This window comes from Spea bombifrons, chromosome 11 (assembly GCF_027358695.1).
Source record: "Spea bombifrons isolate aSpeBom1 chromosome 11, aSpeBom1.2.pri, whole genome shotgun sequence".
NCBI lineage: Eukaryota > Metazoa > Chordata > Amphibia > Anura > Pelobatidae > Spea > Spea bombifrons.
Genome location: NC_071097.1, coordinates 30,270,916 through 30,343,004, shown reverse-complemented (window position 1 = coordinate 30,343,004; position 72,089 = coordinate 30,270,916). Strand labels below are relative to the sequence as shown.

General features: G+C 36.1%; 1 protein-coding gene across 2 annotated transcripts; it reads left to right on the top strand.

Annotated features, from left to right (window-relative positions):
• Positions 1 to 44,775: 44,775 nt before the first annotated feature.
• Positions 44,776 to 54,698, top strand: TLX1 (T cell leukemia homeobox 1). 2 transcript variants are annotated; one of them, XM_053450452.1, is made up of 4 exons: positions 44,776 to 45,397; positions 47,312 to 47,549; positions 54,253 to 54,417; positions 54,556 to 54,698. In XM_053450452.1, coding segments are annotated over exons 1-4 (885 nt in total). In that variant the 5' UTR covers positions 44,776 to 44,916; the 3' UTR covers positions 54,557 to 54,698. The 2 variants fall into 2 exon arrangements, with proteins under 2 accessions (XP_053306427.1, XP_053306426.1); XM_053450451.1 differs by having other exon boundaries at positions 54,253 to 54,698.
• Positions 54,699 to 72,089: the final 17,391 nt, after the last annotated feature.

Sequence of the window (72,089 nt, the reverse complement as noted above, 5' to 3'; positions counted from 1 at the left end):
AGGTGGAGCATGAGCTGTGCTGAGCCAGGTCGCTCTTCTCAAACAAAGATCCAAGGAAGGCGCTGCAGGTAACATCTTGCTTCCTGCTGGTTCCAGTTTTGGCACTGGCCCTTCCACTTCAAATGTTTTTCATTTAAGCACATTTACCAAATTAATCCTTTAATTAATTCATATAATCACAATTCTTCACACACAACCAAACACAGGTAAAAAAAAATAATTCTTGGCAGCTAGAACTCAAAATACAAGTGAGATAGAAAAATAATTGTTAGTATTCATTATCACAATGACTTCCGAATATGAGGTAATTTCTACGTAACATGGGCACTCTTAATGGAACTGAAAGATTACCAGCAGATAACTTGACATTGACTTGACATTCAAGATCCAGACCAAACAAGCCTAAATCATTTTAAAAATCTGTTTTCCTGGTGTTATCTGAAAGACGGGGGGGGGGGGAAAGCATAGACTCTCTTCAGTTTATGAATGATGTGTAGCAGAGACTTGGTCCAGCCGGAAATTGGTCTCTTGTCCATGCACATTGATGGGGACCAGGCAGGTTGGTGATGGGAGATAAGCTTAAAAATAATGTCTACATAGAAAACTCCTACTTGGTCTAGAGGGAGTGAGAATTTGCTCTTGTAGAGGCTCCGGGCTCCTCTTATTTGAATGGTTTTAGGGTTTTTTTTGTGTGCACCAGGTGTTTTTTTTTACCAACACAGGCAGATTCTGTGTGCAAATATTTTGTACGCTTTGGGTGCAGCCCCCAATGTTAACCACAATATGTATGAGAGGCACAGTCAGGGTACATTATTTTATATGTGCTTTATGTTTTTACCCCATGTCCCTGTGCTCTGCCTCTTAAATGACCACATACTGTTGCTGTGATGGCTGTACCAACCAGGTACCCACTTCAGTGGTTTAACCGGACCTATTACAAGGGAGATCTCTGATCTCCCCAACTGGCCCATGGAGCAGTGGCACAATGGCTGATCGCCCCATTGAGCTGCAGCCATAAGCCTAGAACAGGGTATACCACTATCTTATATGTTTTGTGACCAAAATACTCTTTTGCTTGGTACTTTTGCCCAGGGATGTCTATGAACACCATCCAGGATGCAGAGACAGCTCAGAAGCAGAAACAGGTTTAAAAGGGATCTGATTTTATTTGTTCAAAGCAGACAAATAACAAAAATCCAACACAAATGAAAACCCTCGCTCCACTGAGTTCTAACTATACAGGAATTACAATCCTACAGTTGACAGTTCACCAAGCCGGCATAAACCCTGCCAAGAATACTCCCAACCAATTCAAACAACAACTTTAATTTTCCAGTTGACCCTAGTAGTATACTGTCCATGTTTTTGAGGAACACTCCATCTTTGGACCCGAATACCTGTGTCCTTCTTTCCTCCCCTGAAGTCCATGTTTTCTAGGAGCTTGGAATGTATATGTGTATCACAGAGTTCTACAGCCCTAACTACACAATAGTGTGTACAGCAGTAAATATGTTTAAAAATGAATTGCATAAATAAAATGCATATTCTAAATACCATACCCAATCTAAATACCACACTATCACTATGCTTAGTAAAGCCCTGTCCCTTAGCTATGCCAACAGCCAGCCTCTCACCATTTGAAAAGTTCCGATGGACAACTTTTTCGGATCCTTGAAGCGTTTAGTAATAGAAAGTTCCCACAGAGTTCAGCTAAACCCAGCAAATCATCAAATATAAAGCTTAGGCTTAGCATGATCCAGCCTGCCAAAGCACCCAGGGGGAGTTGTTGCTAAGTTCGCTTTAATGGAACCTATAGTTTAAGTTGTTGGAGCCTCTGGTTACCTAGCCATGCCATTGATCATGTCCTCTTGATAATAGGTTTTTGTTCCCACATGGTATTGATCCAGGGTTCTTGTATTAAATCAGTACATGTTGCAACCTGATGGGAAGTTATTTCCATAGAAAGGTCTTCTATGTTTCCTTGTGATACTTTTGCTTCTTCAGCTAATACTGTACAGCCAGGGAGTGGTTCATACGAGGTGTACCTGTGCTTTGTCTTCATCTGTCGTCTCCCACTGACAATCCGATCCATCTTATAATGGGAGGGAAATGCAGTAAAGGAGTAATTAACCTCTCTATTGCCTGTACCCAATAAAAAAAAACAATGGAAGACAGCTGACATTTTTATTGCTAGTCCTTGAGAGTGCAGCATAACCAGCACAGCATTGTAGCCATTGGAATGAAAAAGCAATTCCCTACATAAAAAGCCTAGACTTAATTATTGATTTAATTTCTTACTAAGGGAAACCTTATGTCAATCAGAAATATTTTTAATTCCCCTACTACACAAGCCTTTACAGATTCTACTGGAAGACTAAAGCAAGCATTTACCCTTCTTCCTCTGCTTGCTGATGTTTCCATTCGTATTGCCTAAAACCACAAATACCTTGTTTAAATGTCCAGTCTCTGGTAGCATTGTCACTTAATCAAGGCCATGATCAGAAATGAAACCTATGTCCCATGCCCCATGTCCCCTTCCTGTGACTATTTTATGTCATTTAAAATTATGCCTTTTTGAACTCATACTTAGTTGAATTATATACTTTATTTATTTCATTTTTTCCACCCACTATCATATGCCGGAAACATTGATTGATGTTACTAACAGCTGGTGGACCACAGCTGCCCCGGCTGATACTTTTTAGATGAAGTTTCAGTTATTGAACGCCTAATGGCAACATGCGTGGGTGTATCAAATATAAGTCCCTCATTTTATGACATGTTATAGGTTTATTCTATAATATGTACAATACGGTATGTTTATTGTCTAATGTATTAAAAAATTTCAGTTTTGAAAGATTCCAAGATTCTCAAAATCTCTCAGCACGGAGGGAAGGAGGTAAAGTCCAAGTGTTTTAGGCTTGTCTGTTTATAGAGTCTAAAACATTTAGATTTTTTTTTTTTTTACTGTGGGAGTTAAGAAAATCCACATGAGTTTTAATGGGTGATGGGAAAAAATAATTATTTCCATTGACCCACAAATGTGAAAGACATATTCAGATACCGGTGCAATTTTATACCTGAAATAAAAAAAATAAAATAAATAAACATGTCTTGTTTGAGGAAGTTTTTATTTTTATTTCTGGAACTCACTATGGGAGCATACATGCCATAAGACTGGACATCAGGGTCAGATTGCTCACCATTTCAGTCCGCTACTGGCCTTTGCATTTCATGAAGCTATTGACTCTTACAAAGAACTTCTCTTCTCTGCTGGGGATGTTTCTTAAAAGAACATTAGAAAAAACATTACAATGAAAATATAGAAATAGCATATTTTACATTCATTATCTCTGATTCCTAACCTTCGGATGGAGAATTTGGCCGAGATCAAATACCTGTGAAAGGAGAAACCTTCAGGTAAAGACAGCTTGAATCCCATGGTGTTTCCGAGCCTCCAGACAGGTCCAACCTGGGCGCACTCCTCTGTTATGACATGGTGGTGGGCTTCACCGTTCAGTGTACTTGTAGCCTACTAATACATTACATTACATTTATTTATAAAGCGCCGTCCGATTTCACAGCGCTCTTACATTCATTAGAACAATTTATAAACGCGTACAATAACAAACTGGTGCAAAGGAGAAGAGGGCCCTGCTCTTGCGAGCTTACAATCTAGTCAGTGGTTGAGGGATATAGTCGGTGGTTGAGGGGTGCACAGAAGCACCCTTCAACTGCACCTTTTTGGTTTATTAGCCTTTTGGCTGGTGGGTAGAAGACAATTTTTATAATGTCTGGGGCCTATATGCCGCTTTATCTCCTATGCACCTTTGCCTATGATTTTTACATCTCTAGATCCATTTATTAAAACAATTACCATATCACTGATTCACTGAAAAGGCCATAGTGGGGCCAGATCCCTGAACATTTAAACTTTCTGGTGAGGGGTGTAGGGTTTTCATTTGGGATTCCACCTCTGCTTGAAGACTTCCATGGTTCCCCTTATAATATGGGGACCTAGAAGATCCAGCCCTCCTGTAACCCTTTTGTCCAGTGAGAGAATGGGGCCCCAAAACTGCGATTCGGGATCTGTAACTGTAGCTTCTCTTTTTTTGGACTTCAAAAAACAAGTACGGGCCTAGAGTCTATATGTCTCTCGGGCTATATAGATTTACAGACATGTAGGTAGACTGATTTTATTTTGATATAGCTGCCTAAAGTAACTATGTCCAAAAGAACTGGCTGTGGTACATACGTTAGTTTATATCTATGTGTTATGTGTGATATATATTCATTTTTCAATAAGAAAATTCTTGAAAAATTATTCCTATAGCTTGTAAAACTACACAAAATAATCTGAGGATATAACGTATATATCATTAGCAACTATTCCTTTAATATTGACACGGAAATCACTACAATCAAAAATAATATTACAGCTCGTAGAAGATTATCCTAAAGTCTTCTTTACATGAAATACAGGAGTGTTATTAGTGTTACATAGCATTATCTTATACTATTATTAAAAAAATAAGAAACAAACATGTTATAATGGCAGAGATTAAAGAGCGTGAAAGTAAAATCTTTTTATAGACGATGACAGTTTAAAACATTCTTATTAACTCCTCTGGACCAGACTGTGTAGGAACAGATGGGGGTTTAATATTCTCAGGTTAAGCACATGTTTATACAAAGATAATCCAATTGTGCTTTGCTCGTGAAGTAAAATCCATCACACTAACTGAGGAGGATGACAAAACTGTTACACTTTAAGCAAATTTGTAGCAGTTGGTGAGCATTAAACAGAGACAAGCGGCAGAAGCGAAGTCGGACCTTGGAATTCAAAAACATTGCCAATAACAGAGGTGTTTGACTGTATATATATATATATATTTTTATCTTTCAAATTATTATTTGTGTTTATTATATAAAAAGATTGTGCTTATTTCAACAATCTATTGGATAGCAAGAAAAGCATTAATGTTCTGATTTTTTAATGTTTCTTCTTAAAACAGAAACCTAGAATTTGATGTTAGATAAGAACCCTTCAGCCCATATAGTCTGCCGTTTGTTTCCTGATCGAAAGACTTCTCTACCACCTCTGCTGAGAGGCTGTTTCATTTTTCTACTTCAATCTTAAATGCTTATATGAGATCCTACGCCATTGTACAGGCATCTCCTTTGGAAATTTCACAGGTTGTTATTGAAATCGACACCAAATTAAAATTGCGACCCGCGTTCTTGACCTTACAAACCCTTTCTGCAACCCTCAATGTAAAGGTCTATAATGAAACCGATCAGCACTTAACACCGGTTCTCCCAGTATATTAAAACAGAGAAGAGCAGCTTGAAGGGGGTAATCTATCTCCATCACTGCAATGAGCGTCCTCATTAATCCGCAATAAACTAATAACGTAAGGTTTTTCTCCCCTCCCCCTGAACTTCATTAAGTCTTTAGTACATTAATATGTCTTACTTAGTGTCTGTTAGGACCTTTTGGTGCGTGTGGCACAGAATATTCCGATGAATAATTCCCCACAGGATAGTTGAAGGCATGTGTCCCTTTCTAGATCCCACCATATCCATACGTGAAGGCTTCATCAACCACTAAGCACTCTCATACATCGAGGAACCGTCTAGGTCTCCAAATTAAATTTGTAATGCCAAGCATCAGATGGGCCCACAGTCAGGGATTAATTTGACTGATCAAGTTATAAAGCCGTATCCTCTTGTAATCAATCTTACACCTGTCACGCGGATCGGCTGTGATGTTAACCTGGCATGAATGAACAAACAGAGGTCTCTTTAATTTATCTCCAATTGACTCGTCTCAAGTACTTTTTCATGATTTTCGCGTGAGTTTTTATATTTGAAACATTCCGCTGGGAATTTTTTCTTTCCATGGACTGCTAAGCTTTTATATTTTTAAACCAACTCTATTAAAAGGTTCTATTCTTTATAATAAGGCAGCATCGCGATTGGCTGTTAACTCGAGGGAAGCAAAATGTTATTTTGTTCAATTTAATAAAACACGTGTGTCTGTGTATGTTAAACCGATGAGCCGGACAGCTATTATCTGCAATTAAATCTTATGTTTCTATGTAAGTGAATGAATTTTGCACCATACACGGAATTACAAGATGATCTAAAGGTAACGTATTTGTGTGAGTCAGATACTCTATCGTTTATTTCTTGCCTGCCCTGTATACCGGGGGCACGGAACTAATAATTACCCAGCTGGGATCGTTACAGACAAACTCCATTTCTGGAGTACGATCAGTAATAGAAGAGTGAGAAGGGATCAGCTAGTGAGACTTTTCTATGGCTTTGAGTGAAGATTTCTGTGTATACTGTTTTGTATGACGGATCCGTGGCGTGTTCAGTGTTGGCTCTGTCCTCCAATTAAGGATGCCCAGCACCTGGGAACAGCAAACCATGGAGGAACGTGGCTAAATGGGCTGGTTGGGGGGATCAGAGGTCCTAATCCTAACCGGCCCACTTACTTTGGCTAATAATCTGCCCCCCAGATTTGCGGCAGAGGGGCTACCGCTCCGACTTGCCACACTCATCCCCAGACCTGCCGGAATATGCTGCGGTGACAGATACCTGGTTATGCCTGAATATTCAGTTATTATACTAACTATTATAACTAACTCATATCGCTTTCGGGGAACAAACATGTCAGTCGCTTTGCAGGGGGGGGCATGACACGAAAAATAGGAGCAGGGGCCCTGGTTGGACATAACTCGGCATAATGTGACACCTTAAGAGTAAATGAAAAATGAAAAAAAATGAAAAAAAATAAGAAAGGCAATAAAGGCGGATTATTTCCTTCTGTCCTCCTGTCTACTTCCTGTTGCTCTATAAATAAGGACACTTTAAATGTTCTATTTGCTCGACTGCTGACGTTACACACAAACAGGGTCACAAATACTAAATTGTTTGATTTTATCTATAAGCACACTTACATAGGGTTTTACCGTGTAATAAAACTGAAAAATGTAAAATTTGCTTCAACCATTATGACCGATGTCTACCTAAATGCTGCCATTTTTGTTCAAGACCTTTCAATTGTAGCCCTACTGGTCTACTGGAGATTCTTTAATTGTCTTTGCGTCATTGGCTCTTTAGGTGTATAAATATTGCCTTACACAGCTATTCTGAGATAAATATTGCCAAAAATCAAATTAAACATACATGTGAGGAATAGGAGCCATGGGTAACATGCATGTAATATACAGAACAGGTCAGATTGTAAGCCCTCCTCACCTGTTGTCTCTGTAAGTCAAATTGTTATGTTACATACTACTTGTTATGTCCTGTCTACCCATTGTACAGCGCTATGGAATTTGATGGCGCTATATGAAACAATAAATAATAAGGAATACAGATTAATACCACCATGACTGGGGTATTTCGCAGTGGGATATGGTAGCTGCAGTTTAGGGATATGCTCTTTACATGTTATCAGAACGTAATATGTTGTTTGTGGGAAAGCATCTTTAATATGTCTTGTCTTCAAAGAGGGATTTACGATTTCCGCTAGTGGGAGCTGAGTATAAACCAACGAATTTGGAGATGTCAGAAACTGAAAAGACGATAAAGTACAACTTTTACAAAACACTTCTCTTTATTTCTGTCACTCACTAGATTCTGTGTTTTTTTTTAAATACTAAAAATAAGGAACTCGGATGCTGTGAACAAGAGGTTTGGGGCAAAGGGTGTTATGATCGGGGAAGAAGATCAAAGGGATGTTGGAAGTGGTGGAAATAATGCAAAAATGAAGAAATGTAATAGAAATGAATGTAGATAAACATGGAACCAGCCCAGGCGATTAAAGAGGAAGTGCCACTTCTAAAGATTTTAGTATAGCTAAGTTTTATTGACCTACCTACCCATAGTTGCCTTTATATACCAAGGTTAAAGGGAAATTAAATAAACTACCAATCAGAAAACTAAATTAAAGAGCACACTGGGAAATATTTTCCAATTAATCATTATTTATAATTATTACAATTTATAAATAAATCCAATAGATTAAATGATATTGGTTAATAGAGCGCCAGCAGATTCTGCACCGCTATTATCATAGGAGGACAGTAAGAATAGTTAACACAAAATAAAGGTGGACCAATTAAAAAATATTAACACAACAGAGATTTCTTTTATGGGGGGGGGGGTGAAATTTTATAGATTAATTATATTTTTTGTTGGTAATGGAGAAATTATAGGTAATATATTAAGTGTTAAATTACTTTAATTATGCCAATTCAGGAAAAAAAGGATTGAGTCAGTATCACTAATTGGCGCTAATGAATGTCTATTGTGACATATATTGTACATGGTCACTTTCCCTTGAAAAAAACAACGATTTAAATTAAATTAGAAGGAGGAAAATAGAATCATTACGCTCTCACTACAGTGTTGTGACTGAGCCTATTGTGAACATTTGCTTACAACGTTGCAGAATGCAGGCACAATTGCATGTTTGTGTACGTCTAGAAGAATAAAGAGTCCTGGCTGAGGTTAAAGGTTAATACTGATAGAACCACAAGAACACAGCAAGGAAAACAAACATGCTTTCAGCAACAGATTAACTAATCACTGCAAAGTCAGATAAAAAGGTGATCGCTGCTTGTCTGGGTGAAGTAAGGATGACTCTGTCTTAACCAAGCAGTGCTTGCACTGGTATCAGGTAGCATTCATGTTGACACATATACATAAACAGAGAAGAATGAGTTCCTGACAATGATCTCCTTAAAAAAAAAGGGATGGGGTTGTCTGTACTTCACTTGACTCTGAAAGTAGAAACTAGAAAAAAAAGAATTCCCTTGCAAACCAAAATTCTTCAGAATATTTTTAATTAAAAGCAGCAGATACGGTATATGGCACTATGGTACCAAAGTTAGATTTCCTGATTGACAGACTTGAAATGTGCATCAGGAGTCATGTTTTAGGGGATCAAACTGTCTACTGCCACTCAAGCTATGCCAATTTTTACCTATCTCAGGTAACCTTAAATATTCTGTCTCACTGCCCACCACTGGGCTTATGACATTCTACAAACTCATTTAATGGTCCTTTCTATTTGTTCAGCATGTAAGGGCCCAAACTTGAGCATAAATGTCACCCTGCAAGAAGGAACATATTCTGGATCTTACACTCGAAGCTGCAGAACTACACATGCTCAATTAGGTCTCCACCTGGTCATAAAAACTTTGCCAGGAAGAATGAAAACCAGGTACCTGTAGAACCAAGCATATGAGAAGCAAACCCGGAACATTGATCTTTAAGGTTTCCAAATTGTTTCTATAAACATTGGGAAGTGTTAGGAGAGATTTATTGTCAGAATAAAACAAACATGGTATGATGCTTAGTAAACAAGGACAATTGTTTCTATACTACATAAACTAAGGCATCTCATGACCATTGGGGTATGAGAAGCCTTGGGCTTTGGGCTCTTTTCCAATACATCTGGTGTTGGATTATTGAATTAATAAGATATCCAGTAAAACATTCCATTTTACTAGTATAGAGCTATAGTGTTGACCAGTTTAGTCCCAGAGCGTTGCAGATCCAGACAGGAATTTGTCTGGAGACCCAGGACAAGCCAGATTCAGAACACTGAGAAAGTTCACTGGGTTGGTTTGAAAGGAAAGTTGGGTTCCTCTACACAGGAGATGATGAACGGGTCAATAAAGGAGGATTTGGTACAGAGTAGACTCTGTATACTTAAAGAACAGTAAGGTGACTCTCAGATGGACCTGTTGGTCTATGTGGGAAATCCCTTGAAATGCCAATTATTAGTCTTCAACTTGTCTACAAGTCATGTATTGTTACTTAAAACTTTAAATTTGTGGAGCAGTTCAGTTATAGATGAAGTTGCATGTCAAACCATACACTGATAACATGAAGTTCAACTTGCAAGCCACTAGATGCTATGGAGTTGAAGCAGATGCCAAAAACACAATCACAGTTGAAGAAGGTTCATGGACAAGATGGTCAATTGGTTTTTGTGATGATTAATCGTTATCACGTCTAGTCTTTTTGAGAACACGATTTTATTGGTGAAAATAGTGCTTCAATAAGGTCACACCTATGAAAGACACGGGAAATAGCTTATATCAACTGATATAGATTACCAGATTTTAAAAAAAAACTAAAAAAAACAAGAAAGCAACCAGGGCATCTTTAAAACTAGACAATTTTGTTTGATGTAGGATATCTTCTATCACTTCAGAAATCTGTTGCAAGAGATACATTTTTTCCACAGTGATCCTTTGAGGCTTTGCAAAGGCATGAAAAGTGAACCAAGCCACATTCCTGCCGGAACAGAGAGGGATTTGAAGCATTCCTGGGCTTCGCCAAAAGATCCCCCTTACAACAAACCTGGTCACAAAATTAGAGACATGGCAGTTGTTTATTTAGCCTCTTACTTTTCCCCCCAACTAATTACAAAGCGTTCTGATAAAGCGGAGATGTAAACAGGTAATCTGCTTCTGTGCTTTGAGGTCAAAGGTATGGCTAATGGAGGTTTAAAGGGATATAGGGACTTACTTAGAGGCGATGTAGATCATTTATGTGCATAGATACATCTATTCTTCATGGAATGCTTTTTACTATTGTTCTGTTTAATAACTTAGCTAATAAAGACAGTAATCCTGACATCAATTTATGTTTTATTTTTTTCCACGTCAATGGGAAATGCTTCCAAAGATTGGCTGGAGAAAAATAATTTCATAGGTGCTTTCATAAGTCCAATATGAAAGTCCAAGAACCCTGGTAAGATGTTGTATTATTGACTGTTTCTTAGTGCTTGTGGGTTACATATTTCTTTATTTGTATTTGGAGTTGGTTATATGGAATAGAAGACTATTTTTTCTTTCTAAGACTAACCTGTGTAGACAGTTGGGAGAAGGTGGCTGAAGAAACCATCTCTCCATAGAAAAACAAATATATTCCACTAATGCAAATTACCCGTTTATGTGTTCACATCTCTTTTAGCTTTTGCAGGGTTATAGTTTGGGAGAGGAAATTTTTGCTTATCGTTAAAATCTGAAATGATGAATACCTGCATCTTATCAATTACCTGTTCTAAGAGACGTTGTCATGGATATGTCGTTCTCTTTGTTTTTTTGACTAATGAATGTGGCCGAACAAGGCCGCGTATGGCCTACGCTCTTAATAGCCGGTCTTGGAAGAAGCTATGTTTGTTATGTTGATTTAGTAAAGTAAATGGTTTGAGAAAAACTACAGATCGGAAAACACCTGTGACATAGGTAGTGAAAACTGGGCGCTTTTGAAGTGTCATTCTGCTAACAGGTTTTCACAGGTAGATAACATAGCTCACATGTGGGTGTTTGGAAAAAAATTTTTTTAAAGACCCTTGTACCAACTTACACACCAAGGAACTTGACAGCGGTGGTTGTTGGTATGAAATAAAACAATAAGGGTGAAAAGTCTGTTTTATATGACATCACACACTTTAAATGTCCAAAAATATTTAAAAAAAACTTTATTAACTGTGTTTTAGACATTTGGTTTATAATTAAGTGCAGTGGGTTCCTGTTCATGTACCATTGAAGTTTGTTGATGATCCATCAAGGTGGAGGTACCCCTTGTTCAGAAAAAGACTGGCCATTGGTGCCCCATACTGGGGCTTTAAAATGATTGAGCCACCTTGTGATCCCCACTCCAGTCCTGTCCATGTTTACTCCAAATGAAGCTTGTGTTCAATGTAGGCTCACTCAATGTGTTTTCCCACGGATATTTAAACATGATTGGGCTTCACAGGCATCATGAAAACCAAAGCAAATATTCTGTAGCATAAAGCAGAGACAGCTTGAGTGATCTAAAACTTGAGACTCTCCTGAGCAAGGACTCATAGTATGGCACGCTGGTTCAGTGATGATATTGATGACTATGCTAGTCTTACTCATTTGTCGTATGTTGAGTATGTTTTACCTGCTTGCCTGATTACTATTTATATGACCTGTGTATAATTATCCTGTACGAAAAACTATGGTTAAGTATGATTAGACCCATGTTACAAATACTTACAGAAACGTACTAAGATATGACTTGAATTACTTTTTTTGTTACTTTTAAGTAAATAAAAAGACTTCTGGAACATTAAAAGTTGTTTCTAAGACGATAATACATTATGAAGTGAATATGTTGTTGGGCATCACTCTAAAGATGTCCCAATGGTAAAATAATTTGAGAAAGAGCATGGCAGAGGTAAAAGAAGAAGATCTCACCTGGATTCTAACCAATGAAAGCTATAAATATTTTTTTTTATTTTTTTGGACATTCAGAACGACCTGCATTTTTTTGCATCATTATCTTGTTTTCTTATAATAAACGGGAAACACATACACAGAATGTAATGTAAGAACATTCTTCTTAAACAACTGACCAGCAGAGACCATGTTAATTACCAGTATTAATCACTGCTTGTGATTTATGTTTCCACTACTACACTTTAATAATTTAGTATTTCTCTGTGTTTTTGTCATTTGCTTAAAAGAGTAATAAAATGTGCCCTTTCCCTGGTTATTTATTCATTTATTTATTACAATCCTGTTCACTTCCCCCATCTCCCTTTTTTATAACCTCTTATTCATTAAATAATGGTATGCTTTGTATAACCTCTTCATCATTTAATATTGCTATGCTTCATAACACAGACCTATCCTTTATCCCCCCCCGATAACGGGAGGGTGCATTCAGGAGAAAGAAGAAACTGATCGGAGACCCAGGGAAGTAGGGCTGCACCCGGAGGCTCTGGGTCAAACCCAGAGAGTTTTCAGGTATGCTGATAGCCCTGCGTGGAGTTTTAGGATTTTCCTACAAAGACCAGACACCTCTTCACCCCCGTGTGGGGACAAAACAGAGTTTAGGCAAAATTGCGTAATCTATTCTTTTATTCAAATATAATTATGAGCCATACATGAATGGCATCAATCTATTCCAGAGCAAATAACCTTTATTATTCCAATCGCTATTTGAAGTCTGGTCCACATTGCAAATATCCCAGTGACAGAACAAAGACTCCAATAATAACGCACTGTGACAAGCCAGAAAAAAAAAAGCTTAAAGAAATATTTCTTTTGGCCAACAAGCTTATTTAAACAACACACCGTAGACATAATTAAATAGGGAAATGTCATAGAATGCATAACTAAGTAATCCTTTTGGAATACTATAAGGTCAGAATATTCACAATACTTTAATATACCCAAATTGGGTATACTTTAAAATATATTTTGAAATATTTTAAAATATATTTTGAAACATTTTAAAATATATTTTGAAATATTTTAAATTATTTTTTATTGGTACCATAACACTTTTTTTATACTATGCCTTAAGGCCCGGAGTGGCATACAGTGAAAATGGTTAGTTGCCACCATGTTGGTCTCTACATTTTATTTATACAGATAATACATGACCTGGGGGAATGTCAATGTGCCAATACTTAGGTACTTTATGGAACCGGGACATAATTAATTTTCCATAAATATAATTTAGATGTTTTTTAGAGTTCAAAAGTAATCCTTATTTTATGTATCTCTTACTTTCCGTCTAGAGGGACCAACCCCAATGTCAGTAGGTCTAACATAAAGCTCTAGGGCTAGTAAATACATGAATTAATATATAGAACCAAAAATATGTAGTTCTCAAAAATAATTTTAGAATTCTGAATAATAAATAAATGAGAGGATTGTTTTAAGCTGTCGTTGTCTTGTACACATACAATAGAAGAATTTCTAAAACTCCTAAGTGTTTCTTTATTGTGGAACCCTAGCAAGAAACTCAAAATCTATCGCCACATTAACTTTGGAGTCGTGTCATTCATTGTTACGATTGTTTTTGTTGTTATTTTTTTTCACTCCAATTACGATCCGTCTTATACCAAAACAAACATGTTACGGGCTCCAAATGTGTATCATAGGCTCAGACTGCCTGGTGCCATTGCTGGCCTCAGGGGCTGATAAAAAGGTATGATGACCTCCCTACAAGAGGTTCTAAGCTTGCAAGAATGTGACAAAGTTTCTTTTAACAATTAATCACAAGGGAGAAGGGACTCATTCATTAATAAATAATTGGGAGTTTTAAATAACCTTCCTTTCAGGCACATTTTAGCTGGGATTGTGTTAACAGACATTATTAGGCTGACCATCTACAGTGAATTAGTTTACAATGAGTATTATTATGGCAAACAAATTGAAACATCATTAAATCATTAAGGGCAATTTATGACGCCTTAGAGATACAAGGTACCTTGGGTCAGGTGTACACAGAAAACATTTAATGACAGAGAAGATTCATTCAGAAAATGTGTTTTTTCTACCTATTCAAGAACCTTAACCTTTACTTGATTGTTAACCATGTCTTATGTTCAACATAGTCTCATGCCTGTCCTATACATGTATTAACCTTTACCACCTCAACTAGAAGGTTATTCCTCTTATCTGCCACTGTCTTTTTCCTACACTACAACTAATTGTCTGACCCTCACAGTCAGTGTAGACAAACCTCCACCTTAGTCTCTCTGAAGACCCTCTATAAAAGGTTGGAGTATGATTTGGAGTACCCTTAGCATGTGACGATGTGCTTGTAGACCTGTTTTAAAATACATTGATGTCTTCTTTCGGGACTTGAAACTGCTTATTTGAGAACAGATACAAATATACAAAAGCAATTGGTTTGTATACATAAACAGTCATCTAGGTCTGTCTCTAATATTTCTTTTGTGGTTCGTGTTGGCCCTATTGATGGAGTTTACTGCCATACCCTGGCACCATTTTCTTTATTATGTGTGTATGTCCTCAAAAATCCATAATTAGGCAGAAGGATAGGCAATGGTATATTTAAGGGAGTAGCTGCCCTACAACTGTCCCAGAGCAGCTCCCCAGCCATCCCCAGGTCCTACATCCAACCGGTGCTCCACCTCCGAAGGACATGCAGTTCAGAGAAAGAGCGCTCCAGAGGCTGTACCAGCTAGGCACAGATCTTCAAAGTGTAAATGGGATGAGTACAAGGGACATCTTTGATCTACTCAACTGTACTATTCAGAAGCATTGCTCCAGGGAGCCTGAATGTCCTGGCCCTGGTAATTTTGGTTGCCAGCCCCATCCCCATATCAGCTATCCCCTAGATGTACCACCAGAAGGCCAGACATTATATATATATATATATATATATATATATATATATATATTACAAAAAGACCTGCACTTGTGGACTTTATTAACTCAATATTGCAATAAAGAATACAATATATTGATTTAACTTCACCCAAAAGGGCATATCATTACCTTTTAATTTAACCATATGTTGGATTGCACTAAGGCAGTAACCCCAAGCTGGTTGATGACAGATTTTTCACAATGTGTTCTTAAACGTGCATATATATAATTACCATCTCCCATATATTCCATCTGCATTTCGATGTAGTATGTGTGAAAATATATTTCTGAGAGCGTAGAAATCCCTGTAATATATTCAGTCACTTGGACTAGTATAAACTTGTCCTTTGAGGACAATTAATTGTAAAGTTCATATCGAAGCGGCTATCAGCAGTTATGTGGTTACCTGTAGACACGGATATATCTCTTTAACAAATATGTTCCATCAGCGAGATGAGATTCGAATGATGGTAAGCTGTCAGAGATGTAATTAATGGGAATGAATCAATGAAGAACTTCTTTCTTTAAAATCGTTTTTCAATCTTTCATATCAGCTTGACAAGAATCCCATTGCCTGAATATGTACTGTTGTCTAAAATAGATCTTGTAAAAATAGTGTGACATGTTATAGTACCTGTCCAGATACTTGTCTTACCAGCATGAATCTTTTACTAGTTTAACGTCTACCTTCTTATAATAAATATATATTTATATATTTATATATTTATTAAAATTCTGTACCTCTTTCAAGTAGTTTATTTGTAATGTATTATATCTCTTAAATATATTTTTTCAATATAGGTATCCTATTTAATTCATGGATTTATTTTCTTTATATTGATATGTGTGAAGAATGATGTATTTGACAGTTTAATTATGTATTCATATAATAGCATCTAAGTAAATATAAAAAGAGCAGAAGACATGGCCACTATTGCATGGTGTTTAGAGTATATATTAAAATACAGTTTTTTAGACATGCTTTACACAGAAAACGTTAATATTTCTGCATTGAGTTCTTCTTTACTTGGGTTTTCTGTCATATTTTTTAACCATTAAAGGGCAGAGGGTTGGCAAGAGAGGCAGGTTAAGCAAACAAGAAGCCTTTTATGTGACTATTATTGTGACTCCTGAGCTCAATGATGACATCCCACCCAGCATGGAAGGTTCTGACATTGCGTTTGGAGTTACGTTTCTCATTGTCACGTCGGTTTGTTTTCTTGTCATACTCTTGTAAAGATGAAGCCTGGGTCTGCGTGTCACAATTGAAACCAATGTTGGTGTTTAAACGTCAAAAAAGAACCATCCAACAAAAAACGTTCAATAAAAGGTGCCTTCAGACTTGATATGGCCCATGTTTTGCCTAACTGGAAACTCATCTTATGGCAAAAAATGATTTATAAGGAACTGGACATAGCTGGTGTTTTCCAGGGATACTTAGGGCCAAAGTCATTTTTTTAGGGACTTCACTACTAAACCCTGAGCCTTCTGAAATTTTTTACCCTACTCATCTACCTTGCTTGTCACGTTATTTCTTATTAAGTGAATGGTCCTGGAAGCATCCCTTGCGCTTATGTATTTGCATTGTCTGTTTTTTAATATGTTTTGCAATTTTTTTTTCTACGTTCAACGCCTAAAGCATCCGGTAAGCCCCAGGCAACGTCGGCGCATGAGCAGGTAATTTTTCTCTTAGCAAAAACATTCATGGGATTCTTTCGTGCATTTCCACAAAACCTTTGTCAATTTGAAAACAAACAGACTGTTAATGTTACCCTCGTTTTTTTATAAAACATTCTGGAAATAATTGTGTCAAAATTTCTGTTTACTGACAAAATCCAGGCTCGGATTCAGAGATATCAGATCTCCGGCATTCTCCCAATCACATCATATAATATATTTAACTCTATTCGTGCTGGAGTCTTGGAATGCTTTCTTGTCTTTTTCTTTTGCCAAGTATGTTTCTTCATTTATTAGTGAAATTATTTATGTAAATATATGGCTAAAATATCATAACTTAATAATGAAATGATTATATTATAATACATTTTATTTAGAAAAAAAATAAAAATAAATCATAATAATAAAAATAATAAAATATCATAACTTAATAATGAAATGATTATATTATAATACATTTTATTTAAAAAAAAAATCATAATAATAAAAATAATAAATTATAATATAATATAATAAATAATTAAATACAATTATTTTGGCTTGCCCCTAGCTGAATGGCACCAGCCATTATGTATTGTAGGTTTTGACTTGCCCCTCAACATACAGATCAGATAGCCAGGGAGCCAATGGTCTGATGTGATTATGTCACATTGTGTCATATCATCTAACTGCCAACATGCTGGGGCCAACATCACTGAGGGGATTGCCAAATATTAATCTGATACAATCTAAGGCCATTGTCATCTAGGCCATTTTTGGCACCTGCTAGACTGCCCAAGTTGCCATATCTCTCAGGAGGTAGTTCTTAGGTGTCCGCGGAGTTATGTGTGATATGCATTAACACACGGAGCTACCTAGATTGGAAACTTTGCAAAAAAAATGCGATCATATGACACACCCAGATATAGGCAAAATGTCTTAATTATATGGCAATCAGAAAAATCCTAAAATTCTTTCAGAACGGGAAAGAAAACCAGATAGGGTTTGTCAGGACCCCAGAGTATCTCCGCTGTTAGGAACATCAATCTAGATCATCCGTCGCCCCTATTGCACTTTAACCCCTTAATGACAAAGCCCGTACATGTACGGGCTCAAAATGCATTGTTTTCAATGGGTTTAGGGACCGCCCATTGTCCTTAAGGGGTTAACATAAAATATTGCCTTTGTGTTTGTTTTCATGAATCCCGTGATTGTGAGCAGAGAATTAGAACTGCTATAAAGTAACATTAAATGTTCCAAACTGTACTTCAGCAGCGTTGACACTCAATGCACTCGTCCCTGGGGTGCTGTTACATTTTTGTTAATCCGATGATTAAAATGAAATCATAATTAAGCCGCTGTCTTCAATCAAAATAATATGCATTTTTTTTTTACAAATTACGGTGCAAGAAAAATTAATATTAAATCCTACTTGGGTTTTAACATAAAAATATCTGGTTTATGCAACTGGCGTGTCAGACAAAGTTCAGGGCTGTTAAACCAGACCGGCGAGAGGTCCAGGCGCTCTCCGAAACGCTCTGTTACAGGTGCTGATTACAACGAGACAGACAGTGGCAGGTTTTAGCACTAATTAGGGCTTGCTCTTGGTGGGGACTTATTTTGCTGGAAGCATCTAACCTAAGGCCTGTAAACCGATCTCATAATGAGTTGATGTAACATTAACATCAGTTTCCCGATGGGATTTGCCCTGACACTTTCTGAGCTGGCTCTGTTTCGTGGCATTCAGCACTTGATTTGAAGCTTTGCAATTGTTGGTGCATTAATGTTTTGCAAATTTTTTTTTTATTATTATTTAAATCCACTTCTCTGGGTCCCTGAGCACTAAAGTTTGAACCAACTAGGTCTGTTTAACCTTCTGGGGTTTTAAGTTTTAAGTAAAGAGAATTTCTATAGAAAATTTGATCAAATATACAGATGTTGAAAAAATAATATGGGTTTCCTGGTGTGATCCTGGTGCAAATTTGGGACGAGATAAAAGCTGAAGCTAAAGAAAGGATCGTAAGCCGCATAGTCATTAAGCAGAGTAGTTAAATATGCATTGCCATGATTGGCTAAAATATAACATACCTGTACTGTGGAATATGACGGCGCTATATAGATCAATAATTAATATTAACAATAGTTGTGCATCAGAAGTGATTCTGGTGCAAAGAGTGGTCTTTTCACCATATCAAGCAACAGAATAGTCTAACCATCATTAAAGTGCCTGCCACGGCTGAAGTGTCCTTTAAGGCAGGCATACAATTTCCATACTATTCATGAACCAATATGACCCGAAAAAGATGTCTTTTTTTTTAATGAAAACAAAATATTTCACTTATTCCTTTCTTTTTTTTACAGTAGTAATTTTTTTTTTCTAAAATTTAAAATGGCCCTTTAATTCCTAGCATTTAATCTAATAAATTGTAACCTTTTGTTGCCAGATGGGGTTAATTAATTGTAAGGATAGGTTTTGCTCACCTCCTAAAACTGTTGTAGTTAAATGACATCTAATCTTCCCGTTTTATATACCTCCTACGAGGCAGTTAATGTGCAGTTGTTTTGTGTTTATGGATGGTTTGCCTTTTTTTTCTAATAAACCAATTACGTCTGAGTGTTGAATGCTTCGTGTAAATATTGTCAGTCTGTTTGATACTATAGTTAGGCAAACAGTCCTAATCAAAAGCTTAGTGTAATGGTATTCGCCCTGTTTTTTGTTATGATTGAGGGGCACTTATTTCAACTCAGGGCCAGCCTTAATGAAAGGAAAAGGTGAAAGGGACAAGAACGGGGAGAAAAAAGGCTGACAAAGTGAAAGGAGTCAGATGGCTCACACTTTCAATGCGTGAACAGCAGGTGATTGTAATTAAAGGCCTTCTGAATGCAGAGTCAACAAAACATTGCGTTGGTCAGATTGGTCTTGAGGGATCTTTAGGACCTAACAATATGAAAAGGTTAATTAAGCTTCTATAATATGACCCACCTCAATTTATTTTTGTTGTGCATGTGATGTAAGACTCTTACATCTGAAGAAGAGACATCAGAGGTCTCAAAAGCTCATGCAACTTTACATATTCTTCTTTGTTGGTCAAATAAACGGATAGATGTTGTCACATGGAAACTACATAACTATTAATAATTGAGGCCTTTTGGGTGATCCAAATGGAACAGTCCAATCACCAACACCACTCCATTGGTTGCTATAGTGATAAAACCACTGAAAACTTTGCACCAGAACTATATCCAGAAGGCCAAGTTGTATTAGTTCTATGGTCAGAAAGAAGACATTTAGTCTCTACGGCAGCATCAGCCAGGCATCTATGGATTGACTGTAAGGCCTTCGAAGAAAGTGATTCATCTACAATGATATTCAAACTCAGCCCTTTAGTTTTCCACCATCTGGCTTTAAATAATTCTTGTGATTAAGCAAAAGATTAACTCTATTCATGTTAAAGGCTCTTGATGGCCTTAAGTAGAAGGTCTCTTCCTATCCAGGTATCTGTCAGCAACGTGCCATCGGATCCGCCGCTTCTCCCGTTAGTTGGCCCCGGTAGAGCCTTACTAGTGGGGAGCATCCATGTTGTCGCAGGATCTCGCACTCGAAAGGACATGAGAGTGACATCATTGGGTCCAATTTAAAGAATTTCGGTGAATTTCAGGTGAACCCAGAGTGCCCTATAATGGCTGAATCTCCAGTCTGTAGCTTGCCTCTGGTTGGTGTACTACTTCTGCCATATTGCTCCTGTATATCTGGTGGATTTTTACCTAGTTTGCCCTTGACCTTGCTATTGGCTTCTAGTTTGACCCACCTTGAATTCTATTTTCGACTAGGCTCTACGACTCGGCTCTGGCGTTCCAGATTGGCTTTGGCCCAGCTCGTTCTTCGTCTCTGATTTTGCCTCTCGCCTTGGTTCTGATTTACGCATTGCCTGGATCTGGTTTTGTGGTCCTATTTCTGGTCTGGCCTCTGCATTTGGGTCCCAGTCGTCATGGAACATTGTTACAGTGTCTAGACCATATGTGACACTGTCCTCACTTCACAGGTTCCAATTGTCCCACACATAGTAGAGGTAAAAACCTTGCCTGTCAATGAATAGAATTTCTTGCAAGTTTATTCTCAATGATTGTGGGGAGTCTATTAACCTCAAACCCAGAACACAAGCATGCAAGGAAAACAGATCTGTGTGATATAGGCATGCATAGAATGTCACCAAATACAGTTATTGTTTACTTAAAATAAACTGATACATGATCAAACGAAACCTGTCATCCACCTCGGAACAAATGTCATCAATATTTGTCTTTTCTTTTAGATGATTGTCATTCTCATTGTTTCAAACTTGTTGAAAGGAAAGCCCAGTATTTCCAGTTCCATTAGGAATTTCAGGCCGATCGGTTAAAACATTTCTTTTTTGTTTTACTTCTGCCTTGGAGCTGACCTTGGAAGTAATTTTGTTGTCAATCATTTCTTTGGATCCCCGTCTGACGCACGTCACCAATGCACTTTTGGTGCACTTGGGTTGATCGGTTTGCGAAGACGTATTCTGTTGGGTGATTAATCTTTTTAAAATTGTAATCAGCCTTGTTTCCTTATAATTGCTATTAGGAGAACTTTACTATACCCTGGTGTTTTTTAAAGCTTGCAGTTCAACATTCTAAACCATCTATTAGCACCTATTATTCTGCACTGAAAAATTAGCTTTCTCTAATACATTTTGAAGATGACAAAGCCATCATAACTTCAATCCTTTTACTGTTTTGTGGACGTGCTGTTCATTACTGGCCTCCTTGAAAATTAAAGGGTGACTAACTGATCGAGGTGAAGGGGACAATTCACATATTACATTACTTTTAAAATTACTGAAATATTTTTAAGGCCTAGTAGGATTGAGTATCGATGAAGCTGTATAGATTAGGGGTGCAAAGGAATTATTTCTTATGCAGGGGCAGCTGAGTAAAGTAGACAGGGTACCCAGGCACTGGAAATAATTGCCCTGTCCTCTTCTTGGCTCATACACTCTAATACTATATGCAACCGCACGCAACTAACACTCAAACAATGTACAGTGACACATAAACACTCTATAACACTGTACATGAACTCTAACACTGTATACTGACATCACCTTACACACTCACTGTAACGACGTACACTGACACAGCACACACACTTACACTGTACACTAACAAACACTCTAACACTGTGCACTGATACCCCATGCAGCAAAGGAGACAGGGACACAGAGACAGCAGGCGGTGAAAGTAGGAAGACATTGAGGGAGATCGTGAGGGGTAAATGAGAGTGTGAGAGAGCTTGAATAAAAGTGCGAGGAAGCATGAGTGAGAGAGCATGAGAGAGTGAATTTATTAATCATGATATAAAAAAATGAATGTCGATGTGGTTTTGATGGGCGTAGTTCTGGTGTAGGGAGCCAGCATTTTATCTTGGACCCAGGTAGCAAATTGTCTTGGGCCGGCCCTGCCTGTGAATTACTGAAAACTGAATCACTTGCCGTCACATCAATGGAGTATAGACTTACTTTTTGTGGCATTTTAAAGACTTAAAATTTAGCACAAGAAATCATTCAGTTTGGATGTCAAGTATGAGTTTCTACTCATGCAGGAGAAGACGATATATAAACCATTGCTTTTTACAACACATATTTAACTATTATATTTCCTAAAATCAACGGGACACGGACAAAATGCGGTATTAATGTCAAAATGCATAGTGCTGATAATATGCCATTGCCAACCCTGACATATGGTAATAATATCATATCAATAGAATGATCAATGATAGCATATTGGTCACTCTATCATCTAGTGTCAATACGTAATATCTAAAGGTTTTTATCTAGCGTAAACACTTTAATCAATGGTAACCTGCCCAAGCCGCATTCATCTAATCTCTGGAAAATGTTAGCATCTACCCATAGATTAGAGTCACAACAAAATTATGTTTGGATCTAGGTACAAAATGTTAGTAAATTTGATTATGAACAAACCAACTCACAATCATTAAAAAAATACTTTATCATAAAGAAGTTTTACAGATTCAAGTAAAGTTCTCATAGGTAATAGCAGCATTTCTCATATGCAGCTATCAACAATCCAATACCTGGGCTTTAAAGATATCCTAAAAGAAACAAAAGTCCAATCATCCACCATTAAAAATGCTGTGGCCCACACAGGTGGCAACCAGAAGCCATTCCCAGATTGGCAAGCACAATATTAAAATATTTTAACCCTTTACGGGGTCATACTTTCCATTTTGTAATATTAAGCAAAAGAAATGAACACGTAACGAAACAAACAAAAAACAAAATAAAATGTTCTGCAAAGCATACAGTTTGAGGTTAAAAGGAAACCTGTTTTTATAGACGTTCAATGAAAAAACACCTCTGGAACATCTATGTCCTGTCAACTATGAAATAATAAAAATAATTAGTCTTTTAAACCTCTTGATGTCATATATTCAAGAGGTTCTTTAGCCTTGTTGCTTAACCTGGGCGAATTTCCAGATCCTTATTACATCGTTGAAAAGACATATACATGGTTAATGAAATTCTTTTGTTGCACATATACATAAACATCATGATTAATGACTTCCTTTTTTTCTAGAGCATTGCCTAAGATGCAGACGTTTTTTATACACATTACATAGAAAGAGTATCACATTTACCATGTACTGGTATCAGACAACTGAGTCGATATTTCACTGCCATTGTCCTCCTTGTCCATCAGCAGCTCTGCGCATATTTTGTCTTCTTGCTTAATTACTCTTTTCAATAACAGAGATGAAACTTCAGGTTCAGATCGTAATAGAACTTGGGAGAAAGGATGTGCTAGGGAATTTTGTGAATTTATAACAAAAGGCAGGCAGAAAGATTCGTCTGAAACGCTTGTTCTTTCACCCCAGGCACAGGCACTCATTTAATAATGGAAGCTATTTTGGGGAAATAAACGTAGCATCTTTGATGGTAGAATTCCTTGCAGTTTAGATAATAAAACTATGAATGTCTTGAAGTTCTCATCTTTTCATAAATATATCCATTCATATTTCTGCGAGAAACCACAGTTTCAAATAAAACTCAAGACAATGGACTGATTAAAAGTTTGAGTCTTTACATCAGGAGAAACAGGCAGACTAGATGGTCCAAAACGTTCTTATCTGCTGACAAATTCTATGCTTCTGGGTGACTGTAGGTCCATTTAAAGACCAAACAAGCCACTGGACCAACAGCTAACCAGTAAGATTCTGTGGTGAATGACAAGGAATACCAAAGACAAAGCATGTGTCTTAAAAGAAGCATGTTGGTGGTGGACCAAATCATCACAGAACCACTATGTAGACCACGCAACCCTTCACTGAGTCAACGTAGACATCTGGTCAAACAAAAAAATGAATGTTGTCTGGTAACGTATTAGTAAAAGGAGATCTTATAGCATAACTAAATCCATTTATTAAAACCACCAATACCTTGTGCTTTGGATTTTTTTGATGATATCCCTGGTTTAGTAATTCCATATGCTGACCAATATATAAAAAACATGTTATGGTCAACTTTGTTGTTATATCAGAACTACCTATACATTTATGTTAAATAGAGTAATCTTAAATAAGGATGTGTTGCCCATCTCTCTAATTCTCAAAGGATTAAGCCTCATTATTGTCCCTAGGGATACATTGTATGTAAGGTATGTTTGTTTAAATAACATATAAGATTTTGTGAATATACATAGATATCTTACTTACGTTTTACATGGAGCGATGGTGCTTTTCCCAGTAATTAATAATTCTAAATATTGGCTTCTCAGTATTCAGATTCTGTTCCATTTCATTATCGTGTATATGCGCTCACAAAGTTTTGAGTGCCTTTATGAATTACTAATTAGATGAACAGAGGATTGTGCCCTAAATAAAGACACAAACACTTAATTGATGAATTGTACTAATATTCCTTTCCCAAAGATAAATGAGAGGCTTTCTGATCTCTCGCCTTGCTCAAAATTATTAGGACAATTTATCATTTTCACATAACCACTCTATTTCTTCAGTGCGGCCAATATTTTATGCACAGTAAAAATGCCTTGGAAATGTCCCAGTAAAGAACTGCTCAGAAATACCCAATATTTGTATTAAATTAGGCAAGTGAAAGGCAGAAATATGACATTGTGTTCTTACTCTCTGCACATACAAGGAGAGACAACACAGACTCCTTTTTCCTCCAAATGTAGATGTCCATTTGCAGTGGCCCATTGAGTGGCCCCCATCACTTGAAATGTGGATCTGCTTCTGTTCCTCCATTGATTGTTTATTTCAACAATCTTCCATTTGATTCACATTTCCAGCAGAATTTCTGCAATTGGTCCAATGCCTTTTATAAACATGGTCTTAAGTATTCTATAAAATGCTACCTATTGTGAAGATTAAAAGTTGAGAACTATCATTAAGATTTATTATTTGCAGAGGAGCTGCAGTTTGATCTCAATGAGTCCATTTATATTAGGAAGGGTGAATCCCAGTGAACCTCTGGGACAGACCAGCCACACTGGTATAAATATTACAGGAGAGGGACTAAGAAAAGAGAGCTAAGGCCGTTCATGCGTAAGTTCTGAGGCCTCTTTCTAGAAGTGGGTCTTGAGGGTTTTTTTGAAGGACCGGAGGTAAGGGGGAAAATGTATAGATCGAGGGGGGCTCTTCCTGCTATTAATGCCTCTCGCTCTACAACATAGCACCCTGCTTGCTTTTTTCAGCGCTTTATTACTTCGCTTTAGGTCATCAGAAATAATTACTGCTAAGTCCCTCTCTTCCGTTGTCACTGTGTATGTGAACTATGAGAGAGCAGCATCATGGAGGCCACGATTGTGAAGCATTTGAAGTAGAGTAGTGGCCCTTGGATTTAGCAGTGAGTAGTTCATTAGTTACTGTAGTAAGGGCTATCTTAGTAGAATGTCAAGAGCAGAATCCAGATTGAAGAGGGTCAAGTAAGGAGATAGAGACATTAAAGGTAGTTCGTTGGGCGTATTCAATTCATTTATTACAATTTAGTTATTCACACAAACCTGTTTGTAAGATAATATATATAAAATGGAAGGGGTAACAGCATATTCAGAAATATATTAATAATTAATAACTTAAAAAGAATGTCTCATGTTTATTATTCTCATGTTTTTTTCTGGATAATTGAGGTTTAGGTGTTTCGTCTTCAACTTGTTATTTCCTTAAATTCATTTACTGGAACAAAAAATCCTCTGTTGATTGGAAATGAACCGTGTAACCCTAATACATACCAGCATCACTTACAAAAGAGGCCCACATCAAAAAAGAAATATTTTCTGTGGAATCTCTCAATTCATGGTGGAAACAAATGTTACAGGAACACCAGCCAGAATGTATAACACAATATACCAAGTATAGTTCAAAATTTATTTTACCATCTTTTGAAAGTTTGTATCAAAGCAACAGTTTGTAGAAATGCTACTTATGTACTTGTCATGTTCTTGTCATAAGTGACCCCAAGCCGGAGTCCTACCATCGTTTTAATGACATATCAGGTGGTCAGTGACATATTCTGGCCTAGGCAAAATCCAGAGGGGTGGCAGATCTTTGTTCTTTTAAGGTGTGACAACTGAGTTGCTGAAATTGAGAAGCTTTTCAATTTACTAAGGCAAATTGGAATGAACAACACTTCAAATAAATTAGACTGTGAATTCACAGTAAGCGGTTATAAAAAACACAGCAAGTAGTCCATTCACGGAAAGTCTACTTGAGTTGAACTGGCAATTGAGTAAGGGAACTATCTAGACAAAATAAACTAAAGGAGGCAAGTTCACCCAGAACTCAATAGCAACTTAAATGAGATGCTGCTCATGGTGGCTTAGTCAGGTACCTGGTTGTCCAGGTAACCTTGGTAAAATGACTGAAAGCTCTTACATTACTGATAAAACCTGCCAAATACACCATTTATGCTTTTTCAGTGTTTTAGGTTAACCTTGTGGTTATGTGTTCCAAGTGTTCTGATGATTCCATATCTTCATTATTTTAGTTTTAATTCTTTTAAGGATGCTTATAAAATTTTAAATGATTAAAAATGAAAGTGTCCAATACGCAATATTTAGAAATACATATAAAAAATATTCCTGTGCATTTATTTTACGGATATATGGAAATATATTTACTATAACACAAATCAGATACAAGAGAAGTTTAAAAGCAACACTTTTCTGCAATTATGAAATATTGCAATCAAAGCACTGACAACGATTACTACCAGTACTGGATTCAAAAATTAAAAATTCTTTAATACTTGTGATTTTCATTCTGTAATAACTTTTTATTTTTTATATATTAAAAAAATAAAAATAAAACTTAAAGGGTTTGCTATGGCAAAATCAGACCTTTGCACCAGGGAAAAACAGCTAAGAAAGCAATTTATAGAGAGGCCTTGTAGCAACACAAGTAGGAGTAATCAATCTCCTTTTCTTTGAGGCAGTGTGAAAGTGGAGGAGAAAAAGGAAGAATGCATGAACAGAAGTCCGCACCTGATCTAGCGGAGCAGCTGAAGATACATCCAGAGATTTTTTTTTTCTGGTGTCAACCATGTTACTATTCACATTAATCACAAGGTCCCTGTTCAATTGAGACTCATTGGTACTAAATTGTCTCGGACTCGATGGGACAAATTTAATTTGTTACAAGGGGGGAAAAAAATGTAAAGAAAAGGAAATCGGCCTTGCTTTGGGCACTGCCTTGAGGAACGAAAGCCAGACTCCGTCCATTAATGTTGACTGGTGCAGAGCAGGGTGTGCATTCGGAAAGGGTAATAATTAAATTACGTGTACTGGCTGTTCTCGGTGGCAGAGAGAATCCTTAAAAGAACAATACGTCCGCAGGCAGATGCTCTTTGTAGGAGAAACCTATAAATATTTATCAATGTTTCCATAAATCTCACTCACCAGACACAGATTGTATAACATGCTCAATATTGTCTTAATAAAAACCAACTGCCTGTCTACATTTGCAAAATAAGTGAATAAAAGGCAATTACTTATCTAGAAGGGAAGTGGTTGGTGTGAAACGATGGTTTTTAAAAAAAACTATTCTACTTTTTATCCGTATTTTGGCATGAAGCTTGTAATTGAGCTTAAATTAACTCTGCAATTGAAACATAGTTTAATTTAGTGATTTTACCAGTTTTAGGTGCAATATTTTTTTCAGCATATTTTGCTTTCTTAGTGCTATCTTATATGTTTTTTTTATGGATTGCTTACCTTACTCAGAAATATTGTGAACAAATAAATAAATTAGTAACACTAAATATGGCTAGATTTGAATACAGAAAATGTATATGTATTTGCATAAGTAAAAAGTGTTTGTGTTTTCTTTATTGTGTTTATTGTGTTTATATGTTTATCGTAGCTTGTTTTTTATGAGCTCTTTCCTAATGAAATGGTGCTACAGGATATGGCGGTGCTCTATAAGTGTAATTTAATGAACCCAGGGCCTTTGAGGGGAAGCTCATCAAAATCACTTTGGTTACAAATGTGGATCCACACTATGGTGCCATTGGCATGACTTATAGGAACTGCAGGAAATGCAGCTGCAGCATGGCCTGTGTTGTACGGGGCACAGCACGGGGCCCAGCTGCTCTGTAGGCCCTGAAATCCCTGGAATTATTGGCCACCTGGTGGAAAGCATTTCTAACCAAGGGCAGAGCCACCCCGCCACCCCTCCAGGCCGCTGTCCTTCACACTGGGCGTCGGCATATGACATCATATCTCAGCGCTCCACTTTTAAAGAAAACATGGTGCCGAAAGACACTATGTAGATCAGAGATCACCCTGTTAACCAGCTCATTAAGTAGTGCGGTTACAGGGAGCCCCCTGGACCTGACACCCCAGACCTGGGCCAAGCCGGGCTAGGCCAGAATACTTCATTGATTTTGTGCCAAAAAGTTGTGCAGAATCCCAGAAGAAACATATTTTATGTAACAATTGCAGCTTGATGAGTTACAATGAGAGGGGCAAATAATTTTCTTTCCTTTTGGTGTAAGATTAAACTGTATTCATTTTAATTTCAGCAAATTATTGCAAATCTTTTGGCTACTTTTTTTTTGTTATTTACAAATATATCAGTATTTAAGGATGTAGTCTGTAATCTGAGTATTTTATGTGTATACCAATCTAGTCATTTAAGATAGAAAAATACAATGGGAAATCTGGTGTTCCAATTCATTTGTAAACACTGTTTGAAATGAATAGGCAATCAAATTGTGTTTACCTATTTTGCAGATATTTTTATCTTTTCAGCTAATTCTGGTGAAAACTATTTGGCCTAATGAGTTAAATATTGTTACTCTTTTCACTGTGGATAAATAATGAGAAAGAAAAGGGATACCAAAGGATGGGACAGAGTAGCATTATATGATGATTTACTGTATACACACAAAGTATGAAATTACAGTTCCAAAGCTCAAATGTTCTTGAAAAGCAAATTTTGTCCATTTAAATAACATGAAATGGATCAGCGCAGTCGTTAATTTGTAAATGACTATTGTAGCTGGAAATGGCTGATTTTAATGGAATATCTTCATAGACGTACAGAAGCCATTTATCACTCCCATCACTCCTGTGTTCCAATGGCCCTTTAACACTCCCATCACTCCTGTGTTCCAATGGCCCTTTATCACTCCCATCACTCCTGTGTTCCAATGGCCCTTTAACACTCCCATCACTCCTGTGTTCCAATGGCCCTTTATCACTCCCATCACTCCTGTGTTCCAATGGCACGTTATGTTCGCTAATCCAAGTTTAAGGTTAAAGGGCTAATTGACCACATATTTCTATATATATAATTACTTATTCATTTTAAGTAAGATACATAAAAAGTTACAGTTTTTAAAGCACTACATGTTAATTAGTTGCCAATAGTATAGTTTTGGGGGGGGAACTAAAGTACAAGCTTAGGTCAAAGGATCAAGAAAAAAAGTCCTGTGTATGCATTATTTTCATTCCGTCACTTCATACTCATTCTGTAATCTTGTGAAATAGCATAACAATCATAAAAGCCGAAACCATATCTAAGGACTTGGTATTTCTGTTAAGTACGCACTTGAAACCTGAACAGCTTTTTCAGAATGTAAGAGGCAATTAACACCATTTGGGGAATTTTTAATTGCTCTATAAAGTACAGTGTAAATAATTAGCCCCAGCTCATTTGATCCTGCAAATTTCACTTGACAGCTGTAATTTATGACGGGTAAAGTGCTTGTTTTGTTTCCCTCTTTATTCAGCATTTTTACCCATTAGAGCAATTACTTAACAATGATCTACTTATTTTTTTAATGAGTTTGAGTAAATGACCTATTTTTTGTGTTTTTGAATTCATAATAATAAAAATATTTTTATTAGGCATTTTCTTCGAAATGGTATTACTCTCCCACACTGAATGAAACAAACTGGTAGCTTATCAATTACTTTTGTGTCATGCATGGTCAGAACCCCCCACGTGTCATGGTATTCAGTTTGTGAATATATACTGTATATGTACCTATCAAAAAAAGGACTTTTAAAATAATAATGCATGAACCCTAAAAACACAAATGTCTGCTAACAGAATAACCGCGGGCCAATATCTCAACTATTAACAATAAGTTATTATAATGGGCAATTTTCTGTAAATCACAAGTTTGCCAGTATTACTTTCATGCATCTTCTGGCTCTGGGGACAGGTAAAGCCTAGCGGCCCCATCAATCTCTTGGCCCTCATTAACAAACATAGGCACTGGCACACATATTTACACACACATATACACTAACACACGCTTACAGACACTTTAGCACACACTTGCACTACTCTCAGCTCCACATATACTCTCAGGCTAACACGCATACATGCACACACATATACATACTCACTCCCTACCTAACCCTCTCATTCTCTCACTTAATTCTCTCCTTACTTTAACCACAAGCTCTCCACCATGTTTCTGTCTGCACAAAGAATAATTTTGGACTGCCCCTTAAAAGGAGTTATTTAATATGTAAGTTTAGATGAAAAACATCATGGCATTTATATATGCATTGTGTCGAGTCAACTTAAAGGAGAATGATGGCCTTCGATATCTATAGTTAACACAATGAGATGGAATTTATAGACCTTGCCCACAACTAGTCAGTGAATTTGCTTAAACTAGTTGTTACTAGAGTTTTTGACATTGTGTGAATTACTAAAGGCTCTTTTTTTTATTATTTTTTTACATACAATGTATCCAACATTAAAAACCCTTTCCAGAGATAACTAATTGTGTAAAATGTTGCCAAATTCATATTGCAGGGAATTCTTAATTTTCATATCACACAAAAGCAGACACTGAAAGGTTGTTGCCATCAAAACATTTTGGAAAAGTCGTGTTGTTTTTATGTGATTAAACCTTAAAGAATGAAAAAAATGTCACATCTGCCAGGTTTATTTTTCACTGGGTTCATGCTTTGCCTGATTTGAACAGCTCTTCAAAAAAAAAAAAATAACCACAGGCAGCAGGAAAGTCACCTGTATTCTGGTTAACTTTCAAAGCAATGAATTCCAAATTAATTAAAAGGCATTAAATGATATTGGAGATTTTCTTTGCTGTGTCTTTTCACTGGGATGCATTAATTGTAGCTTAGTTGTTATGTGACACTGATCAAATGAAAGGTCATCTGCCACGGAGGCAGGAAAATCTTCTTAAAAATGATGAAAATAATAAACTGGCCAGCTAATTTCACGTTCTTTGCTTGTTTTGAATGTGGAGCAACTCCCTTAATGTACCATAGCATTTCTATATAAAACAAACACATCTGCGTGGCAATGGGTTTATGTGTGTGTGCACATATATTTGTATAAGGGATGGCCACCTGCAACTATCTTTGCTGGTTTTTCCCTTTGTATCTTGGTACAAAGCAGGAGGGCTGGGATCCTAATGGCCTCTAACATCAATATCTTAGGGACTCTCTGTGCCAATGTTCAGCCTTGCCAGAGTGTGCTCATAACTGCCTGGGGCAAAGTCAGAATTAACCTTCACCCCACTCACAGTTCTATTCATTCAGCCTCTCAATATGACATGAACACAGAATGGCACCAGCCTACAATGGATCTGCAATTCAGATCAGTGGGTGGGAAATTTCATGGTAGATCAAAGCAGCGCTTGAAATGTAGCACTGGAACTCCCAATACCAGTATTAATAGCAATGAATACACATAGGATATAAAGTAAATGCTATACATATGCATATCTAAATTACACACACATATATATATATATATATATATATTGGTACTATTGGTACTGGTATACTTCAATATATAGACCTGATAATTTATAGTTTTTAGGATAATTCTTTATCACCACAAGATTTGTATGCAATCTTGTGATTGCTGATGTCATTTAGTCATTGTGGTTTGTTTTCAGCAGGCTGGATTGTTCCATGTAGTAGATAATGTGTAATCCAATTTATGTATTATTTGTGTATGGTTGAAAGGCTTCTGTCTCACTGGCGATGTCTACTTTCAGAAGGTGGTGAGAAAGTGTAGAAGGGTAGCCCATATGGAGACTTCTTGCTCTCTACCACCAACTGTACCGTATGGAGATGGCTGAAACGTATACCGAGGATTGTGTGTTCAGGAACATATTGACGTAGGATGCTGCACTAGGCTTTACCCAGGGCAATGCCTTCAGCCTCCCCCTCTGCAGTCATCACCTTTACTGCTTAGCACCATGATGTAATGTCGCTCCACCTCTGCTCACTGCCAGATACAGCACCATTGAAATTGTACCGGCTAGACACAATACTCCATAGTGTAAATGGGCCAGTAGGGGAGATCAGAGATCAAACAATCAGGCCATTGACCTGCGGCATAAGGTGGCATCAGACTGATAAAGCTAATAGAGATTATCTATGACTTCACCCCACAGTCAAAGTATGGCCGTCCACACAGTGTGCAAGTAGATAAAGAAAAACTGCCAGTAAGGTAAGGGTGTGAGGTCTGATAGTGTGAGTATGTTTCAGTGCAAGTGTGTATATTAGGGTGAATGTGTAAGCGCCAGCCCTCTTGTACCAGCAAAACAGGACAATAACTGGCATTCTGCTGCTTGCTCTTGTTGGAACATTACCTGCATCATATCATCAACATAAACATCACAGCAGGATGCAAATGGCTGTGGAACCCTTATGGGGGGAATCTAAGCTAGTCTCTAGAAGGTGGAAAGTTTTCACCTACGCCTATCGGAACACCAATCACATTATCTAGATTTTATAGCTAGAACAAAATATTTCCCAGAATGTATCCGTATAATTCCTCGTTTTTAATTATAGTTTTCTAAATCTTTGTAATGTTCCAAAATTGCTCTCAAATTCAGGGTAGTTAATAGGTGCCCTCAAGTTCCCTAATGATAATGATGTCAAGAACAGACATATTTGATTTTACAATATCCCCAATCTTTATGTGCATGACATTAAGGTTGTTTTAATCTTTTGCTGAATTACCCATAGATTATTGTGTCTGTCTTTTGTTGCACTGCAAACTCCACCATCCCCAGAATCATCAGCGTCAGAATCTTCCTATTTGTTAAGCTTGGTCAGTATTTCTGTATTACGTTTCCTGTAATATATGTAATATTAATTAAAGCTGTTACAACGTATCAAAGGTCCCATAATACAGGTCTAAGTGTTTAAGGAAATAGCAGTGGATTTTTGGCAAGTAAATGCACACTTGTTACTCCTACATACAGCTTAACATTATATGAGGACATTCCCATGACATCAATGCTTTTACACCAAAATTGTAGCACACACTGAAAAAAGAAAATTCTTATATGAAGGTCAAAGGATTCATTGTGATTGATTACACAAAAAAAACACAACAGTTATTTTAGACACATCCTGCTTTAAATTATCCATTTGTTATCATCTGTCATTGTGCTCAAGTTTTGAAATGGCCTTGATTAACAACAAGTTATGCATATTTAAAGAGAATGTTCGCCATTTTTTTATTAATAGTATGAGATTTCCTTTTTGTACAAATTTTTGCATAATATGATGTTTTCGGGCCTATTAGCCATTTGTACGTGTTCCAGCTCTGTTACCTTACCCCAATCTACTAGACAAACACCATGATTCTTTATGCCTGTGCTAAACAACAGAATGGCTCAGTCCCAGTTACCAAACTGGACACTTTGACTAACAAAAGTCTATGGATGAATGACCTTTATTAGCATTGCCATAAAGAATTAGCTCAGAATCAACTGAGCAGGGAAAGTCTCACAATATATCACATGACTGATAACAATGGCGGCCTCCGGAGATGCATATAAAGGAAGTGTATTAGAGCAAAACAAAATAAATGCAAGTTTTTGTCAATGGTGACCAAAATTACTACATACAGCACTGGGTTTTAGGCTCGAGAAGAAAAATATATATTTTTTTGCTTTTCATAGTGGATAAGACAGCCAATGGTGCAATATGAGTAAAGCATCTGATGATACGGACTCCAGGTGTTGCTGATTGAGCTGGACTCACCCACCGCATAATGGAAGACCTGTCCAGGCGTGCACCAGAACCAAAACACTGATGTGAAAGAAGAGTTTAAGCTCCATCTTGTGCTTCTCCACTCAAACCAGGTGGAGCCAGATGCTCTTCAAGCTATGATTTGTAGCGTTTTAGAAACTGTACATAGCATATACATATTTTTACAGCTAAATGTTTACAAAATTATATTTTTTGTTTATGAATAAAACTCACATTTCAATACCTGGTAAAACAGGACCTTTCTTGATGGGTTCTTAATTGAAGAAGCACACTGATTAATGAATAAGTCCATGGAACTACTGTTACAGAAATTTTAGCATAGAATAGATTTTGCATTTTGACCTTTTTATATATATGGCATATTTTTCACATTATAAAGGTAATATGGGTCAAATGCACTGAAAGGAATGCAAGAAAACTAGTGAAGACATAGAAGAGAACCTGATGCATTTTGCTCTTACGTGACCTGTTCCTTTTCAGATGTTGTGAAATGAAAAAAGGTCCAAAATCAGAGCAGATTTTTTTTCCCAGTAAAAGAAAAAAAAAATTAAACCCCAATCTTCTGCCTGAGCAGCAGAGGCAATGAAGCACCTTCCAATACTGAAAGAGTTAAAACTAGAGATTCTGGATTTAAGGAGTGTGTGAATTACTGCCAGACCAATATTTTTAGTAATACAACTATAGAAACTTCAAAAGGACATCAGCTCTAGATTTTATGGATATAAATAATATGTTAATATTTCATTATCTTTATACTTTTTTCTTAGTTAAATTGTTGTATTGAATTTAAGTGTTGCCCCTCCTAGGGGTAGACTTACTTTCTATCCATTATATTATATTAGTAATAATAATAATAGTAATTGTAAAAATAATTGTATTTGTAATTGTAATAATAATTGTAGTTTTAATACTCAGCACGTCTTACAATAAATATATTTAATGGAAGGGCAAAACTAGAATTGACAGACAAACTGATACAGTAGTGCCCTGCTCACAGGATATATAAATACCCTAATAGAAGCATCATAAATGTATTGTTCCTGTTTAAGACATAAACTACATACGCAGCCACAAAATGTTATTATGTATTTATGTACTATTGGAAGTACATTTTATCTTCTAAAATAAATCCAAATGTATGCCATGCAGAAACTGAAGAAGCGTAACACAGAGTATATATATATATATATATAAAATAAGGGGATCATTGAAATTTCATTTCAATGGCAAGTCACTACTCCCAGAGTGCTGCAACTAAACTTTAATGGGATAACATCATGATTCTGGATTTTGTTCTACAAAAACACTATTTAGAAGAGAAGAAATACTGTACAGGACTAAGTACTCTTTCTGTGGCACTCCAGTGGCTGTTGTAGGTCAGTTGTGCTATACAATATCCACATTTGCATAGAATTTTTCAAATTATGCATGGATAGCTGGGAATGATGTGAGTTTTTGCCCACAACAGCTCTACTCAACCTATTCCAATGACTTCATTATTTAGGTAAGGAATCAGGATCAACTGCAGTTCCTATATGATCTCCAGAATCAGCATTATCTTTCTGTTTAAATTGGTCTCTAATGACAATGCATTTGATTTATAAAGCAGTGGGTTTGGTGATTTTTTTTTTTCTCACCATCATGGAGAGAAGGGAATTCATTGAAAGCTCTTTCAGTGTTGTCTTAATCAAACTGACATATCCCTCTCCTGTGACTTTATTAATCCAGACTGAAGGAATAAACCTAAACAGCCCCTCAGGAAGCAATGGATCTTATCAGTGAATGTACTGCCACGCTATACAAAACTAATAAATACTGAGCTACTCTAAGCTGATACAGGGGCTTTGTTGTCGCTTTTTTTAAATCAAATGTTCTGACACACAAGGCATGACAGGTGACTTCTATTTAAAGGGTCTCGTATCATCCAGGGCACATTAACGGCTTCCATGCCAGGCAGGAGCTTGCAACAAAGTAATCAAAAGCGCCTAGTAGCCTTCAGCGCTATTACATTAGAAATATACATGGGTAGAGAGTGCATATTTTTAGAACAAATAATATGCTTTAAATATCTCTCTTATATTTTGAGTTGACTATTTGTATTGATTTCAATATATATATATAATATTTATCTTTCTTTCTGAAAAACTACATTGTGTTTAAACGAGAAAAGAGGGTATTAATAAAGATATAGCCCAGTGAGCCTTATCGACTTCCAGCAAAGGTGGGTTAAATGTCAATTGCTGTCTATGGAAGTTAATCAATGGCAGGAAGATTAAATTCCACTAAACAGTTTTTCTGTGATTATTACTGTGACTGCAGATCACTGTAATAAACTACACAACAACACTTAAAGCCCTGCAATGTGAGTGTTCACAACACTGAGCTGACAGTGTGTAAGGAGTAGAGTGTATTGTGATTAATGTGGAAAGAGCTTACTTACTAAGAAATATAGCTAAATAGAGCGTTGAATAGGTAGATAGATAGATAGATAGATAGATAGATAGATAGATAGATAGATAAATAGACAGATAGATCACAAACACACATATATAGATATATGTTACTAAATGATAACTTGGTACTATACACATATCTAATTTCATAAATCCATCTATATAATATATATATATGTTCTATGTACCCTGCCTAATGTACAACCTGATGCCCTTTCTTTGTCAAAACAGAAAAAGATAGAAGCTTTAGGGATCTCAGTAATGGAAATTTTCTTATTTTGTTTAAAAAAGGAAAATCCACATTCCAAATGTTTATTGTATATGGAAATCTTTAGCAACTAGATTGTGAGCTATTGTAATATTATTGCATAATGTGTCTTTGTAATCCCCCCTCCCCACTGTTGTAACAGCGCTGCAGAATCTGCTGGCGCTACATAAACAAATGTAATGTTACAACTGCGAAGTGTCTATAAAGAATTGTGAGACCCACTTATGCTGTGAACACATATGACTGTGACAGGGGAGAGGGTTTCATATTATACTTAATCATGGATCACAAATTAAATTCGGCCTTTTCAACAAAGAAATTGAATTACTTGGGGATGGGGTAATTGGTAGGTTAGTGTAACATAGAAATGTATTGTGCCGTTACAAAGAAAACTATTCTAGTCCCTGTCATTACTAGGGGATTGCTATTTATCTAACACCTTATCGTTTTCTGCAAATGAGCAAATGCTTGATTTAACTAAATAGTCATTGTCTTTTCATATACCGGTAATTGGAATGAAATTGGGCAGATCCACAAGAGAAAATTGGGGGGGAAAGTTTTTTAGTCTGAAGTGGCTTGGATATTCACCTATAGTGAGCTGCAAAACTCACCTGTCGCTTATTATTATAATTTATTGTTTTATATAACGTTAAGCAGGACATAAGTAGTATATAACATAACAATTTGACCTACAGAAACAAGAGGGATGGAGGGTCCTGCTCAAACCAGCCTACATCCAGTCTTTTGTTTTTATTACTATCACTATCAGTCATGAAATTGTAAAAATGTATTATTATTATTATTATTATTAGTTCAATTGACATACATAACGCCAATATATATATATATATATATATATATATATATATATATATATATATATATATATATATATATATATATATATATATATGTATATATTATATATATATATATATATATATATATATATACATATATATATATATATATATTAACTGGATTGTCGATCAATCAGTTCATAATACAAGGAACTGTCTGGGAATTGTGTGCACAGAGCCAATTGGCTTTAATGGTCATTTAAATTCCGGCCATAAACTTGATACCCGTTGATTAGACATTTAATTACTCTAAATAGTAAGATGAATTAGATAAGACAAGTCCATTCCATACGTATGTAACATTGCTTAACTTAATCATAATGTATTGACGATTAAATACCCATGTATGGAGTACCTTTTACAAAAACTATTTTCAAACAAACATACATTTAACCCAAACAACTTTTAATCTATACACTTAAGAACATCACTTAGTAAATCCAGTACTTGACTAGAACTGGGACAGATAATGGCCAACATGTAATATTAACTCATTAATGTTTAATTTAACACTATCAATGGAAGGTTAAATGGGTGTTTAAATTGTGACAGCTCTCAAATAGTTAACAGTCTGTGCTGAGATTATCCAGGAATCGTTGTGTTTTTTAGAAGGTTATGGATGTGGAGTATCTTGCCTCCTCTATTGCTTTTCCTGCCTGTAAATGGAATATTTTCTGTCTGATGGGACAATATAACGGGAAAAGCGCCTGGAAATTCCACACCCACTCCTTACTTCTGTCAGATTGAGACACCTTAAATCTAGACCTTCATGGGGTATGACGTGAACAGGTCCAGAAAGACGGACCACCATCCATTGTCTGGTGGTCACTGAGATACTTTGTGAGATATGTGCCATATATTTAATATTTCTTCAGTTGAGAAATTTGGAAATAAGACATATAGCTGGATATATAGGCATATAATTAGATAGATAGATAGATAGATAGATAGATAGATAGATAGATAGATAGATAGATAGATAGATAGATAGATAGATAGATAGATAGATAGATAATTGAAAGTTATGATATAGATAGATATGATATAGATAGATATAATTGCTAGATATATTATATTAGATTAGATTGTGTATTATATATAATATTAATATATAATATAGATTAGATAGATAGATAGATAGATAGATAGATTCTCTCATGAAGCCATACAGATTACAGATAAATTACCTTTTTGTGTCTATATGAAGTGATGCACACAAACAATCAGGAAGTCCTGCTGAAGAAATAATGAAGAGAATGGACTAATTCACACTTAAAATAAGTTACTTCTCATACACATAGATGTGTGAAAGTGTGGGTCACATCCATGTTGATGCTCAGCAGTAAAAGAAAACTCATGTTAAGAATGTTAAAAATTCAGAGTGTGTTAAAACTCCTTCAGCAGCTAAGTGGTTAACCCATTGGGGGAGTTGGAGGTCCTTGAGTCCTTCGTCAGCTCCTCTCTATGTGAGTGCTCTTTCCCTTCCTAACCACAAGAAGTTTGGTTGATGGAGCTGGCGCCAGAGGGTTCCCAGCAGAGTTCACTGGGCAGGTAGGGCTGGAAATGTGATCTTCACAGACATGGGATTCAGGAAGGGAGATCCAGGCAGACACAGAGAGGATCAGCCCCTTATACACTTATACTGTGTCTATCACCGGCTAAAGTGGCCTTTCAGCTAAGGTGCCTCCTTTCTACTTGTGTACACCTCAAAGAGTAAAGGAAATCCTGCTTCTTCCATTAACTCCAAACTATGCAGTAATTGTAGACTGTCTCAATCTTTGCTTAAAAATGACACTTTGGGTGGGTGGGGGTTGAATATCTATTCTTTTCTCTTTCTTTCTTTCTTTCTTTCATTCTTTCTTTCTTTCTTTCTTTCTTTCTTTCTTTCTTTCTTTCTTTCTTTCTTTCTTTCTTAAAACATGCGGGGCTGCCAAAGTTAAAATCAGGGACGCAAAATGTATATATATATATATACATATATATATAGCTGTCACTATATAGATATGTATAGTGTACACATTATATATGTAGATAATTAAACTTGGTGAACAGTTACTCCAGCCAGCTCCTGTGCAACTTTTAAACCCTTGTTGCAATGTAACAGTAAGTAGAAACAGTGACAGACTTTTCATTTACACTGTTATTGACACCCAACTAACCATGAATATAAATATTTATTTAGCACTCAAGTGAAGCAATTGGCAACTCCAGTTGGCTGTTCAAGGGCCCCCTGGAAGCAGTCAATTATTGAGTTTGATTTTTGGATTTTTATTGAACTGTATCTGTTAGCAGATGGGAGAACAGATCTCTCAAGCCCTCTCAATAATACTTCAGATATCTCATACCATATGGCGACTTTTATGTATATGAGTCAATTGGTGTAAAGATTCCCTATAACTTGTCTAATGTTATTTTCTTTGTTTTTAAAATTCTAAATAAATTCTCACATGCCCTTTTTAAAATGTTGTATACGAAAATTTATATTATTAACAAATAAAACTCAGAATTTTATCAATAAAATGGCTAGAGTTGTTTGTTCATATTGGGATACAGTATGGTATTTGAATAGTATTTGTTACAAAAAAATATTTATACTATTTAGAAAAAAAGTAGAATTGGCAAAAAAATACAGATTTGCCTCTAAATTATTTACCTGGGAATTAAATTGTTCCAAGTTTCGCTAATGGGATGACACGCTTCTAAAAGTGGGAAACGAATCATCCCATTAAATGTTAATGTCGGTCAATTGCTGGACAAAAAAAAAGGATTTCGTATGAAATATTCATATATTAATGCGGGGAGGAATAAACCTCCTAGCGCCTTACAATCAATTCTCTGTAATGCACTCCATGTTTTCCAACAAGCGGAGCGAATCTTCAGGTTTTTATGTGTCACATAGTGATTGAGAAAATTCCAAATACACAACATCCTACAAAAACGTAAATGGCTGTATTTCACATATAATTTATTACAGATATAATTGTAACCATTTTTATGTATATGGAGAAAATTCTGAAAAAATCCCAATTTTTTTTGGTACTTTTTCAGTACCTTCTAGGAATGAGTGGTGGATATTGAGAGTTTAATATTGGCTGATCTCTTGCAAAGAAGTCATAGACTTTTGGTCTCTAAGTTTAGAGACCGAGGATACAGACCCAGATCTGATCTGGAGAAATTCAAAGGCCACATTGTCACTTTGAAGTGTAAGCTTTTTGGAATCAGGATGTATCTCTTTGTGTTCAATGGGACCATTTTTCATGAAATATTTTGACCTTTAAATATACCACAGCAATTGCCAGCTGAGAGTCTTTAACACTAAGTAATATGCCATTTTAATTGAATTATTGCATTTTGATATTAAGATAAACACATTTTTACAAACTTGCCAGAAAAGTTGTGTATTGTCAATGGTCAATGATTATATAAAACTCTATTTTGATAAATGGAGCTGAGCGCTATACTCTATTTACACTTTTGCCAACTTTGAGTAAGTACAATTTCAAAAGGAGACCTGTGGGAGATATGTATCTATATGATTTTGAGTGGCTATCCATTTATATATATTGATCAGTTCCAAGCATGAGTTGCTTAAGCAATATATGAAATATAGTTCCATGTGGTGAAAACGCATTTCTGGGAGATGAAAAGCCGGCATATCTCTAGGGCTTGCACTTTTGTTTTTAGCAGAATTGGTCGCTATAAACATGGTCCATAGCAGTAAGAGTTACAATACAATACTTTTTGTTTTGCATTTTTAAAAAAAATATTCTATTATAATTTCAGAAACAGTAATTTTCATAAATCTCTAAAATATCTTATTTATGCATTTCCCACTGGAGCCTTGGATATCAAAAAGAACATTATTGTTTTTCTTTCTTTCTTTCTTTCTTTCCTTCTTTCTTTCTTTCTTTCTTTCTTTCTTTCTTTCTTTCTTTCTTTTGTTTCTTTCTTTTTCTTTCTTTCTTTCTTTCTTTCTTTTTCTTTCTTTCTTTCTTTCTTTCTTTCTTTCTTTCTTTCTTTCTTTCTTTCTTTCTTTTCCCTCATATAATATACATCAGCGGCTAACCTACTGGCTCAGATGTACTTCAGCTTGTAGTACGAAATGTTTCTTTTCTATACAATGAAATGATGGCTCCCATTCTGTTTTGTTCAAGTGGAAGGAATCAAGACAGTAGCAGACAGCGGGATATAATGGTTCCAGAGAGGGTCTAGGGAAGAAAGAACAGAATCCCTAATTATTGCCCAAGGCTTCAATGGACCTGGTGCAATGTAATTGTATCTGACCTTTAATCAGTGTGGACTCAGATTACATGCATAAGGATATGGAACCAGACATTATAGACATTGCAACTTCAAGGGGTTAGTTTGTAAACAAAGTGAAGGTTCTAATTAAGAAAAAATAAACCGAATTAACAGACCCAGAGAAAGTACTTTACCTAGGAAAAAAGAAGGTGGTTATTTTTGCCAATTAGACTACAAGATGCCACACATGTATTTTACAATCTGCTTACCACTTGTGCTAATGTAATACAAAAATACAACAAAAAAATGGTAATTACAACAGAGTCAAAAGATGTGAAGATACATTCTAACAAGATACAATACCCAGGTCATTACTCAACCCTTAATTACACAATTGAAAGGTAATTGACATAAATTGCTTATGGAAGATGCATTACCCTGTGTAAAGCAGATTATAGTGATAATAGCTTATCAATTCATACAATTTAGTAGTGTCAACATCATACCATGCCCCCAATTATTTTACCAGATCAGATTTCTTGCGTCTTTTACCTAAATTAAAATGCTTGAGATCTACAATGATTTTTTTGTAACAGGTATTTTCTGCGTTTAGAATGTCTATATCTTGCTGTCATTGAAATACAATTATTTAAATTAAATGCATAATTGTGATTCTTCAATTTGTATTTTAGCTCATTTTAGGAGAAGTTTGTCTTATAAGGTACCCTGTTAGATTTAATGTACACATATATATTATATATGATACATATAAAATGGATCAAGATTTGTTTCTCAACAAACTAATGGGTACAAAGTTCCATAAAGCTATAGCACTGTATGCTATACATTATAAGCATACAGTGTATGGACGGGTCAGTAAAAATAAAAATGTGTTCTCTGAGGTTAACGCACATTCGAAACAGGCAAACATTGCACTATATATATATATATATATATATATATATATATATATATTTCTGTGTATATGTATGTATGCATGTATATATATATATATATATATATATATATATATATATATATATATATATATATATATATATATATATATATAACAGCAGCAACAGTGCACTCATCACCAAACACTACTATACCTAAGTGTATTTTATAGCCATAAAGAAAGAAAAAGAAAGCACACAAGGACATTTTTAAGGAATGCAGATGTATTATATTACAACTTCATGGTATACAAAAATACTTGACGTTTCAGTTTTACGTAGGGAGTCTTTTCTTTATATATTATGTATATTAAAGTCATAACACAACAAAGACATAAACAGGACAGATAGAGAGATAGATAGATAGATAGATAGATAGATAGATAGATAGATAGATAGATAGATAGATAGATAGATAGATAGATAGATATAGATGATATATGTATAGGGAGGTAGATAGAGACAGATATAGATAGATTGATAGATTGATAGATAGATAGATAGATAGATAGATAGATAGATAGATAGATAGATAGATAGATAGATGATAGATAGGGAGGTAGATATATATATATATATATATATAGATATATAGATATATAGATATATATTGGCTGATAGATAGATAGATAGATAGATAGATAGATAGATAGATAGATAGATAGATAGATAGATAGATGATAGATAGATAGATAGATAGATAGATATAGATGATATATGTATAGGGAGGTAGATAGAGACAGATATAGATAGATTGATAGATTGATAGATAGATAGATAGATAGATAGATAGATAGATAGATAGATAGATAGATAGATAGATAGATAGATAGATAGATGATAGATAGGGAGGTAGATATATATATATATATATATATAGATATATAGATATATAGATATATATTGGCTGATAGATAGATAGATAGATAGATAGATAGATAGATAGATAGATAGATAGAGAGATAGATAGATAGATAGATAGATAGATAGATAGATAGATAGATAGATAGATAGATAGATAGATAGATAGATAGATAGATATAGATGATATATGTATAGGGAGGTAGATAGAGACAGATATAGATAGATTGATAGATTGATAGATAGATAGATAGATAGATAGATAGATAGATAGATAGATAGATAGATAGATAGATAGATGATAGATAGGGAGGTAGATATATATATATATATATATATAGATATATAGATATATAGATATATATTGGCTGATAGATAGATAGATAGATAGATAGATAGATAGATAGATAGATAGATAGATAGATAGATAGACAGGCTGGGATAGTCCTGGCCCCTGGTGCTGGCGTATGAGCAGCCTGTGTCCCGTCCTATAACAGTGATTGGCAGTGCCCTGCACAGCTTTGACACATCAGTGTTAAAGGGGTTTGGCTATGTAAGAAACTCCTTCTTTGGACTGCCACTCAAGTTTGCGTTGTCAGGCTCCAGCCAATCAGCTTCCAGGGCGGAAGAGCCGAGCTGCCTCTCTCGCAGGCCTCCTGGCAGTGTGATTGATGTCCCAGTTTGCACAGCGAGCAAATGCAAAAAAAGCAGCCTCCACTGGAGTTCTTCTCCTGGTCTTTTATCCTCCGAAGGAACTGGGAACAAGTGAAGCGAATCCAAGCAACATTCTGTGTGATTCCTGTAATCTCCTAACAGATCACAGCTCTGGGCTGGAGCTCCACCACTGTGACAAGCATGGATCACATTGGGTCTCACCACCATATTCACCAGACCCATGCAGAACCCATCAGCTTTGGAATTGACCAGATCTTGAACAATCCAGACCAGGGGAGTTGTATGATCTCCAGTTCCAGACTCCAAGATTCGGATTATGGATTAGGATGCATTGTGAGCAGCGCTTACAACACAATGACCGGCAATTACAGTACCAGCAGCACTGGGGGATACAGCAACAATGCCTGCAGCATGGCCTCATTGACTGGTTCTTACAATATGAGTAATATGAGTATGAACATGAATGGGAATAACCTCAACTCCTCTGGTGTGATTAGGGTACCAGCTCACAGACCTTTGGCTACCAGTGTTCACCAGCCAATCTCCACTGGAATGCCCACAGTGCCCAGTGTAGGGAGTATGAACAACATAAACAACTTGACAGGTTTAACCTTCCCCTGGATGGAAAGTAACAGGAGATACACCAAGGATAGATTCACAGGTAGGTTCTCTCTATGCTTGGCCTGTACCTTTACTGTCCCTTTAACAGTTCTGCCCCCTTGCCTTGCTGATCACAACATCTATTCTGCCCCTGTTTACCTGTTCACACTTAAACATGTGTATCTACAACATCTGGACTGTTACAGTTCCAATAATGACTTTTGTAAGCTTGAAACTTTTGTAATTTACAGTGTATCTTATCTGTACATATACTTTACCAGGAATTTGGCCTCTAAATATAGGTTTTATGGCCTCCACATTTACATTTATTTAAAGAAAGCACTAGAGATTTATAATAAATTATTTTAATATGTATTATAAATATGAAGCCATAATCATCAGCCAGGATTATTACAATTATTTTAAATTATCATCATTATTTTAAATATTAAATAGAGGCAGATTTAGTGCATGTACAGAACATAGGAAATTATAATACAAATCTACAAATAAAATATGAAAACAACGGCAATTTACGTTCAGTTTCATGCAATAATAATTGCAAAATCCTTCTAGTTTTATTTAATTATGATTAATTGTTTATGATTTAAGTGTTCTGGTTAGAAACCATATGAAGAATTCGTTAATAATTCAAACATATAGATTTATTTGTGAATGAATCCCTCTATAGGCAGGAATTTTATGTTATTGTGAAATTCTTTGAAGAATGAAAACAAGTTTTGGCAAATAACTTGCAGAATATGTAAGATTTTTTTGCACTGTGCATAACCCAGAGTTTTATTTTTTTTACATAATTTTATTATACTGGGCCTGGTATGTGATTATTAAAGTAGGAAGCCCTCCCTTTATAGGTGTTATTTCCTGGAAAAAAACATTAAAATTAAGTATGAAACTGTTCTCCACCAAGAAATCTGTTTTTTGTCGGATTCTTGAGATTTTAGGAATCCTAAAATTAGTAATCGTTTGACTTCTTGGCATTCGGTTAAAATGATCTTATTCTTGAATGGGAAATGGAAATACGTTGAATTATTTATTATGTGCTTGAAATTCTCAAATTTTCAGACCTCCTTGTATTTAAATATTTTGTAATGTAGGATATTATAGAATCCTTAAAATCATCAATTATTATGTAGTTCAATGTAGTTTGAATAACTATGCGGAATATAATTAATGTAATGTGATTTAATACGAAATATCCGTCCCTTACCAATACTGACATTTATGACAAATAATATTTTATTATTTTATAATATTATATTATTTTATAGTAATTTTGATCCTCTTACCAAAACTCATGTTTTCAAATTCTACTTTATAATGGCACTATTTAATTATTTTATCATCATTTTGGTTTACATTTTCCCCAATTTAATTATACACTATACATATATTATTACAAAGTTAGGTCTAACCTGATTTTTAAATGAACTCTAAAATATAATCCTGCTAAAGTGTTTATAATGTTAGTACTTTTTAAAAATCAAGTTATTCGCTAGGGTTATATAATAATAATAAAAATAATAATACAAATTATAATAATAATACTATAATACTAGTAATAATTATGGTATTACCCTCAGTGATTGACTATATTTTAATAAATTATATTATAAAGATGTCGAAACAAAGCCTTCTGTACAAAATAAACTTTTGTTCTTGCAGTATACTGGTTTTAATGGACAGCCTTTAACCACTTCTCTGCCAATAGTGTAGAAGATGTCAGATAAACGTGTATGGAGTTTAACCCTATCAAAGCCCGTAGTGTAGAGGGGTAGGAATAAACTTTTGTTTTTCTTGTGTGTAGTTTGAATGTACAGCCTTTAACCCCTTATCTGCCTGTAGCGTAGATGTGCATGCCTGTCACTTGTGTACTGTGTCTTTCTTTTCTTCCTGCCATGCACTATTAAACCTGCTGATTTTTCTGCCTGCTTTTGCTATCTATCTCCCATTCCAGTGGCACTCTCACCCTTCACTATAACACGCCGTATAGGTCACCCCTACCAGAACAGGACACCTCCAAAGAAGAAGAAACCCAGGACCTCCTTCACCAGGCTCCAGATCTGCGAGTTGGAGAAAAGGTTCCACCGGCAGAAGTACCTGGCATCAGCTGAGAGGGCAGCCCTGGCCAAAGCACTTAAAATGACAGATGCCCAGGTGAAGACCTGGTTTCAGAACAGAAGGACGAAATGGAGGTAAATAACTCACTTACTGTGAGTCATAAAATTCAAGATGAAGAGCTTGGCTTGTGTTCTCTGTGTGCATATAAATAAAAAATTCTAAATTATATCTAAAACTTATTGGCATCAGATAATCAAGAATAAGACTCAAGGATATTGCATTAAAAACCTCAATTTCACCATTGTTCTAATGTAGATAGATAGATAGATAGATAGATAGATAGATAGATAGATAGATAGATAGATAGATAGATAGATAGAATTTAAAAAGTCTTTATTAACTGATGTGAATTTAGGGAGTGGGTATCCAGCTGCTGCTTGCAGAAAAATGAAAGGGATATTCTATACACAAGAATCTAATCCCATAAATGCCTCTCATCGTCTATGCCTGAAAAAAATGTTAATTTTGATTCATACATAAGTAGGTTTAATTGTGTATAATATTTTTCCATTTTTCTTTGGGCCCCATGTTACACACCAGCAAAATTGCTTTACCTGAGAAGGCCAGACCTTAAAGGGATACAGTATTATGGCAAATTCATACTATTAAATTAAGGTGTTTATTGCCTTTTGTGACATTGCTGTAGATAGATTAGATAGATAGCGAGCTAGATAGATTATAATTTTTATTTGATTTTATTATATCACTAAATTTAATTGAATAACATATTGATTATACGAACTGATGTCATATATTCATTTTATTGAAGAAATTATCACATCTCCAGGTCTCCCTTTGGGTAGTAATTATAATCTGTTATAAAGCTATCAGTTCATATGGCAAATTATTATTGCCATCCTTTCGATTTCAATTTCTGGCATGTGCAAAGCAACACATATATTTAAAAAAGAGAAATGTAATACATTTGCAATTTATTAAGAATAATTTTCGATATACAATACCATGTACGAACCAAGTAGTTAAATTGCATAATGGTTTGTGAATTAAGTTAATTGTTAATATACCTAATGCATATACTGCTTCAAAATGTAAGAACGGGTGAAACATTTTTAGTAGAGACATTGTTACTTTCCTGATCCATATGTATTCAAATGCACTGCTAATAGAATATGATGAGGTAGACGGCATAGCGTGCTTTACAAAAAATATTTTAGTATTTAATAAAATATTATATCATAGTGTTCTATTGCCTATTTTATGATGTCATCAGCAGGAGTGGATTGCTTGCGTCATAAGATATTATAATATATATATATATATATATATATATATATATATATATATATATAAGCAACCTTCAAAATAAAAGTAAAAAGGTAAAGTTATAATTTCAAGAAGAAAGTATTTGAAATAAAAACTGCAGGCAGCAGATCCTAGAAGGCCATGCTTATTAAGAGCAATTCTGGTGCAAATTAATAAATGTGGCGCAATAAGCAAGTCCATTCCAACGATTCCCATAGTGATGTTCGGAATTTATTAAATATTTTGGTGAATTTCCAATCAATATATCAAGCCTTTTTGGGGTGATTAATGCATAGTTGTAAACGAACCCATTATCGCTTAGATCGAGGCAAATAAAGCAATTAATAAGATAAACTCTAGTAATATTCAGATACTTACCGATAACAGTACTGTCGGGTGTAAAGATCAATTTATCAATGTACTAAGTACGAAATAAATGTTTAGGAAAGCCGTTGAGTGTCAGATGTTCCAGATATACCACTGGATCTATATACACTTTTTCATTTACTAGGTTTTATTACATTCTTATTAAAAATGGAAACTGACAGTTAATGCAAACTATTAGCTTTAATTAATTTAAAGCTTGAATTAATTTGGTCACTTTAAGTTCACCGACCTCTCTTTCACTGCCTAATAATAATAATAATAATCAATAATAATAGTTACTCTACAGTACAACAACATTGCATATTTAGGATAGGTTTTCGAACTTCTAGCACTACATGTTTGGATTGCAACTCCTATCACGCTCCATCTCACCTATATTGCACAGGCGTGATCGGGCATATAACCCTCAAATTGTGATCGCAGTATTAAACTGCATAAACACGAATCAAAACCTTCAAAAATTTATATTAATGCACCATTATTATTATCTAACTTATGAAGGGAAACCAAATACGTGCATAATATTGGTCACAAAAATATAAGTATGTGAAATTATGATTATTTAACATCTGACAAATTATACTTATCTGGATTAACATTAAGTATACACAATTTAGTCATAGAGATTGTGTTGGTAGAGGTGCTTAACCCAAATGTCTGGTCAGGTCCTCAAAATAAGCACAGAAAATACGAAAAATGTTTACAAAAAGCCTTTTCATTTTTGAGAAGTAACTGACATTTAATAATAAGCAGCAAGAAACCCTGTGAAAAAAATGTAGCTTTTATTTGCCAACCAAACCCACCAAGGTCAGTGATTTTATTACAGAATCAGTACAATCAAGAACAAAGCACTTGTCATTTGTGACAGATTTTAATACCTTACATCTTTTTGGACAAAATGACATGTGCAAGAGACACTGCCCTGATATATATAGCTATATATATATATATATATATATATATATATATATATATATATCATCCATTTTATAGAGATACCTTCTCTTGGGAAATCAGTATAAAATGGATTACAAGGCTTTATCCTGAAGCATTAATTATTTCTGAGCCAAGATGGTGGGCAACTGGTACATAACAGTGGACCTCATTTGTATTTGTTCAACACCCATGCAATATTTAAAGGGAAATGCCATTTAAAATAAATGGACATGGTTAAAGATATTCATATCCCAGAATGGTTTTAAACTGCTTTTTTGTTGTTACTTGCTATCCCATTGATCACTCAGATATAAATATATAGCCCTCTAGTTATATACAACAACAAAATACAAGAGGACCAGTTATAGAGGTATATATAAACTAAATACCAACACTGTGTGCACAAATATTTATTGATTTATATAGCACCATCATATTCCATTTCAACCTCTAATGGGGTTTATATGTGGATCAATACATTAGTATTACTAGTATTAATCATGAAATATAGCCCTGGTTAATAATAGTTTTATGATATCTACATATTACTTATAATATTTATTATAAATATAATTTTCTTATACTCACTTATTATAATTACTTATTATAAGACTGATGTATTAGAATGAGATACAGCGGAAACTGACTGAGATCGATTCATTATGTTTAAATAAATCAACCTATTTTGTTATTACAAAATGGTTGATAATCTTAAAGTCATATTAGGGTTAAAAAAAGGTGCCTATAAGGCTACTTAGGGATTTTTAGTCAATTCAGTAAACTCCAGAGTTGAGCCTTGTATAATGTGTAAGGTTATAAAAAAAAAAATGAGCTTATCATATTATTATATTGTGTACCAAGCATCTAGAGGTCCACTAATACAAAGGGTTATGGGTCTAAAAAACGAATTCCAATTCCAATATGTTGATCATATTATTCAGATGATTGGAGGGTAAATTATGGAAAATACCCTATATTTTGTTTAGTGGTCTGAGTTATTTGTAGTTCTATATCTATATCCAAGGTTAGTAGAATGCATTATTCATATATATAGATCTATCTATCTATCTATCTATCTATCTATCTATCTATCTATCTATCTATCTATCTATCTATATATATATATATATATATATATACAATCTTCCTGTTCTTTATGACTGTTGAAAAATGATGAGCCTGATGAGGTGTGTTAGGGGAAAAGGGGTGTAGTGGGGCTACCGACGAAAAAGAAAAGCCAACAGTGAAACTGAATAATCCATTTGTTAACAACTCATAAAACAATAACTGTTGGGTTTTTTTTTTCTCAGACCATAAAACCTAGTTTCACTGTCTACAAAGTGGGAGAACAGAATTCAATGGTTTTGACTATATGAGATACAGGTGGATATGATCACTGAGATCTAAGCTAGACATGGTAATTCTTGGCCACCTTTGTATCATATGCCCTTTCTCAACAGTTGGGAATCCCAGGAGAGAAATCCATTTACCACACCAATCTTAGGTCACTAGCATAAGGTTTTCAATCATATCATCTTCTCTCTGATGACATCTGTCATAAGTTAGATTTCCCAATAATCATCTTGCTGGCCTCTGTATGAGCTATTGCCCATGGCCAAATGGCTTGCTACCAGGTCTGGACAATGACCCCAAAACAAAATCCTAAAACTTAAGCTCTCCAACATTTAAAAACTAATGAACCCTTTCTACCATCTTTTCCAGTGCTAAACTGGCAAAAAAATTTATATTCTTGATACAGTCTGGCACGGATGATATCATTGATTAACAGAAGATACAATGTGCAGTAAGGAATGATGTCATTTAGAAAGCACTCAAATTCACCCCGTGTTGCTGCTATTTAAGGACACATTATTGAATAGACAATTCGAGGTCAGCAATAACAGGAAAACCAAATACATTGATCAGGGAATATTTTTAAACTTCAATAACATTCATGTTAACTCTGATAACCATAAAACTCAATCTAGAAACTAAAATGTTTCAGAGAGTAGTGTCACCCCCACTTTTTTACTACGATATATTCTGGTACTAAAGTACTCAGTTGGGGTTACACAATAGTTAATTTCTATTGTTTTCGAATTAGGATATTGGAATTTTGAAGCATAGATTTGAAAAATATATATATTTCAATGGACTGTTACATTATTTTTTCCAATTTCTTTTGAATTTTTTTTAATTTGTGCCACAAATTCAAGCTGAAATCTACAAGTATGAGAAATGCATATTTGTTAGTTACCGTATATTCCGGCGTATAAGACGACTTTTTAACCCCAAAAAATCTTCTTAAAAGTGGGGGGTCGTCTTATACGCCGCGTACTTACCAAGCCGGAGGTTCCCACGAAGCCACCAATCTCTCTAATCACTACGCGCCGGCTATTGATGCCGAGCGCAGGGATGCCGTCATGTCCCGGCGCCCGGCATCAATTGCCGGCGCGTAGTGATGAGGGAGCAGGGAAGCCCGAGGTCTGGCACTTGAGACCTCGGCTTCCCTGCTCTCTAATCACTAGGCGCCGGCTATTGATGCCGAGCGCAGGGATGACGTCATGTCCCGGCGCCCGGCATCAATAGCCGGCGCCTAGTGATTAGAGAGCAGGGAAGCCGAGGTCTGAAGTGCCAGACCTCGGGCTCCCACAACTGGATGGAAGAAAGAAGACAGAAGATAAGGTAAGAGATGGGGAGAAAGGGTGAAGGGGGGGAGAAATATATATATATATATATATATATATATATATATATACACACACACACACACACACTGGTGTGTATATATATATATATATATATATATACTGGTGTGTGTATATATATATATATATATATATATATATATATATATATATACATACGTGTGTGTGTATATATATATATATATATATATATATATATATATATACATATACACATATACATGTGTGTGTAAAGGCAGGGGTGTGTGGTGAGGGCAGTGTATAAATGTGTATGTATGGACAGGCATATGTGTAGATATATATATAGATATATATATTATATATGTGTGTGTAAGGGCAGTGCATGTATGTATATGTCAGCAAATCAACCAGCAAATCACCGGTAAGGTACATCGCTTGCCGTGATTGGCTGGTTGTTGTACGCTGGGTAGAGGGGTAGTCTTATACGGCGAGTATAGTCCAAACTCTATATTTGGACTGTAAAAGTTCGGGGTCGTCTTATACGCCCAGTCGTCTTATACGCCGGAATATACGGTACTCTTCCAAAAGTGTGTGTTTTCATATATATTAAAACACTGAACAATAACTTTTTAAAAAAACGTATAATTATTAAGTGTTACTGATCAGTGGGTAATTAGTCTATAAAGGTTTCATTCTGTTCCTGTTTGCTTCTATTTTCAATTTTTTTTATTGCTTCAGAAATGTATTTGTATTGTAGACATATTGAACACATCAAATTGAACACAATCGATGCCAGATTGGATAAGGACAGTTTTACTAGTTTAATTTGACACCTTCACTGTGTGATCAGACTGTAGAAAAAGCGCAGGTAATCCCAGCCACCAGCCACATTTATATTCCATTTCATATAGATCTTTATATCTCATTCTATGTCATATATAATAAAAAAAAACATCCATCTTTAACATAGAATGAACGAATACACACTATATGTGTTAATTACTTCGTAGTAAGGAAAATTCATTATAGGGTGCAAAAGTATTCATTTCTAGTAAAATTGAAGAGCATGTGTGGGGTCTCAAGATGAGGCATTTATTAATTATCTTTCATAATACGAATATTTAATGGAGAGAGAGAGAAAAAAGGCAATGACTGGATTTGAGCCACTAGATATATGAGATAGATAAATAGATAGATAGATAGATAGATAGATAGATAGATAAATAGATAGATTTCTATAGTTAATAATGATCCCTGCGTAGACCGAAACGTTGGCATGTTTCTCTATGTATATATAAATACAAATACACTTATTGCTGCTGAATGCAACTGTAAGATCAATGTGATCTATTCCTGTTAATAGTATTTAGCCATATGGGGGGGGTATCTCATTAACCCCTTGCATGCTATTGATGTGAATATCATGCAATATTGGATGTTTTTTTTTTTCTAATTTTCACAATTTTCTTCTTTTTTTAAATTTTACCAAATTAAATTTTTTTTTCTATTTTTTTTCTTCCAGGAGGCAGACAGCAGAAGAGAGGGAGGCAGAAAGACAACAAGCCAACAGGATTCTAATGCAGCTTCAGCAAGAAGCCTTCCAGAAATCAATAAACCAACCCATGCAGCCAGACCCCATCTGTATTCACAATTCGTCCCTCTTCGCCCTACAGAACCTGCAGCCTTGGTCAGACGATAGCTCTAAGATTACCAGTGTTACTTCTGTGGCCTCTGCTTGTGAATAAACTAAACACACAAAATGCAATCTCAAGGAGAAATGCAGAACAAAAACTGATTAATGTGCAATTTTCAAATTTATTTGCAGAAATACAAAGAAATAAAAGCGCAAGACCAGGATTGTTGGAAAAGAACTAAGCTTGAAAGTTTCTACATGGCCCTATAAAAGTTTTTCTCCCCCTTAAGAAGAGAGACTGCTGTGTTCTATGTGCCCCTGATTCTATAGCAAAATGGAAAAAAAAAAACATTAAAAAGCAGGTTCGTTGGAAACTCATATTCATTTTGACACGTTTTCCATAAAAAACGAATTTTTGGTCCTTTGACAAAGATGGAATTAAGAAGACATAGAAATTATAATTATTTTTTTCTGCAGTGTTTTTGTTATATTGCCGCTATGTATTATAACAATAATTTAAAGTGTATTAAAATGTCTCAATGCTTCTAAAGTGATGAAAACGTCGCTGATATTCACAGTGTTAAACCAAGCAACGTGTCCAAAAACTCAAATAGTGATATAATAATAAAACACAGTCTGTTACAAAAATAATAATAATTATTATTATGATTATCATAAATTTAATTCAAGAAAAATTGTTTAAAAAATATATTGAATTCATATTGCCGGTGATTACTTTACAAATAATGTGTTCCCCTCACACACAATTTTTTTTCTGTAAAAAAAAAAATTGCATTGATCTGGGAGTGAAAAATAAAATGGACTTTGCTGTTCACAAGAATGCAAACATTTCTAATACAGATAAAATGTCAATAAAATACAGGGTCGGTTTCAGTTTCATTAATTCAATGGTTAAATTCTGTAACAAAAGAAAATATATTTTCTTACATAACCTGACAAATAATAACAATTTTTGACCATATTAAAAGGAGACATTTCTCCAAGCACTTGTACATTAATAATTGTATTTTTGTTTTCCTTTTTCATGTATTCCGCCTTTCTTGTGTCATTTGTGAAATTTAAATTTCAGCTTTTTTTTTAGGATTTTTTATGTACACTGTTTTAAATTATGCACTTAATTGGTGCTTATGTATATGAATGAATTAAGTGCTTGTATAATTTATGTGGAAATCGTTTTAAAGCAGAAGATAAGAGTTTCCTGCAGGTGAAAACCTTAGACATGAGATGTTCAATTTTAGTATTACTCCTTCCTCTGGCAGTGAATGGGTTAACGCATTTAAAACATATGGAAACTCCTGTAAGACACAACGTGAGTCTACAGGGGATTATCACCAAATGACAAATTGTATCACTGTATCATTATTTATTTGTAACTCTGACAGTAACTGTACATCTGCCATCCAATCTGCAAAACCAGTATAACAAATTGTAACACTAATGGTCAAAACGCTGTAAATAAAAGATTCTTTTTTCCAGATACATTTTATATGCTGATCTCGCTAGATACATATAAATATGTATTATTATTATTATTATTCTTATTATTATTCTTATTATTATTATTATTATTATTTATCCATTGTTGCAATATCCATATCATTATCACTATCTATCTATCTATCTATCTATCTATCTATCTATCTATCTATCTATCTATCTATCTATCTATCTATCTATCTATCTATATCTTTCATCCATTATTAGTGACTGTTTCATTTTCCTGCCAAACTTGTATAAAACTGATTAGCTGTCTGATAATCTTTCCACAATGCAAACTCTGTACAACCCATGAGCAGGGAGTGCCCTGGAACGAGCTTGTAATCCTTGCTGCCTATTAGTTCATTCATATTGTGTTTAACAAGACACCAGGCAAACAATAAGCAAACACACAATTTGTTTAGTCTGCTTGAAAAAAAAAAATTGATTGTAGCAGCTCAGAGGTTGCAGGTTTTCCTAGTGTATTCATAAGGATTGAGGAGGATCTGGGCAGCAGGTTGAGACAGAATTAGGCTGTGGTGATTTTCAGTATGAGCCCAAATGTTCACAGGAGAGAAAAGCACATAGAATGAGTGCACATGGTTTTATTTAAAAGGTCACTCGAGCAGCAGAGAATCACACTCACATGCACAGGTTTAGTTTTCAAAGTTCTTTGCATAGGAGTCACTTTGGCATGGAGGCCAAAATGAGTCTCCAAATGCATAGAAAGTTAATTAGGTGAAGCCTAATTTCCTATACACGAAGCCTAGTTACCTATATAAGTACAGTATATGTGATTTTGTAGTGAGTGGTGAGTGGTCTATACCAGGTACTTTAATTACACATGCCCACTTATAAAAATGTTTTAACCCTTCAGTTCCAATGGCAAAAACGAGGTAGACAATGTGAAAATCACTCCCCATATAGAATCATTTAACGATTTATTAGTGTATTGTGTATTACCAATCACATTATTCTAAAATCAAATACACACACAAGCACAATAATTAAAGGTGATGTTCCACTTACTCTGCTGAACGTTGCTTTACTGAACATTTTTGTAACTAACCGCATCATTAAAAACAGAGGTTCTTGAACTTTTTAATTTCAGCCAAAAATGATTTTCCAGAAATAATGTAAGTTTTCCTAGGTTTTTTTTTTATGGGGAACAATTGTCATGTGACAGAAAAGCAGGTAATCACTGGTTGTTGCTGTAGAGACTGAAAACATTTCTTAAAAGTCTCTTTTTAGTTTTACAGAATTTTCGCTTAATTGTTATTATGTATGTGGGGCAGCATATGTAACTACATTATCATATATAAAATTTTTAGGTTTAAGTAGCATATGTATATTTGTCACTAAATAACCTGAAGCTAAAATAATTTATTTAATGTCTAGATTGGGACAGCAGGAAACTTCTTAAAATAATAAACGGAATAACATATTTTGTTCTGTATGTAGAAAGCTGTTCATCGTAATAATCTTTCATTTTGGCAAGCAAATGGTTAAATTGTTTTAAATTTGTTTCCCATTTGAAATGAATTTGCACCTCTAAAATATGGCTGAAATCTTTGGAAGAATACACTGTAATACCAGCTAATAAAATCAGGGTCTACATTTTATAGTTGGGAGAATTTTTTTTTTGCAGCTTAGTTTTTTTTGTGTCATTTGATGTTGATTTTAACATAAAAACACTACAATTATGAAGAAGAAATTAAGGGAAGCAAAGAAAAAAAAATTCTGTAAGATTTTCTAGTGCCTACATGTTCCTGGGCACATGGCTAGGATCATTGACAAAAATGTTCAGAGAAGATTTGAGTCAAAAGTAATACACCGAAATAACTGCCAGTGATTAAATGGTTAATGGACCAGACCCTTGTCTATTGCCCAAGGCTTGAAGTTGTGACTTAAGATAACCTATCATCCATTTACTGTTACAATCCTGTCATCTAAGACCTCAGCTGTCATCTGCTACTTGTACAACTTCTATCTACACAAAAATGCATCTAGCATTGAAAGGTTAAGTACTGGAGTGAATGGGAAGACAAAGTTAAACACAATTTACTGTTTACAGGCATTGGGATCCTTAAAGTAAACTCTGATGTTTTTGTCCCGTTGTATGATTTCCAGATAGTTTCCCTTCAGGTTAACCATTTCAGAACCACAGAACACAATTTCACTGCTTTCAGTTTGTTTAGATTATGCCTATTGTAATACTTTATGCTACTGGTTATATTTATGAAAAAAGTGACTCAATTTGGATATAATTTTCGCATGGGAAACAAGAATAATTTTATATTAATAACACACCACCTACAACAAAAATCCTCTCATATTCCAAAAAACACAGTAAAGAGAAAAACTATTATGTATGACAGCTGTAGGGAAACATACATGATAAAGTCTTTCTAAGTAAACTTATCAGGAAGCAGGGTTTGGCCTCTACCCTGTTATTGCCCAGGGCAGTAAGGCTGAGTATTAAATAGGGCAGCATTGTTTAATAAGGAGTGTCTAAAGCAGAGGACATCCATGGGTACAATTCCATCTCATAGTAGTACTGGGATAAGCTTTTATTAGACTCTTTTATTTGAATAAGTGTACAATCTTCCAGACTTCTTGATCTTGGGGGGGGGGGTACCTGAACAGTTAAAGTGCTATTAGCCTGTCTCAGTTGTTCATATCCAGGCACAACCAGGTGAGTGAGGGATTGCTACTTTTTGGGGCCCAGATATCCTCTTTCCAGACTTTGGGGCCTAGTGGCCTCATTGTAAGCATGGGAGAGACAGTGGAAAGAGCATGTCTTTAGATCTGTGCTGGGCTCCAAGTTATCTGATGCCGGCCCTGTTTAAAACTGAATCAGCTTAAAGGATCAATTGCAGAGAAACCTAAACAACAAGCTTCAGAATTTATATCAAAGTATGCACCCTGTCCAGGGAAAATGTGAAATGATTATTATTGTTTTGAAAGAATTGTATTGTTTTGTTGTGATGGGGAGAATAGGGTTTTATCTGGTATAATGAGTATAAAAATAAGAAGGTAAAGAAAAAAGCCAGATTTACCACCTTTACATACATTTTGGCGTAATTAAATTATTTTCCAATAATGAAACCAATTTTAGCATCCATGGAATATTAGCAAAGACAGGTAAAGTTTATACACCACAGGGCAAATGAAAGACACAGACCACCAGATCACAGACTGTGGTAGGGTGACCAAATTAACTATTTATTTTTTATTGCTGCCCTGCAGTTTTCAGGGTGCATAAACCTTTACAAGGAAATCACCTCTTGCAGACTATACCTATTTTCTATTCAGTAAGGTTATGGTAAGCAAAAAAACTTCAGCGTGCAGTTGGCAAAATAAAATACACATGCCAATATGGGCCAATATGTCTAATACAAACCATGCTTTATATTTAAAGAACTGAACATTTTCTAATGCATATCAGTACCTCTAGGCAGTCACATGCCGATAAGTGCAGAAGACATGTTACTTTTCACATGGGCACATAGCTTTGAGCGCAGCACTGGGGGAACTGCTTGAGCTCCACTTACATACAGCTATTTCAGTTTTTTTAGATCTCTCTGACCAATGCATGTTTTGGTATGATTGTAAGCTCCCCTGCACAGAGCCCTCTCACCTGTTGTTTGAATCAAATTGTTATGCTATATACTACCCAGGTCCCTGAAGATTAATATTATTTTTTTTAACTTATAAGAATGCAATGAGCTCCAAAATAGTGGTTTTTATACAAAAATACATAAAAAAAGTTAAAAATCTATGTACTTGCAAATTAATATGACTTTTCTGGTGATTTTGATTGAAGAACATGTAGATTTATACCCAATGCTATTTAAGGGTAGGTAGTTTCGCCCTTTATGAGTGCCTGTATCCCCTCAAATACTTTAGCGGTCCCCCACTAATGGGGGGAGTTCAAGAAGGTTTGGCTCCCCTCTTTTAGCTTGGGAGGTAACGAAGAGATTGCATATCCCTTAGGCGAGTTCAGCCCTTGAAGAGGAAGATTTGTTGATCCAGTGATCTACTGTGGCTCCTATGGGCACTTTTATACCTTTTCTATTTTCTCCAGACGGTAGTACTGCACCTTGGCCTCAGTAAAGACATACCTAAAGTAATATGTCACTCAATCAATATATCATAATATATTATGATATATTGATAAAAAGTGACGGTTACATTATGAACAGTGAGGTACTTGATTATTTTCTTTACTATAAGCATAAAAAATTGATGGATCTATCTACCTCACCAATAGCTCTCAAAATTTACAAAGAATTGCCTAAAACATAGAGCTAGTACAAGAGTGACCTCTACTGGTCAAACTAAGGAAACGCTCCCTGGATCAAAAAGTCTATACAACCAAGTAAAGTTCACTTTTTCACAGAAAGATATTAAGAATAGGGCCGCTTCTGGGGTTTAAGGAAGCATGTGGTCCATTAACACAGCAACATGACATTCATTTTTCTCCTATTTTAATAGCACTGCATAATATGCCACTTCTTTCACTATATAGATGTTATTATTATTTTTTTTTATTATTATACATTTTTAAAGAAAATGTATGCTTTGCAGATGGAAAGGAAACAGAAAGGAACAGAAATACAGGTGCTTCTGAAGTCACAAATCTTTCCTTTTGTTCCCTTCTTTTCCAATCTTTAGTTTCATTGAGATGTGCTATGCCCCAATAACCCCAGTCACTGATAACTGCATAAATATGTGATGGAGAGGCATCCATATACCCATAGATCTTGTTGCTCAAAGGTTCCACTGACCCAAGAGAAATCACAGACAACCAAGGAATGGATATTGAGGTGCAATCAAAGTTGTTTAAAGACAAGGCCCTCCACAATTGATTCCTTCCTCTGGTGCAAGATTCATTATTTTAAGACCTTTAATGGTCTGAAATCACTTCACGTAGGCCATCACCTCTTGGAAATACTCTTTTGAGGGCTGTCTGCAAATGTTCCTGGTTTTATAGAAGGTGTAGTTTGTTCTCTGTCACACATAAAAAAAAGAAAACGTGGTAATCAGTTGAACTTCCAAACGCGCTACATTAAAGTAGGTAAATAAACTAGCATGGTCTAGACAATGACTGCTTTTACAGGAACAGGATTAAGAAACGCAAACAAGTTTATGCATTTGTTAATTTTTTTTTTTTGTATTTAAGTTTATTATACAAACTGATTATGATAAAACAGACATCAACCTGTTTTAGCAGGAATACATAAGTCGGTAGTATCGGTACAGGTAGACGATAAGCAGTACTGCGACGCAGCGCAGGGCAATGCACGTTACAGTACGACTTCAGTTACGGAAAGCTCAGTAGAAGCAGTGTACAATTACATTTCCAGACGTGGCGCATATGGTTAGCAGTTGGTGGAAAGAACGGGGCTAGTCTTCAGCCTCTAGACTGTCCTTGAGAGAGTAGTCTCTCGGCAGGCTGTGGATAAGCCTGCGGCAGTCACGGACTGTGACCTGCTCCCTCCTCAGCACCAGGCGGTTCCTGGCAAACCATAGAGCGTCCTTTACACAGCACATGAGACGCCAAGCATCCTCGATGGCGCTCTCCGTGTGTGTTCCTGGAAAAAGTCCGTAAAGTACCGAATGGTAAGACAGGTACTTTCTCTCGATAGAGTCCTTGAGATCCAGCTCCAGGGCTCTGAACAAAGCCTGTGCAAACGGGCACTGCCAGAACAAGTGAAGGGAAGTCTCCTCCTCCACAATGCACTGTGGGCAGCGTCTATATCTGCACAGCCCCCTGGCATGCATAAATGTCCTTAGGGGGAGGCCTCCCTGAATGGCCATCCATGCCATGTCTTTATGCCTGTTGGTTAGTCTGCTCGACGACACGTTAGCCCAGACAGTCTTGGCTGTGGCGTCGGGGAGCCCTGGGACGTTCTCGATAGTGTCTTTGGCTCTGATGAGCTTGTGGATCACGCGGGGTAACCACAAGTCTGGTTTAACTCCCTCCAGTTGGTGCTCCCTTACAAATTTTCCCACGTCCGAGTAGAACCAGGGCATGGTCCAATTGTAAGGGACGGAGCTGTCCCACTTTTCCCACTTGAGCTGCCTCCACAGGGGCAGCAGGAAGAAGCGAGACATGGAGTTTCCAGCAGAGCCTTTCACTACGTCTCTGAGAGTCCTGCGCACGCAGTTGCACACAAAGAAGCTCCTCAGCATGGTAGGGATGTCAGGCACTCCTTTGCCTCCCTTGCCGGGTTCCTTGTACATCACTGCGCGCTTTACTCTGTCCATTTTGGAGCCCCAGATGAAGTGGAAAACTGCTCGGTTGATGGCTCGGTGAATGGTGACCAGCAGGGGCCACGCCTGAGCCACGTACTGCAGCACGGGAAGAATCTCGTTGCGCAGCACCAGCACTTTCCCTTCGATGGTAAGGTCTCTGAGGCTCCACAGCCCAAATTTCTGCTTTACTTTGTTGAGTCTCTCCTCCCAGCTTTTCAGGGCCGCGCCGTCTCTGCCGAACCAGACTCCCAGGATCTTTAGGAAGTCGGTTTTGACGGGAAACGGGATCGGCTCAGAAGTCAGGTCCCACTGCCCGAACAGCATGGTCTCCGACTTCCCGCAGTTGACCTTTGCGCCTGAAGCTCGGCTGAAGTCCTCGCACGTCTGGATTATGCATTTGTTAATATTCTATTATTATATCCTTCCCTACCTAAACATCAAATGAAACACACTTAGGCCATCATGGACATGCCTTAAACATCCACCCACTTTTTACTCGTGGTTACATGCACATGTCTGCTGTTTTAGACACAGGTTTTGAGTACTAAAACAGGGTTTGAATTGCATGAGCCTGAAACACCCTCTTTATTTGAGAATTCACCCCAGACGCACATTTCTTTTTTTCTGAAGCCCAAGGTACCATGCTTCTAACCGCCAGTAAAATTGTCAGTGCTATAATAAGGCCTCACCAGCCCCCTTTTTCGCTTAACAGGTAAAGCCAGAAAGAGAGCTGGATCTTCTTAGCCTTTATCTGCATAAATGTGAAGTGAACAAATAGTGCCCCCACACCATATACCACATGTGCTCAAACACCCTGGTGGACCAATCCAGGGGGCTCTATAAGCACCGCAGACCTCAAAGACCTGACTCTCCTTTAAGGACAAAGCTTTCCATGTCTCACAGGTACTATGTTGATTTTAGTTACAAGGACGAGACACAAAGTGAGGGATCCCAAAGGGATGGTCACGGTGGAGAAGCTGTCTAATGACTATCCGCAACTTGCTAGTCCTCTTGTATGTGTATGTCAATTGCTTGTCATTTTGTACTTGTTGTTATCTGTAAACATTTTTACTTTGTACAGTGCTGCGGAATCTGCTGGCACTTTATAAATAAAGTATAATAATAATATATTTTATTTTTATATAATTAAATATAATATAATAATAATGATAAAATAATTTCATTATTAATCACCTGTAATGAAGTGCTTTTACTATTATTTTCCCATTACTTTTGCCCATATAGTGTACTTCTTGTTATGTAGTGTCTACCCATTGTACAGTGCTCACGGAATATGATGGCAGTATAAAAGTATAAAAATAATAATAATAATAATAATAATAACTTCTTAGTTACTACTTAGAAATCTAACTAGGTTACCTACTTAGTAACTCATGCCATTTCAAAAGGAAACTTGCTCTAGCACGTATGTTCGTATTTTGTAAATAACAATAATAGTGATACCAGATTTTATTGAACGCAAAACGGAACAATTGCACCACCTAGTGGCATGATCCTAAAATTACTGAGCCTACAATTATCAAAAGCTTCACACACAAAAGTCAACATCATTCAATAAGAGGGTAAAAGCTAAATTCAAAACATTAAAGCCATATTCTTGGGGTAACTGGTGTGGCCGCTGACACCACTCTATGTTAACCAACACCCCACAAGACCACACAATAACAATGTCAAATCTTAAATATGTCTAAACATTGGCTGGTTCTAATAGCGTGCAATGCAATCTTTGGGAAAATGTATTTGTGCATCAAAGTGAGTTCCACTAGATAAAGTCTTGGCTGGACTGTTTGAGGTTAAGTCAAAAGCTAACCCCCCCCCCAAAAAAAAAAGTAGTCAGAAAAATATTACACCTTAAACGAAATTTCATGCTAAATTTGGTTGCTAATTGCAACTTCTATGTCTCATTAATCAAAAGCAAAAAAGAGCTTACTTCCTACTTCTTGAAGAGAGACTAACAAATTGGACTGAAAATGCTGAGTTTTAAATATAACAAACAGAAATGTGTATTATGCTTTACAACATTTAACTGTACAAGCAAAATGTATGAATTTCCATCTGTCATGGCACAGCCCATCCTGCAGAGTAAGCATCTGAGAACAAACACAGAATCATATGCGTAAAGAGCAGTCCTGGGCCAAAGTTGAAAATTTGGGTAAAATGCACTGGGTGCAGAATTCCGCAATTTAAACTCAGTATAGAGGTGTTCCCATACATTTTATTACACAGCATTTTGTAGCCAGCAACCCCTTATCACCAGCATTTTTATACCGGGCAATGTGTGTTGTGTTCCCATAGAATTAAATCCCACAAATCTATATTCTTTAGAAGTTTTTGTTTTATTTTTTTAAATCCTAACATCAGTAAGAGAGGGTTCAAAGTAATTAGTTTTCAACTAACAATACAGATTGCATTCCTAACACCTTTTGGCTTCTACTCCTTGTTCACAGGCTCCTATTATGGTTAAGCAACCATTGCTGAATCAGCTGTAAATTAACCACTTGCCATGGGATTGAGAGCTGTTCAAATGTAATACTTGCCTGCCACCTAGTGACAAAAATAGGAATTCACCCCAGTGTTCTAAATTAACAATTTACATTGTATGATACTCCAGTTGCCATGGGTCGTGTCCCATAAACCAACCACAATGCAAGCTATTCATTACATCTCTTAGAATGAGACTGCACCACTTACCCAGCATCATTGCATAAAACATTTAATAGCTGTAGCGGCTAATACACAACACTGTATACCGGTGAAAGCGAGGCCTTTTAACATTTAGCAGCCGTGCAGGATATAGATGGAGTATCCAAGTTTGAGATTTGCCATAGAGGTTACCTCTTTAATGTCCTTAGATACAAGATGGTATGTATTCCCTAAAATGGGCGATTATCGAAAAACTGAACTTTTCAATACCCTCATTTGCTATTCATTACAAAGCTTCTCCTCCAACAAAGGCTAATCTGTTTCTTCATAATGTGCTCATTAGTTAATGTGAGGATATTTCTGGCATAGCCGCACACTGACTGAACTAAGTATTTGTCTCATTTTGTATGCATCAACTTTTTTTTGGCTTGTTTTCACTTTAAGGCCCGCGGTCGCTTAATGACATGGGGACGATGAATATGTGCAGCCATGTTTTTGTGCTCATGTAGCGTGCAGCAATGAATCTGTCACTGGAACGAGTATGGGGTGCCGATGGCCAGCGGCCAACTGGGCACCTGTCTGGTGTGCTGGATGAGCCTGCCTCTGACTAATACTTTTTTCTTAATCTTTAATCTTAGCAAAATATGGTCTGTTTTCTATTTCTCCCACTAGGTGGCAGGCAAACCTCCTAATTAAACATCTCTCAATAACTTTGCAAGTGCTTCAGTTACTGCTGATTCAGCAAAGGTTGTTTAAAGTTAAGTAGACCCTGTGAGCTGGGAACAGAAGTCAAGAGGTGTTAGGAATGCAATTAGTATTGTCAGTTGAACAGCTTAATTAGTTTGAACTTTCACTCACTGATGACAGCATCTCATTGAGGAAAGAATGTCTCAGGAAAAGAAACTTTCGGACTAAAATACTATTATCATCTACAAGTATGCATGTTATTCACTGTCTCAGACCATTCGCACTACCTTGTATATATAATGTGCGTGATTTTATGTTATATTAAAGTATGTCCTCTTTTGAATTGGCCATAACCTGCCACAAATGTTTCCTTAGCCCATACCACCATAAAATAATTTTACTGTACATCTTGTTACAATGTATCAATGTGGCGATGGAGAGAAGAGAATCTTTAGAATGGTGGAAGCCCTCTTGTACCTTACATTGATACATTGTAGACATTTGCTGGCAGATGGCCCAGAAATAAATTTAGAGGGTTAGAAAAAAGATTTTTTTTCTATCAGAAAAAAAGGGTCTTAAACTTTTTAAAACATTTTAAATATCACATTAATAATTCTAACAGTTCTAGGTAAATACATTAAACCCAGGATAAACTACTACACTATAAAGAACCCTTAGGTAACCCTTGTAACCCATACTATATATATGAAACCGAGATATTTCTGGATATAAGCTTTCCAATTTGCATTTTCAGCACTAGGCTTACCTTGTGCATTATGGTATTAAATTAAGCTATTTCATCTTTTCAAATAATGTTTTTGAAATCATCTTTAATTCTCCTTTTCCTAATTTTAAGGATCCTTTTTGTAGTTATTAATTTCACTATTAATAATATTATTAGAATACATTTAAACAGGCGTGCAACGGGTCCCTTCAAGCCCTGCTAACCTTTTATCCTCCCACCCAGGAAGATGCAGTCTGGCTGAAGAGTTACTCAAACCTGCTTTACCACAGAGCACTGGCCAAAAGGAACGGCTGAAGAGCTAAACACAGCAATCCCTTAAAGGGCCCTGCTGGTAGCAATCAGCTCATTCCAGGCTCACAGACAGCTCTTAATACAACTCACTAGCATGAGGTTATGCTATTGGCTAAATACTTGAGGCTTGGGGTAGCCAAGAAATACCATTACATAAGTTATGGTGGGTAAAGGTGATGGAAAACCTTCCACTAAAACTTAAAGGGTAGTAGAAGTGTTATTAAACACTCATCTACAGACACCAGACAAGCCAGAAGGTTTGGTTTTCCCTCAGAAATCTCATGGTGCTGCCACAACCACAAAGTGGATATAGAGGCAAAAGGTGATAATTATTGACCTTATTGCATGCGCCTACCCAGAATCCCTTGTGGTACTGGCAGCACCATGAGATTTCTGGGCGGGAAAAAGCCTTCTGGCTTGTCTGGTGTCTGTAGATGAGTATTTAATAATACTTCTACTACCCCCTTAATTTTAGTGGAAGGGTTTCCATCTCCTTTACTCACCATAACTTATGTAATGGTATGTTCTGGCTACCCCAAGCCAGTAGCACAATGTAGTGCTGGCAGATCCTGTTAAGCATAGAACAGCCATGCTTTATCATCATTTGACAAATAAATTCAGGATTTTGGTATTAGAAGTCTACATGGTTCAAGGGGGGCTGCCTGACTTTCTGACAGGATCTGGTTAGTCCCTCACAGATGTTCAAGGTGGACTGCTGGGCTCTGGCCTTCTGATGGGATCTGGCAGTCCCCCATAGTAGTTTGAGTGGCACTACTGATCCTTGGCCTTCTGGTTGGGTCCAGGTGGCTTGTGAGTGGTGAATAGAGTTGCCTGATTAGGTAATTTAATGTAGGTCATGCTAGTGTGATACACTGCACTCAATGAGAACAAGTAACAAATTGGTTTCAAAATCAAATGGGGCTCATAACAGAGACTCTTTTTTCCTTGAGGCAGAGAGCGCCAGCTGTTATCTTGGTAGAGGCAGCACAAACTAGCAGTGCAGATAGTGACACCTGCTGGTTAAAGGTGGCAATTGCACAAGTTTTTACAACAGCCTTTTGTGATTAATTGATATAGATAGCACCATCATATTCAGCAGTGCTGGGCATTAGAGATTTTATCTTCAACTTAGGAGGTAGATACCATATAAACAAAGGCTTGAGATCAACTCATCAAGGGCAGCCAGCCACTCAATAGCCTGCCTTACAAAGCATCCCCACTCAGGAGCATCCCACGTTTTAGTGCACGTGTACTCAATTGACTGGCCCAAACCAAAAAGTGAAGCAAACTTCTATGTACAGGGGAAACGACATCTCCAGCCTTCAGTAGCCTCATGAGGGATGCCCAGCTGGTACCCCTCTAATTGCAAAAGAGCAATGAGGTCTCTCCCTCTCTCTCTCACATGTGGCTGCTGGTTAGATTAGCGCAGCCGCACACTGAGCTCACTCACACACAGCATGTGTTCAGTGCGAGTATCCCTCTTGCGGACACTTATTAAAGCACTGAATCTACCGCACTGCAGCCCATGCAGTTGGCTAGTCCTGGCCTGTTAGTGAATAAGCTAATTAAAACAACTGTTATTGTTATTTAACAATTCCCTTCCCTTTGTTGTTCAAGAATGCCGTTAACCTAAGATGGCTATTTAATTGCCTATATCCGTATCAGTCCAAAGAAAAATATCACACCGAAAAGCCTCACTATTTATGTTACTATGCATTCTCATGATTGGAGCCCCATTAAATCAGCAAAAAAGTGTTCTGGAAGTTACAATAAAAAGCTGTCCGTTTTATTCTGCATTGGACTGGTCCTAGAAATATGTCCACTTCTGTCTCACAAAGTAGGGCATCACACACATTACAAACAGTGCTGCGGTGACCTGGACACTTAAACTTCTACAAGAATGGATTGGGTATTAAAATCAGCACTGTCACTTTAAGGCACACAGATGTGTTCTACACTCATCAGACACAGCGCCACTGGGCACTTCTGTCCCTGCACCCTCTTTAAATTTCAACTCGAGTTTCCCATATCACAGACCTTATATCAGCCTAACATAAAAACAGGGTCTTCCATATTCCCACAGTCATTTCATGATCTCCAACTCATTCTGTAAATAACAAACTCAATACATAATACGGGGACTGGTCTGCTTCATTATGGAATATGCCTCAGCCATAAACCCTGGCACTGTTATCTATTTCCTAATACGCCAATGTTCTAGCTATCATCAGATGTAATTCGAACCCATCAAAGTGCTTTGCATCACATAACTCATATTGTATACATTACGATAAATTGCTTTACAAACATTTCACTGAGAAGTAACAATAAATGCCTTCTTCTCTTTTTTTTTAATACAGAAATCTATTCAGCTCCGATACGCTTCAGTGGTCGCTAAGTCCTGCTAAAGTCACTTACACTTTCAACTCTGTTTTATTGAGCTAGTTTTAAATTGCTTGGGTAGGGGGGAAAAAAAGATAACAGGCAACTTCACGGACTGAAACTCTTGTTGTTGGTTACATGCAATAATTAAACAGCGAAAAAATACAAGATTCAAGGAAATTTTAATTTAAATGCATCTCATGCACAGTTTGTAAATGCATCACAAAAAATCTACATTTGCTAACATGACTGCTTGCATGTGGGTTGCGTGAAAGAAATTTTTTTTATATTGTTACAAAGAGGGATAGACAAGGCATTCAACTTCAAATCTTAACATTTCTCAAAACTATCCTTACAAACATATATCGTCTATACCATGTATGCATAAATTGCTGGCGCTATCTAAATAAATAAAAGATAATAACAATAAAGATAATAATAAATATCTACTTTCCTCATTCATGCTATACATTGAAGTGCATAAATCCCATAGGACACAGGAGGGCTTTCCACATTAGTAGCCTAAGCTAAAAAAGCCACATCCCCATAGTGTATTTTAAGAAATATTTCTTAGTTTAAATACAATACTCTTTGTATTGGGGACTGTTTTTTTACTAAAGTTCCTTAAAACCTAGAGCCGGCCATCTCGATGAGTAAAAGGTGCGTCTTATACACGGGGAAAAATGCTACATGTCAGCAATAAGATTTAAAATTTTGAGGCACATCATCATCGGAATTAGCTGATGACTTTCCTAATGATGTATTTAATAAACCTCTGTACGCCTCTCCCAAGTAATGAAATCATTGTCGCAGTAGACAGTTGGCCGTTAGAATGTCCCATCAGTAGAACCCAACATGGGTATAGGTCCTAATCTATAGCTCTTCGCTCCTCTGTCGTCTTTGGAAGTCGGTCCCTCAATACCAATAAAATCATATATTCATATATTATAGATGCTTTTTATTTTTTATTTTAAATCTTCCGCCAAAGCCCGACTTTAGCTTAATTTGCACTTTAACAGTCTTGATGATTCCAATATTCACAAGAGGCAGTACACTGCTCAGTAAGTACAGATTCCCAGTGTTATTGGCCCCATGCTGTCCACATAATAGTTTGATTAGCTTTGTCACAGGGCATAGGCTTTCCTCATTACTGCCTCGTTTTATTACTGTTGCACCACAGGAACTCTCTACGACGGGAAAAGATGGAAATTAAGAGTTTTTTTTTGCTGAAGAGTTCTGTTGCTGTTTAAAAATGAAAATGAGAATAAGGATTCGGAGTCCTTTGGGAACGCTGATCTTTCTTACGCTGTTACATTGCTGCTCTCCGTCAGGCAAACGCAAGAGGTTTATGTTTCAAGCTAGAACATTAAAAAAAAAGCAATTGTTTTTTATTGTTCATAAGGTTTTGAAGGGTATATGTTTACCACGCGCGGGGGCATTCGTGAGTTACTGAAACACTATATTTTAGAATATTACAGGGAAGGAGAGCCAGGCAATTATACTTCTGCTCGTTAGCAGAAAATGTTTGCGGTATTATTTATAAATGCACTTAAAACGTCTGTTGCATTTTTGCGCTTCTGCTTTTCCTTTAATATTTTTCTCCTTACATTAACATTTAAAAATCATACTATATGCAGAACTATAATTATATTTGTGGTTATACTAGAATTTTGGCTCCCTGGAAAATGTTTGCGTAGTGTGTGTGTGTTGACAAGTAAGTAAATCACCCAAAGGAGGACTTTTTAACATTTTCTAAGGAAAGCACCAACTAAGGGCCTTATATATAAATTAGACTTGTCTAAAGAATGTAACTTTACTATTCTTCTTAACTTTTATAGCGGCAACAATGTATGCGGAACTTCCTACAGCTCGTACGTTCAAAGGGTATGAAGAAGAACAAAGAACATTAGGTAAAGAGGGCCCAAGCTAGCATTGCAGGTGAAGTTGGCAATGGGTTAAATACAAACAGAAACAACAAACAAAAAATCCATAATGGTTGTTGTAATGATTGAGTATGAGTGCTTGCTGGACAAACTATAGACTCCTAATGAGTTTGCTTTGCAAAGCAGAGACTTGAGCTGCAAGTTTAAAGGATAACTCAAATTATTTTTCCCAATATATTTTTTGATAAAGTATGTATTCCTAATGTTGTGTTGTAGACTCCTATAATTTTTTACTCATCTACCCATGATACTCCGGCATTCTCCAACCTCTGCCCTCATGATCTGAAAGCCACCGGGAGATCAGAACAATGCAGCGATTATGTCGCATGTGAAGCAATCTCGTCTTTATGAATGCCGAAAAAATGGCTTCGAAAATCCCATACGGACCAAAAATACCCAAAACGCGACCTCTACGGCAATACACAGAGTATGGGGCTTTTAGTTTTTACTTTGGCTCTTTCATTCTGGTCTATATTAAAAATAATTATCTCTCCTTCAATCCCAATCACAATCCAATCTAAGATCAGGATCATCAGAATGGAGAATGGATTAAATACAAAATTATTTTTATTCTGTATTTTTATTTGGTTTATTGTATTAGACAAAATATCCCTATCTTGAAAAAAAAGAAGCTCTACATATATCTAACCAGAAGAGGTCGGCCTAACTCCACGTATGAAACGCAAAACATTGGAGGCGCTGGACGACATCGGGAAGAAAAACAAAATCTCATAGCTATGTTTGAGTAATTAAGTCAAACATAAAGGGTGTTTTTTATTAACTCAGACATTGAGTGAGATTACTTATCTTCTATCTTTATTTATTTAGCGAAAAATACCTATGATCAAGTAGTTCTCCATACTCCATTGGTTTCAATTATCAGAATTTTAAAATTTAAACACAAAAAGAACCTTCTGAAATTAGCCAAAAGAAATACAGAGTATGACACAGATGAAGTGAAAGCCAACCAGGCTTTGGTGCGTTCTTGATGAACAAACTGACATGCCAACAACAGATCCACGGCTATCAAATACAACTGAAGGGAAATCTTTATTTGGGTTAATTCATGTTGCTTGGTATACATATTTATATTTATTTATGGTATACTATGAATCATTTATGAATATCTGCGAGTCAATTGTGTATAAGCCTGGAATGTGTAGAAGACACAAAACCACACAAATCAAAGGAGTAACGCATTGTCTTAGAGAGTGGAACTGGGGTAAACTTTAAAAGCTTACCCCAGGGCCTGGAAC

Bases quoted from the DNA above. Each gene is read 5' to 3' on its own strand.
- TLX1 (XM_053450451.1), top strand. From the start codon at position 44,917: ATGGATCACATTGGGTCTCACCACCATATTCACCAGACCCATGCAGAA. The intron at 45,398-47,311 runs GTAGGTTCTCTC...CTCCCATTCCAG, and splicing joins CACCAAGGATAGATTCACAG to TGGCACTCTCACCCTTCACT. The intron at 47,550-54,252 runs GTAAATAACTCA...TTTTTCTTCCAG, and splicing joins AACAGAAGGACGAAATGGAG to GAGGCAGACAGCAGAAGAGA.